The sequence below is a fragment of the Schistocerca cancellata genome, chromosome 1, assembly GCF_023864275.1.
Source record: "Schistocerca cancellata isolate TAMUIC-IGC-003103 chromosome 1, iqSchCanc2.1, whole genome shotgun sequence".
Taxonomy (NCBI): domain Eukaryota; kingdom Metazoa; phylum Arthropoda; class Insecta; order Orthoptera; family Acrididae; genus Schistocerca; species Schistocerca cancellata.
Window position 1 is genome coordinate 401,069,158 of NC_064626.1, and position 72,089 is coordinate 401,141,246.

The window sequence follows — 72,089 nt, forward strand, 5'->3', positions numbered from 1 at the left end:
AAGTGCTTTATTTACGCGACAAAGGTAAACAAATGAGGGACTCATACAATTTGTCGCGGGTGCAATTTTCACTATTTAGAGATGACGTTCGTGGAAAACTAATTGTAAGATACAAGAAATAGAAGTTCGTTAGCAAAATATTTGTTATAATGTCGCGTGTTCTTGGATAGAATAACAATCCGACGATGAACGCAATGTTTCAAAATTTGTTATGGCAACAAACTGTTGTCAAAGTAATTACTACTTAGGTGATTAAATGTGTCTACACTTTAGACTCTCGTCAGCTTCCAAACATCTAAATATATTTTCTACGAATCACTATAACGTGCATGGCAGCAGACACATTCTTTTGAGTGATTTGAGAGCCTTGGCTGTAAACAATGGAAAGTCTCAAGTTCTTTTTTTGAGAAATTACGCAGCAAAGTTTTAATAAATTCTCAGAAATGAGGTATTTCAAATACGTCCATCGAGATTTATTTATTCAGATACGTCACTGACTTCAAATATTTCTAGAATAAAGATATATTTTTAAAATCTTCAATTCCGTCCCAAAGTTTATTCTTATAAATGCGTCAACATTTACGTAACATTGTTTATTTACAAACTGAGTGTACTTAACATGCTGTAGCATAGATGTACCTCTGTTTACTTTCTGAGTGAATTAACGATTCGTTAGCGTGAAACCTATAAAAAATACAAATTTAAAAGGTCCGATTTGTTTCTCTTTATGATACTAAGGTATCCATTAACAATATTTTCAACAACAACCTCAAAAATTAACCTATGATTCAGCACAGTATGAAATTAATTTTGTTGTTGCCGTGCTACAGCATGTGAACAATGTTAAGGATGTCTCTTCGTACTTCTGCCACCGCTTTGACAAGTAAATCTAACTGACTTGTGGTATGGGAAACAATTTAAGACTGTTTCGTTGCTTGAATAATTACTCGCATTTAGCTAATTAGCAACACATTTTGAGACCATTTGCGTTCAGGAACATAATCAAAATGTTTATCTGAGTGGTAGCTATGCACATCATCCTCAAATTTGTACAAGTCCCTGAAAAGCATTTTCCCTGCGCAAACACCACACGCCTTGTTACAAGTGGCAGCCTTGTTTTTTGGCACTTACCACTGTTTACATGCACACAGCCAGACAAAGCTATCGTTAGTGAGATTCTGTAGTTCATCGTGGAACTATCAGCTGATATGAACAAATAACTTCATATACATTGCTTTACTTGTAATAACCCTGTTTCTCGTCTACTGTCCCTTACCATTATTTACAGCCAAGATCTTCATTGTTTCATTAGTATCATAGGTATGAAAATGAGAAAAGCGGCTCCTCATATAAGGGACAATCAAATGAAAAACATAATTTTGCTACTGCATAGGACCATAGCCGTTAGAAATCTTACGAAGGAAAGCATAGTCCGCAGCAGGCTGTATCATCTTTATTTTTTATTAACTGGGCAATCAGCCGATTTCTACAATTACACAATTATCAGGCACCTAAAATTAAAAAAATCAAAATGGAGTAAACTGTTAATATTGTGATCCACGTCTGTTGGTATTTCAAAACGCAACAAAATGTTAAAAGTTTTGTCCATGTTGATATGTTTCATTTTAGGTGCTTGATAATTAAATAATTGTCGAAAGCGACCAATGGCGCACCTAATAAAAAATAAAAATAATACAGCCTACTACGCACCATTATTTCCTTCATAAAATGAAAACGAGACAGATGGAAAAAGTAAGTAAACTGTTTATTATTTTGCAAGTAGTCACCATAACTGTTAATGCATCCATCCCGCTTATAGATCAAAAATCCGCTTCAGCTGCTAGTAACTTTCTTAATTCATTCCACGACAGGTCTCACGTCAATGTCATACAAACGAATTAGAGCTTATGACCAGCAGCCACTGCTCCCGTCTGGACAGCAAGTCTTCTGTCCCACTATGAAACAAGTCGGTCAGTGCCTTCATGGAAAAATGAGTACGTTTGCCTGCGGAACAATGGCTGTATCCAGGCATGCACCTTCAGGCCTCCAAAAATATGGAAGTCGCATGTGGGGAGATCGGAACTGTATGCAGAATTGTAAGAACTTTTCAGGGGAATATCTCCAGCGTAGTTGAAACAACCTCGACAATTTCTCTGGTACAGACTGGCAATAGTTGCCCATTGGCCTTAACAGTAGATGGGGATTGTAATACTGGTGGAGGGTAGTGATAAAATTTCAAATTACCATCTAAAAATAAAGTACTTAATTTTTGGTTGTTTACAGGGACATGTCTGCATTTCTGGTACACATTCTTTTCGCCGCCCTACAGTACAGCAGCACACCGCTAGTGAAGCGAAAAAAATATGGTGCAGCCCATAGATGGAGTATCTTCCGGTAATTTGTTTTTAGCAGCAGCGGAAATGTTGCAGATGTGTCAGGAAAATCCAAATGACTTTTTCAGTCGTCTGGATCGGCGTGACACGTCTGCAATATTTCCGCTGCTGCTAAAAACGAATTACCACACGATACTCCACTTTTATGGAACAGGTGCTTTACATACAGCTGATTTGTGTCATACTTAACAAACAGAACGCAAAAGGTTGTGCAGAATAATCGGACAATGTTGGAAAGGTAGAAAATTTTGGCGACCGAAAAAAAAAAAAAATCCGCAAAGGGCGTCCCACAGGGTTCTATTTTGGGTCTACTCCTACTTCTTGTGTGAATGACCTTACACTGAACATTCAGCAAACAAAATTGGTACTTTTTTCCTGACGGTAATAGTGTGATAATAAATCCCATTAGAGAGAAAGCAACAGACGGGTTGGTAAATGATATTTTCTAAAGAATCATTAAGTGATTCTCTGAAAATGGACTCTTCCTAAATTTTGAAAAGAAAATAATATTAAGTTCTATGAAACAATAGCGCCATACCAATGGTTGATGTAGAAAATGAACGAGAGTCAGTGAGTAGGGTAGCTTGCTCCAAATCTTTAGGTGTACACATTGATGGAAACTTGAAAGGAAAGAAGCATATTATCGAGCTTCTCAAACAATTAAATTTGGCTATTATTGCTCTTTGTAAAATTGCTAATCTTGGAATCAGACTCTCAACCTCCTGGTAACTAAGTAAGGATAGTTACTAACCGTGCATAGGCAGGGTGACGACTCCAGCGAGCGACCAAATGGTGTAAATTGCCTTGAAGATGACCCCATTGCGGGTTGAAACCGGTTGGCGGCAAAATAAATAATGCGATTGTGACTGTCATTTTGAGTAATTGATTATAAGTAAATTAATCGCTGTTTATCTCCATACAACTATGTTGTCTAAAAATTCAATCGGGTTAAAGTATTAGAACAAAGCTAATATCTTTTGATATGCTTCATAGATGTTCATCAAAATAATCTGTCAGCACCTTCCATTCAATCATGTTCGTTTAAAACTCATGAATTTGCTACTGTTTGGAGAGGCATTGAACGCAAACACTCACTTTCTGAAGGTTGTGCAGAATAATCAGTCAATGTTGGAAAGGTAGAAAATTTTGGCGACTGAAAAAAAAAAAAATCCGCAAAGGGCGTCCCACAGGGTTACTGAGTAGACAACTGTTTTACACTTTAAGAAAATTGCCGTCATATAATTGATGAAAACACTGTTTCATTGTGGGTATATTTCCTTAATAGCTAATTATTATGTACAAACAATCCTGTTGGAGGAACATCCGCAACTGAGCATTATACCAGAGGTTGAAAATACCTCTGCAGTTGTAAAGTTCTTTTATTATCACACGACCGGTTTCAGGCTCTTATATGCCTCTTACACGTGCACCGCGGCGCTCGGGGGCTACAGCACCAAGTTATGACACCTGAGGATGTGCGCATAAGAGCCCGAAACCGGTCCTGTGATAATAAAAGAACTTCACAATTGTATCGGTATTTTAAACTTCTGGTAGTTATTACGTCTGTCTAATCCGCCAGATGCTCAATTACGTCGCACTATACACTGTAGAGCAGAAAAAAATGTGGTCAATCGACAGTCAGTATTTTAAAATATTCTGCAGCTTTTACGTACGTATGTATCACAGACATGTGCGCATAAGAGCCCGAAACCGGTCGTGTGATAATAAAAGAAGTTCACAATTGTATCGGTATTTTAAACTTCTGGTAGTTATTACGTCTGTCTAATCCACCAGATGCTCAATTACTTCGCACTATACACTGTAGAGCAGAAAAAAATGTGGTCAATCAACAGTCAGTATTTTAAAATATTCTGCAGCTTTTACGTACGTATGTATCACAGACATGTGCGCATAAGAGCCCGAAACCGGTCGTGTGATAATAAAAGAAGTTCACAATTGTATCGGTATTTTAAACTTCTGGTAGTTATTACGTCTGTCTAATCCACCAGATGCTCAATTACTTCGCACTATACACTGTAGAGCAGAAAAAAATGTGGTCAATCAACAGTCAGTATTTTAAAATATTCTGCAGCTTTTATGTACGTATGTATCACAGACAGGTCTTAAATAAAAATATAAAAAAGACGACAAAGTGAACCATTCTCGGTGTCCTTTCCACAAATTTATATTGTTTAGATTGCTCATTTCAGTACACCATTTAACCGAAGAAAACACTGTACCCTTGCTGCATAGTACAGTTATAACGTAAAGAAATTAAGGAACAAATTACGAGAGGAATGTTGGATTAATTTAGAAAAAAGAAAAGTTTTTATTAATTGTTTGCGATTATTTAACGTTTTTGTAGCACTGATGTCACCAAGAGAGCTAAATGTTGGCATATGTCATCTACAGTGGTCTCCCCCTTTATTTTAACCACGGTTTTTCGATTTTCTACTTACACGTTGTCATTGCATTTCTATTGTTTCATCGTTATTCTGCTTCACTTTATGAACTCGTTACGTTTCGCCGTATATGTGATAAGTTTTGAATGTCATGAAGATTTGTAGTCACAAAGTTCCAAAACTGAACCAGTCTTTTATTTACTTTTTGAAATATATCTTTAGTTATTCGATTACAGGTTAGGGTCTTCAGCTCTCTCCTCCAGTTACTGTGAGGTCTTTCATTTATCAGCCTAGATGTGTACACTTTCACACAAAAACTAATGGCAGTACAAACTTATACTGCCATTTTAAATTATATCAACAACCTAAAGAGAAAAAGATAAATCGCGGAGGAGAAAATAAGTAATTGGAGGAAAAAGGACGTATTTTACGTCAGGTGGTCGAAGACTTGGTTACTAAGGAGCAAACTAAGTAAATGGTTATGTAAAGTGACGGATAAAACTTTCGAAACCGGGTACTGTACCTTCAGAATACGTTAGCAGCTCATGAAATATTAGATCGAAACGTATGGAGGCAGAGAGGAATTTCTATAACAGAACTGTATGCGGAAGGGATTCACGTAAATGTGAAATGATAAGCCTCCGGTAAGCTATGCAGTTTGTTTACAATTTGGTAGCGTACAGCAGGTACTCTTTGGAGAAGAAGAGGCTGCGATAAGTAGCTCTGACAAGTTAAAACTGTGTGGCGGACCTAAATTTAAATCCGGATCCGTGCCTTTTAGGGCCAGTGCACTGCTAATTGCATTACCCGATCACGCTTCACGAACCGACTCAGAGCCTCAACTTGTCACAAGTTTCTCTCCGTACCTTGTAACTCCACAGAGAAAAGCTACGAAATAGTCCGCGAGGAGTGTTCGGATAATTCAATTGGCATTACACTGGCCACGCATGGCGGAAGTCAGGGTTTGAGTCTTCGTTAGCCATACACTTTAGTCACAAACGTTCAAGTCCCGTTTGACTGGCACAGTCGGAAAACGCTTCTGAGGTCTTCATGTCTACGGTAAGTAGTCGTGAATAAATTACGAAGAAAGATAAATTACCCTGACAGAACGAACAAGTCACAAGAATGAGCCCCTCACCAAGTAGCGCCAATTTATGCTGTGTCTATCAAAGAAGTCGACCGCACAGAAAGTACGCTGTGAGCTGCCATCACACCAAGCAATGGAGACTGTTCGTATTTCTAATGAACTATTTGTCATAGCATAATAGTGCACCATTGATTCCCGGTTCTGAACTGTGTCCTTACCCTGTGACAATCATTAGAATCGATGCAGACTGTTTAGGATTTGGTAGCTTACAGCATGTATCCTGTAGCGGAGTACAGCCTGCGATAAATATCTCTGTGGATTGGACGAGGAGTGTACTAGAGATATATTCTTGCATTCTGGCGGGGAATGACACGTACTCCATTTTCATACAAAACAAAAGAACCTTAAATTACAAATTTGTGAACTTACTAACTATGTTTAGTGAATGATAATTCTCTTCAAACTTGGTCCTATTTGATCCAACATTCATCTGCATCGCTCCTTCCTCTGCACAAAACATTTATGCATTTCATTTTCCTTGAGGCCGTGCAGGGACTATCTGGCGTTCTTGACTTCCAGCGCAGCGTAATAAAACGTCTGTGTAAACTACGTGTGCATTGTCAGTCAGTTGACCCGTTCGGATGAAATTCGTCGAAAAGCGGGCTCACACTAATACGCCGTAACAAATAATTTCTTAGTAGCACGAGGCCTCTCGTATCGTTTATGCCGTGAGTGTTATAAAAGAATCTAAATCAAAACAAAAACGAACAAAAAAAAAACAAAAGGGAACGAGAAAGATGTAAGTAAAAATGGAAGGGTCAACGATCATAGTGATTTGGTGCGTCACGGATAACAATAAGCTAGGACAGACATTTTCGAAGATATGGTATTTGAGTGTGTGATTAGTGTTTCATAATCCTGCAAAACAGTGTTTATGTAACTACCGTACATGTATAAAGTAGCAGTCTTGGGTAAAACGAATAGTAAGGTAAGCTCCACGAGACTTGTTTCGAAAACAGAGCAAAATCACAGTTTGTCAAAGAAAACCAGGCAAAGAACGATGGCCGAAATAAGGAGAATATAGAGCACGGACTAGTATGAGCAAGAAGAACATTCCTGAATAAGAGGGATTTGTTAAACTCGGAAATAAAAGTATAAATTATTAATTTTTTACCGACTGTAGCGTACGTTACGAGTATTGTACATCATTTAAAGTTCTTATTTTTATTTCCTCTATTATTTAACGAGAGTTTTATTAATTTGATTGCGTATTATTATTAACTGATTTTTATTTACGGTTTTTTTAGCGATTCATTTTTACTGTTTGCTCCCTTTATTTGAGTCCTTTTAATTATGTTTGCGATGGTTATTAAGTCTATATTACTTACTGTTCTCCGTAAGTTAAAGAATACGGTAATACCATATGCGTTTCGCAGGATCAGATCTCGTTGAGCCTCCTTACTGGAACTTCTCCACCTGAAATCGCTAAAGATAATTTATCGCTTTACGGAAAAGTGCTGTGTTGTGTCATGTGTATGGAATGTGGCATCCAACTTTATTTCGTGAAATTATTTAGGTCTTCGGAGAAATATTCTCGACGAATCCCAAAACCGTGTAAAACTGCAGGTTCGCAACATAAAACCACACAACACTTCCGAACGACTTGCGTCTTTATAATCACGGAATATTACTTTTGAAATGATTAACGGTTATGAACTTTACACACCTGATACTCCTTTTGTGCTTTTATATGTACTTATTTTTTTTCAATACCATAAAGCATACATTACTGCCTTAATGGCGGCTTCCAACAATCTCCTCTCAATCCGACATAGAGCATCTCCCCTCCAGTGTCCAACCTTCGACCATAGATACTAGTAGACTGGCATTGCTGTGAGGAAGCTATGGGGCTAGTGTGGCTCCAAAATAAACCACGTGACTGTTGACAAAACGTGGCGGGATTTCAAATAAGCGGTCTGCCATCCTATGTTTGTATCGGATTTTCCCCACATTTCTCAATTGACTGCCAAACGCTTCCAACAAAAATTAGTTTTTTATTTGTGAAAATTATGCCAGAACTACATTTGACCTGGATTTGTTCACAGTACCATTTATAAAATCTAACAAATACATCGAATGCCACTCTGGTGGACAGCGGAACGAAATTACTATAAACTATCAATTAAAGTAAAATGGCGTTAAAATTCTTTTAAACAGTAAGAGTGGGCTCGTGTCAAAACTTTAAACATTGGATTCGCCACGTTTTGAGCTCTAGTCACTTATAAAAGGAAATGGGATATGGAAATTATGTCAACTATAGGTGTCAAAATTGTTGACTTTAGGAGCAGGTCCATTTTAGAGTATCAATTTTAGGTGCGCTTCAAAGGTTCAGTTCCCACTATTTTTACAAAAGTTTAAACTGTCAGTTTAAAAAAAAATGATATTTTGGATGAAAGGTGAGACTTTGAAGTTTCAGAAAATAATTTTGGAACCTAGGTTTAACAATGACATACACTGTAAATACAAATTATACATATACATTGTAAATAATAACTAACCTATCAAAACACTTCTCCGCGAAGTGCTTCGAGCAAAGGCGCGTATGTGGAAATGGCTTCAAGTTTTTCCGTTTCAGGGCCTGTATCCAAAGTTGCCTTCGGTTTTCATCCTTAGGGAACCTATGAGTAGGAACGAGAAACGATTATACTTGCTTCTGTAACCGAATTATCACAGATACTTTCCAAAATGTAATATGAGTCTGACTTTACAGGCATCACTTTCAACACTTTACGTTATACTCTATTTCAAGTGTAAAAAACATATAAAAGTCACTTCAGCAGATTTCAGTAAACGCATCTGCACTATCATAGAAACACTTACACGTGAAATGTAATGCCATTTCCCCCGACAAAACGCTGAGTACAGCCATAAGCGCAACAAGAAACAACCATGTTTTGCCAACATTCACGTGACTTCAGCTCAGAGATGTTGGAGCCACGAAAATGACGTCAGGGCCATTCTATTATATTTATGGTCGAAGTGTCCAACATGGAATAACTATCTCTTTGCCGTAGCTTAATACAGTCTGTATGTCTTTGTTATCGAGTTCGCACAGAGATGTTTAAATTCCACAGAGTATTTATCTCTCGCGCAGGTATTTTATATTTATCGTAGTATTAATAGTCCGTCGCGTTTTCAAGTCCCCACGGTACGGGACTATAAGTCCCACCGCCACACCTTCACCTTCACCTGCACATGTTAGGCAATAAATTCTGCCTGACTCATGTAGTACTATCACCGTCAGAGGGTGGCACGGGACCACGAGTCCCACCGCCACACCTCCAAAGTGAATTGCAGTGACGCAGTCACTGCACAGTGGAAATTTACTGGCTCACCAACACAGCTAGACCGCAATAGACCGGTGATGCTGTATTGTAACCTATCACCCCGGACTACAAGTCCATTAAAAAAACAAAAAAAAAAATCAAGTCCCACCGCCACACCTCCTAAGTGAATTGCAGTGACGCAGTCACTGCACAGTGGAAATTTACCGGCTCACCAACACAGTTAGACCGCAATAGACCGGTGATGCTGTATTGTAACATATCACCCCGGACTACAAGTCCATTTAAAAAATAAAAGTTAAAATTGCATGACAAAACACTACCATGTTAATATGGGCAAACTGAAACACGTAACTGTTTCGAAACAAGTGAAACAGTACAATGTAATGTTTCAATACGATATTTCGAAACAGTGAAACAGCTTGTGTTTTGTAATCTAATAAACCTATACATTTTATCGTCTTGAATGTCTGCTGTATAAGTATGTCCATATGAACATAAATGAGGTGCGAGAGAAACTGAAACACGTAACTGTTTCGAAACAAGTGAAACAGTACAATGTAATGTTTCAATACGATATTTCGAAACAGTGAAACAGCTTGTGTTTTGTAATCTAATAAACCTATACATTTTATCGTCTTGAATGTCTGCTGTATAAGTATGTCCATATGAACATAAATGAGGTGCGAGAGCGCTAATCATATCGCAGAAAGTATGAAACCATCACTTGAAAGTGTTTCACGAAGTGGTATGTTGTGTTTCAGTACCTATGCCGAGCCCGAATCTCGTCCGACACAGCGCGGAATGAAACATCACTGTTTCGATACAATTAGTCCGTTCCAAGCAGAGGTGGACTGAAACAGCCTTATTTTGAATCAACGATACAGTTTCTGTGTCTGGCTCGAGATCGAATCTGGTCCGGTTACCCGAGACAGGGGCGGGATGAAACACAACTGTTTCGAAACAGTAAACCACAGCCGTTCCGAAACACTGAAACAGTTCCACGTATCGGTACACTGTATCGAAACATAGAAACAGTGGCCAAGTCTACTGCCATGAGACGCGGCCCACGTTTGCTTACAAATCATCAGTGGTCATCTGTGTTTGTTGATCTCTTTCACATGTTCTCTAATCGGACAATAAACACCAACCATTACTGACGATACTTAAACAATAAAAACTAATGTAATAAATGACGGTAGATGACTAAGAAAGGGCGGTTGATAGCAAGGAATAGCCAGTGGAGGGAACCGTGGGAGGGTAACAACTGTAGACAGAGGTCAAGGCTTCAGTGTAGCAAACCGTTTCAAATGGACGTAGGACGCAGTAGCAACGCAGACGTGAAGGGAGTTGTAGGATAGACAGGCTTGGAGAGCAGCATCACATTAGTCTTCAGGATGAAACAAGAACCACTACCTTGAAAGAACAGAATCGCCATGCGAGCCGGTGCATTGGTTAAGAGACTTTAATCGCGTTCAGGATAATTCGGATGCAAATTTCCACCTGGCCAACCTGGTTAGATTTTCCGTGGTTTACCTAAATCGCTTGAGACTAATACGGCATTGTTCGTTTAATAACAGCATAGCCGAAATCCTTCCGCGCGTTTCCCCGAGTCTTATCGTGTGTTCTTCAACGACAGGACCTTAACCCCACTCAACGCCTTTTACAAGGCAAATATCCCAGCTCGAACGACGAAAACATAGTAGATACGATATTAAAACAGGAAGATGTATCTGTTCTACCACCGGTCAATGTCATTTAGCTGTACTAAGCTGTGTTTATCTTGTGAAGCCATACGCAGGCTGGAGAAGTGCTTCATTTGGCTATGCTACGTCATTTTCACTCTACCTGCACCGTAGGCAAAAGATACAGTGATCACATTGCCCAGATCTGTGTCACGGCCTGTTGCATTCCGAGTTCTAATCGCTTCATTGAAATTGCACATTTACACTTCGATGACTATTGTACGAAAAAACCACAACAAAACAGCAACTTCTATTTTGGGGAATATTGTTCTATAAAAATTGCTGACGTATATTGTTTCAATTAAATGTTTTCGCCAAATAATACTTCATTTATGACTCTTATGAACCGGACAGTCATAAGTTGTTACCGTTTCTAGGAATCACTCACGTTTCTACAGTTTTGCATTTCTCTTCTATCCAATCAACATTTTCTATTTTGTACTTTCTAACAACATGACTTTTTAGACCACTGTATTTTTTTGTTGAGCTTGTGGCACAACTTGACTAGAAGAAGGGATCGGTTGGTAGGACATATTCTGAGACATAGGGGGATCACCAGTTTAGTATTGGAGGGCAGCGTGGAGGGTAAAAATCGTAGAGGGAGAGCAAGAGATGAATACACTAAGCAGATTCAGAAGGATGTAGGTTGCATTACGTACTGAGAGATGAAGAAGCTTGCACAGGATAGAGTAGCATGGAGAGCTGCATCAAACCAGTCTCAGGACTGAAGACCACAACAACAACAACAACAACAACAACCTTTTTGCAATTTCTTAGGATTTAATCCGCAGATCATAACCAATAAAGTGTGGTCAGAGTCTACATCTGGCCGCAGAAAATGTTGCACACTTTAAAATGTGATCTAAAAATCTCTGTTTTCGAATAATGTAATTCATCTAAAGCCTAACGATATCTCTAGGTCTCTTCTATGTATACAGTGGTCTTACATAATTCTTGAACCAGGTGTCAGGAATGATTTAACTTTTTTCTGTGCAAAATTCTAAGCGGTGTGTTTCCCTTTCATTCCTTTCTCCTCTGCCGTGGTTTCCTACATACCGTTTCTTCCTTTTCCTTCTATCGAATTGAACTTCCCCATCACAATTAAAATTCCGTCTCCATTAACGATATAATTAACTCATTTTATCTCATCGTATGAGACGTATTAAAAATAAAGAGAATTTTGAAATTTTGTATCTTGTATCAGTCCGATACAGTGTTTTTTTCTTCGTTGTTCTGCTGGTAAACGTCCCTGAAAAGTACCAGTTCAGTGTTAGCCACATCACATATTTTGTCTGTTGTCAGTTGTTAAAGATATTTAATATGTTTACGTAGGATCGGCGATTATTTATTTTTCATAAAAAATAAATCAGAGAATTTGTGTTAACTTTTGCTACAGGAACGGAATAAATCGCAGCAAAGTTACATAAACGTTAAGTATTTTTTGATGATTCGCCTATGAGCAGGACAAGAGTTTACGAGAGGTTTAAGCGTTTCGATGAAGATCGTGAAGATACTGGAAGTTCCGTGCTCCCTGGGCGCGCTAATGTCAACCGATGCAATCGTGGAAAAAGTGAAAGAAGTGATTATGAACAACGCCGACTCGCACTCAGGTAAGTCACTGATGATGTTGGCTCAATGATTCGCTCACATCACCAACTACACTCCTGGAAATGGAAAAAAGAACACATTGACACCGGTGTGTCAGACCCACCATACTTGCTCCGGACACTGCGAGAGGGCTGTACAAGCAATGATCACACGCACGGCACAGCGGACACACCAGGAACCGCGGTGTTGGCCGTCGAATGGCGCTAGCTGCGCAGCATTTGTGCACCGCCGCCGTCAGTGTCAGCCAGTTTGCCGTGGCATACGGAGCTCCATCGCAGTCTTTAACACTGGTAGCATGCCGCGACAGCGTGGACGTGAACCGTATGTGCAGTTGACGGACTTTGAGCGAGGGTGTATAGTGGGCATGCGGGAGGCCGGGTGGACGTACCGCCGAATTGCTCAACACGTGGGGCGTGAGGTCTCCACAGTACATCGATGTTGTCGCCAGTGGTCGGCGGAAGGTGCACGTGCCCGTCGACCTGAGACCGGACCACAGCGACGCACGGATGCACGCCAAGACCGTAGGATCCTACGCAGTGCCGTAGGGGACCGCACCGCCACTTCCCAGCAAATTAGGGACACTGTTGCTCCTGGGGTATCGGCGAGGACCATTCGCAACCGTCTCCATGAAACTGGGCTACGGTCCCGCACACCGTTAGGCCGTCTTCCGCTCACGCCCCAACATCGTGCAGCCCGCCTCCAGTGGTGTCGCGACAGGCGTGAATGGAGGGACGAATGGAGACGTGTCGTCTTCAGCGATGAGAGTCGCTTCTGCCTTGGTGCCAATGATGGTCGTATGCGTGTTTGGCGCCGTGCAGGTGAGCGCCACAATCAGGACTGCATACGATCGAGGCACACAGGGCCAACACCCGGCATCATGGTGTGGGGAGCGATCTCCTACACTGGCCGTACACCACTGGTGATCGTCGAGGGGACACTGAATAGTGAACGGTACATCCAAACCGTCATCGAACCCATCGTTCTACCATTCCTAGACCGGCAAGGGAACTTGCTGTTCCAACAGGAGAATGCACGTCCGCATGTATCCCGTGCCACCCAACGTGCTCTAGAAGGTGTAAGTCAACTACCCTGGCCAGCAAGATCTCCGGATCTGTCCCCCATTGAGCATGTTTGGGACTGGATGAAGCGTCGTCTCACGCGGTCTGCACGTCCAGCACGAACGCTGGTCCAACTGAGGCGCCAGGTGGAAATGGCATGGCAAGCCGTTCCACAGGACTACATCCAGCATCTCTACGATCGTCTCCATGGGAGAATAGCAGCCTGCATTGCTGAGAAAGGTGGATATACACTGTACTAGTGCCGACATTGTGCATGCTCTGTTGCCTGTGTCTATGTGCCTGTGGTTCTGTCAGTGTGATCATGTGATGTATCTGACCCCAGGAATGTGTCAATAAAGTTTCCCCTTCCTGGAACAATGAATTCACGGTGTTCTTATTTCAATTTCCAGGAGTGTATTTCAGATTTTTTTGATATGAAGCATCTCACGGAAAATTTGCCCCCCAATCTAACACAGTGGCGAGATCAAGTTGCTCAGAGAGTCGCTTGATGAATTCAGCAACGATGCAGAACTGCTGAAACGTGTCATAATAGGCTATGAAAGATGACTGTACGATATGACGCCGAAACTCAGGTTAGATTGTCCTAGTGTAAGCGTTCTGGACCGCCAAGACCAAAAGCTCAACTGCTGCCGTATGTGAAGGTTATACGTAATGTGTTCTTCCATTTTACGGCACAATGCACAGTGAGTTCTTGGCACAAGATCTAACGATCAGTACTAATTACAAGTTCAAGGCCTTTCGCTTGAAGTAATCCGAATAAAAAGCGCGGAAAGGTGGCGAATTAATTCATGTCTCTTGCATCATGTTAATTAACCTCCTCATACTTCGCAACTTGTTAATGAAATTTTGGTCGAAAACAATACTGTAAAGACGCACCGACCACCGTGTTCGTGAGGCACTGCCTCATTTGCCATTTTTTTCTATTCCCAAAAGTTTTTTTTTGTCTTAAAGGGCTGTCGTTTTAAAAGTGTTGATGAGATCAAAAACCCATCGCTGAGATAGCTAAACCCTATCCTAAAGATCGATTTTCAGAATTGTTTCGGGGATTGGAAGAGGCTCTTGCATAAGTGAGTAATATCTGTCTGGGGCTATTTTCAAGATAATGATATTGATGTAGAGCCGGCCGTTGGGCCGAGCGGTTCTAGGCACTTCAGTCCGGAACCGCGCTGCAGCTCGGGTCGCAGGTTCGAATCCTGCCTCGGACATGGATGTGTGTGATGTCCTTAGACTAGTTAGGTTTAAGTAGTTCTAAGTCTAGGGGACTGATGACCTCAGATGTCGAGTCCCATAGTGCTCATAGCCATTTGAACCATTTGAACATTGATGTAGATGAATAAATAAATTTCTTTCCAAAAACAAATAAATTACTTATTTTTGAGCACACATGCTATATTCTTTTAATTTCTTCATCCTCTGCGGAGCCAATAGCCGTATAAATTTGCACTGCTTTGGCTCTGAGTTCACCTTGCTTATCATATTGGGTTCACAATTTCGTTCATAGTAGCTGATCCAGATTCCTATTTTTTCATTCATTATTAGGCCTACTCCTGCATTACCTGTATTTGCTTTTGTGTTGATGTGCGTGTACACAAAAGAGTACTGACACGAAATGGACAATGATTTGTGGAGTCGGGGCATAAAACGAGGCGTGGAAGAACATAGAGGGTTACTTACGAAATACTTACTCTAACTTACAAAATAATAAATGAAAAAATATTCTTTTAGGTAGGTAAACGTACTAATCGTTACTATTTTTTCAGAGTTATGGATACGGTTTATTTTGTAATTTTCTAGAGAGTTAGTGTAACGAGTTATAATTTTTAAATAGATCATTATTTCTTCTATCATGTAGCTGATTTATTTGAAACAATTGTGTATAAACCAACATAAATCAAATTTCTGTCAATTCTGTTAGGGAAGCCAGAAACTTTCAGAGCTTTTTGGGCCGAAATAACATGATGTTCATAAAACTGCTGATGTCCCAGAGCGACAAGGTTCATCGATGCGCAGTTTGAAGTCATCTGGGATTGTGGGTTCGGTGTTTTAAACACGATATGACTGCAGCAGCTTTCCTCCATATGGATATGGCAACTAAAATAGAGCTTGCACATCCTTACTATTTTTGCTGGTCTTCGTCTATCACCGCCGCGCTCTCTCAAGCGACAAGTTTCTCGTCATTAAGCTCATAAAAATGTAATGTCTGATGGAGCTCTTCGAGCAGGATATCTGACGGCATAAACCATGATTGATTCACAGGCATTCGCCGAGTATTAGTAACATGTATTCGTACTCGTTGGATGTGTTTAGTTAGTTTGCCATGTTTGTTCGATGTCAATTTCGAGGCAGAGAGACTGTCATTTGATTCTGCGTTCCAACTTGCCTTGTATACAGCAGAGTAAGGATGTATTCAACGGTCTAACAGAATACGACTTCAAACTGTGCGTCGAGGATGCTTGTCTCCCCCGTGATTCCAAGAACTGTAAGTGTAGAATATTGGATGCACCCTTAAGACTGAACGTTTCTAACCCCCCCACTAAACTTTATAGAAATTAAAATGCTATGCACGCAGTTGTTTTAAATGTTGCAGCTGTGTGATAGAAAAACAAATGTTGTATTTAAAAAAATTATAATTCGTTGCACTAGCTCTGTGGAAAATAATAAATAATTGATGAAATCTTCTCGGGTTATCAGACGAGTATTATCGTCGTGTCAGCGTAATCTTACGACGAGTTTCCTACTCATTATCTTCGCCTGAAGATAACAATTAGCAAACTTTTCGAAACGTGCGACAACACGACGCTAGGACTTGACTGATATCCAGAGAATATTTCATCGACGCGAAAGCCGCCGAGAGAGGCTGCATTCCCATGTAAAGAAACTACGTCCATAACTCTACGGAAAGAGTAACCTTTCTTACTTTTGCCTGCCTTTCACACGTTTGCCTTCTTCGTCCGTCGAAAAAGCTTCGGAACTGATTTTTTACTGGAGGATAATCGACGCCAGCCCAGTACCTACAACTGCAAATAAGAGATGTGCATTCGACCAGTCAGTTCTGAACAGAGGGTGTTAAACAGTGAACGTGCGGCCGTAGTGTGTCATCGTTGTTGTGTCACAAATAACAATGGAGCAGCATGTCTAAAGAAAATGTTCAAAACATTTTCCAGAATGATTTGAAGAGGAAAATGTGGGCATGGTTTATCCCGCACATTTTAACTCCCGAACAAAAGCAACGACGCTTGCCGCCATTTGATTGAAACTCAAAACGCGGACAGTTCTTTTCTGAAAAAAAGAAACATCACGGGCGACGAGACTTGGTGACATCAATACCAACCTACCAAAAAACGACAAAGTGCAGAAATCCTATTGAAGGGTCAACCCTTTGACGTTCAAGCCAATATGACGCGCGAGTTGAATGACATCCCGAAGAAGGACTTTTCTAACAGTTTCACATGTTTCTATGAAGGTTCTGTGCGTTTTAATACAGCGATGGGTAACTGTATCAGTCTAACCTAAAAGCCGTAAATTCAACCTAGGAATTACAATTACGAACAACTTAAATTGGAAGGAACACGTAGAAAATGTTGTGGGGAAGGCTACCCAAAGACTGCGTTTCATCGGAAGGACACTTAGAAAATGTAACAGGTCTACTAAGGAGACTGCCTACACCACGCTTGTCCGTCCTTTTTTAGAATACTGTTGCGCGGTGTGGACTCGTTACCAGATAGGACTGACTGAGTACATCGAAAAAGTTTAAAGAAAGGCAGCACGTTTTGTATTATCGCGAAATATGGGAGAGAGTGTCACAGAAATGATACAGGATTTGGGATGGACATCATTAAAAGAAAGGCGTTTCTCATTGCGACGGAATCTTCTCACGAAATTCCAGTCACCAACTTTCTCCTCCGAATGCGAAAATATTTTGTTGACATCGACGTACATAGGAAGGGACGATCACAAAGACAAAATAAGGGAAATCAGAGCTCGTACGGAAAGATATAGGTGTTCATTCTTCCCGCTCGCTATACTAGATTGGAATAAAAGAGATTTGTGAAGGTGGTTCGATGAACCCTCTGCCAGGCACATAAATGTGATTTGCAGAATATCCGTGTAGATGCACATGTAGATGTATAGAACGCCTGAAACATTGAAACCACCATATCAATTTATCTTTTTTTTATTAATCTGATCTCGGAAGTTTTTGGGCTTAATCTCTATAAATATTCCCTTCACTTATTATTTTGTAAGTTACAAAGAAAACACGTTATCTGAAACACCGAGTACTTCTCAGAGAGTTTATCGTGTCTCACAAGGAACCCCTTGAGAGCGAGGTTGCAAGAGGTCAATGATGTTTACGGCACTGGACGTCCCATACTGTCTGCCATGCAACCACAGTATTGACTGCTAATGGTAACATGGGTGGGACAGCAGGTCTCCAATGATGAGCGCAGCACAGGGCTGTGAAGCGTAGTTGAACTGCTTAGTCGACCAGTAAGTCACAACAGTGCTGCAATGCTGCTGCTGTTGATACAAAACAGAGCGATGGTAACGATAAACAAAGACAACATTGCATTATGTCTACAACAACAGTTGCCGAAGTTTACATTTCGTCAGGAAGGAAGGCAAGGAATTTTGTAGAGTGAGAAAGAAGTAGCAGATGAAATATTTTCTGCATGGTGAGTCAGTGGAATATATTGTGTCGTATACAATGGACGGTGCGGACAACGTACATGAAGAATACAGTGAATACGATGTGTTCTTAACAAGTGAAAGTGAGATTGAAACATGTGTCGAACCATGTAGTTCATCATACTTGTCGGTCAGGGAGCCACAAATCCCGCTTCCAGTTGTTGTCCGAGGAGTGGGTACTAAACATAATTACGTGTATGGGAGACCATCACCAGCGTAGTAAAAAAACAATTATGAGCAGATTTCGATTAAGTCCGCAGTCATATGAGTGTGTAGTGCACAAGAAAATCTACGGATATTCAAGGCAGGACAAATCGCACTTTTTACAAAAATTGGTGTTTGCGCGTTTCGAGGAAGCTCGATACAATTTACAAGATGTGCATGATAGTGACCTACCACATTATGCACATCAACTTGTGCGTGACATAGATTACACAGATTTCAAGGGAAGTTGTGGATGGTTGCATAACTTCAAACAGTGCTACAGAATTTGGTGACGTAAAGTAACGAAATTTCAAATAACGCATCAGCTTGACGATGCACAGCGAACTACGGAATCGGCCCTAACATTTGTAGATGAGGTAAACAAACTTATCCAATCGTTGAATAAGGAATTTGTTTTCAGCTCCAACCAATCGGGACCTAAAGAGTATATGCTTCTTAAAGGAACCCTGTGAATTAGAGATACCAAGAGAGTTGTATCACGATTAAGTAACATTAATGGGTTAACTCATCCGTGTACAATTAGGCTGCCTATTATTCTTATCGTGTATTGGTTGGTAAGTAATTTAGCGTGCTGCGAGATGTTGGAGGTACTCTGCCTCGTACGATTCTTTCTCGTTAGCGTGATCTTTATAGGGCAGTAGGGAATATTTACATCACCGGAAGCAAGAGTGGGAAAATGGGCGCAAGAGAACTACAACCATGGAATGAGCACTGCTTTCGGCCAACAGCTGCTAAAAATAACTTGCTTTTGCTCGTTTCCTTGTCAACGAATGAAAGTCATACTCCTTTAGAGCAAACTATCCCTCCTGAAAAGTGTGTGGCACTGCAATTCACACCACCTGGAGCTGATGTATAGATTCGGCCTCTGGATGTTTGTTTTTTCCGTGCCTATAAAACACATTATTGCACTATCTGCAGCTACGCCTTAAAGGATAGTAAGTTTCACGATAAGCTCCGAGAGAGACTGTTTCGCATTCGGTTGCATGCCATTACGTTCCATCAGTTCTCATCACCCCGTTGCACCAATATGCATTCTTTAAGAGCTGAATGTCGTGTACGGTTTATACCTTCCAAAGGGGTTCGCCTTCGATTTTTATGGTGGCGCACCATTTTTCGTTCGGTGTTCACGGTGCAAGTTAATGCTTTGTAGACTGAACTTGCAACCTCGCGCTCAAGGGGTCACTTGCCAACGCTTGCTAGCTGCGACACGGGAAACACTGTGCGGTCTGCGCTCTCGGCTGCAGGCGCACGGAACGGGCCGCCATTGTCCCGCCGCAGACTGTCGCCTACTCGCTCGCGGCGTGCTCGATGCCGCTTGCCCTTGCCAGCCGGGATAAGTTGCACTCCTCGGCAGAAAGAGCCTCTCACCAACCCGAGAGCTTTCCTGCGCCCAGGAGCTTAGCGTGGGCGAGTGTGTCGCCGTCTGCCGTGCAACTAAAGAAACAGCGGGCTGTTAGCGTGGAGAGCGACCGCTGCTCCGTGGAGAGATGCTGTATTCGTACGCCGCCAACTGCCGTAAGTGCCGCACAACGGAGTGTACTCCCCCACTGGTATTGGAACAACGTTTATCACGAAACGAGGGCTATTAGCGGGGTTAACAATTGTACAACATCGATTTCCTTGTGCGTGCTCTCTGAAAGAGCCAAACATTAATCTCAGCGAAAAAACAGCAGTCGTGATTTCTGTAGCACCTACACAATTGCGGCTCTTGCCGACTGTCAACTATTTGTCTCCAGTTGTATTGACATTTAACCGTGCTACGAAAAGGATGCAGCTTATAGACTCTATCGTTTAATTCGCAGGTCGGGGAAAGAATGAACTGACAGATTATTTATTCTACATTACAACTTACTTCAACCCAACCCAACCCCCTGCCCTCCCCTCCCCCACCCCCTTCCCATAAACCATGGACCCTTGCCGTTCGTGTGGAGGCATGCGTGTCTCAGAGATACAGATAGCCGTGCTATGATACAGTACAACCACAACAGAGAGGTATCTGTTGAGAGGACAGACAAACGTATGGTTCTTCAAGAGAGGCAGCAACGTTTCCAGTAGTCGCAGGGACAACAGTCTGGATGACTAAAAGATCTCTTCTTGTAACAAAACCGCGCGACCGCTACGGTCGCAGGTTCGAATCCTGCCTCGGGCATGGATGTGTGTGATGTCCTTAGGTTAGTTAGGTTTAAGTAGTTCTAAGTTCTAGGGGACTGGTCACCATAGTAGTTAAGTCCCATAGTGCTGAGAGCCATTTTTGTAACAAAACCAATATGACTTTGCAGTGCTGGTACTGTGACGGTTGAAAGCAAAGGGAAACTACAGCTATTATTTTTTAAAGGGAGCAGCTGGGATCTAGGCGCTACAGTCTGGAACCGCGAGAACGCTACGGTCGCAGGTTCGAATCCTGCCTCGGGCATGGGTGTGTGTGATATCCTTAGGTTAATTAGGTTTAAGTAGTTCTAAGTTCTAGGGGACTGATGACCTCAGAAGTTAAGTCCCATAGTGCTCAAGGCCATTTAAACCATTTTTTAAAAGGGAATGCAGCTCTACTGCATGGTTCAGTGGCGATGGCATCGTCTTGGGCAAAATATTCTCGAGGTAAAGTAGTCCCCCATTCGAAGCTCCAGTCTGGGATTAGTCAGGATGATATCGTCATCAGGAAAAACAGAACTGGTTTTTTATTGGTCAGAAAAAATGTTCAAATGTGTGTGAATTCCTAACGGAGTAATCTGCTGAGATCATCGTCCCTACACTTACATACTACAACTAATTTATGGTAAGAACAACACACACGCCCATGCCTGAGGGAGGACTCGAACCTCCGGCGGGAGGGGCCGCGCAATCCGTGACATGGTGCCTCTAACCGTGCGGTCACTCCGCGCGGCTGTGGGTCAGAGTGCGGGACGTCAGTGCCCGTAATCGGGCAAGTAGGTTAGAAAACTTAGAAATAGAAATGGATAGTTTGAAGTTATATATAGTGGGAATTAGTGAGGAGGCAGGAGGAACAGAACTTCCTCTGATCAGGTGAGTAGAGGCTTAAATGTAAAATCATATAGGGGTAACGCAGGGGCAGGTCTAATAACGGATACGAAAATAGAAATGCGGGAAAGCTACTGTGAACAGCATACAGAACCCATTACCGTAGCCGAGATAGACACGAAGCCAACACCCACCACAGTAGTACAACTTTATATGCCAACTACCTCTGCAGATGACGAAGAGATTTAAGAAAAAAATGTTACGAGGGTTGGAACTTAAATACCGGCAACTCTTTATTCACAACCGATACAAAAGACTTACATGTTTGCACCTGTTATTGTCCTTGAAAGTAGTCATCAGCGTTGCGTAGAACCCGTTGCCGGCGATGTGGAAGGGGTAGTATACCGTTAGAGGAGCCTCTTCTGTTGATGGTGCGAATGGAGCGGTCTAAAGTTACGGTGATTGTCGTGTACGACTGTGGTGGTGCTATCCTAACGCATTACGTTCCTCCGCGGCAGACCGTCGGTGTACAGTACTACTGTTCGTTTTTGGAGCATCACCTGCGACCAGCTTTGCGAAAGAAGCGGCGATACTTCCAGCGCAACCCACCCATCATTTTGCACGACAATGCGCGGGCGCATACAGCGCAAGCTGTGACTGCTCTGTTAAGTCCATGGGACTGGGAAGTACTGTACCATCCACCATACTCCCCGGACTTAAGTCCTTGTGACTTTGATTTGATTCCGAAGATGAAGGAACCACTTCGTGGCATTCGCTTCAGAACTGTTCCAGAGATTCGACAGGAAGCGTTCCATTGGCACCATCAACAGAACAGGCTCTGCTAACGCAGTACTACATCTTTCACATCGCTGGCAACGGGTTCTACACCAACGTTGGTGACTACTTTGAAGGACAGTAACAGGTGCAAACATGTAACTCTTTTGTATAGGTTGTGAATAAATAGTTGCCACTATTCAAGTTCCAACCCTCGGAGGATTAGACAAAAGAAATTATTCAGATAATTACGGGAGAGTAAAATTTAATTGTGATGGGGGACTGGAATTCGATAGAAGGAAAATGGAAGAGAAGAAGAAATGGTAGGAGAATGTGGATTGGGAGAAACACATGAAAGAGAAAGCCATCCGGTAGAATTTGGCCCAGAGCATGATTTAATGAACGCTAAAACTTAATTAAACAATCATATATGGAAGAGACCTAAAGACAACGGAAGCTTTCAGATTGATTATATGATGGTAAGACATAGACCCCAAAACCAGATTTTAAAGTGTAAGACATTTTCAGGGATGGGTACGGACTCTGATCAGAATTAAAACTTAAGAAATTGCAAGAAGGTAGGAAATTATGAAGATTGGATAATTTGAAAGAGCCAGAGGTTGCTGAGAGTTCCGGAGGGAGCTTTAGGGAACTGTGGACTGAAGCAAGGAAAGGGAATAAAGTAGAAGATGAATGGGTAGCTTTGATACATGAAATAGTGAACGCAGCAGACGAAACAGGTAAAAAGCAAGGCCTAGAATAAATCCTTGGATACCGCAGGAGATATTGAATTTAACTGATGAAAAGGGAGAATATAAAAATGTAGCAAATGAAGCAAGCAAAAGGGATAAAACTTTTAAAAAACGAGATTGACCGGTAGTACAAAATGGCTAAGCAAGAATGGCTGGACGACAAATGCGAGAATACAGAAACATTTATAACTAGGAGAAAGGTAGATACCGTCCTAAGAAAATTAAAGTAGCCTTTGGAGAAAAGATGTATTCTGCACAAATATCAAGACCTCAGACAGAAAAACAATTCTAAGCAAAGAAGGGGAAACTGAAAGACGGTAGGTGTGTATAGAGGGGCTACACAAGGGAAATGAAGGGAATATTAGAGAAAGGGAAGAGGACATATATGAAGATGAAATGGGAAATATGATACTGCGAGAAGAATTTCACAGAGCACTGAAAGACCTAAGTCGAAACACGGCCCCTGGAGTAGACAACGTTCTACCAGAACTGTGGATATCCTTGGAAGAGTCAGCTATTACATAACTACTCCACCTGACAAGCAAGAGATATGGCACAGGTGAAATATTCTCACACTCAAGAAAAATGTGATTATACCTATTCCAAATAAAGCAGGTGGTGAGAGGAGCGAATATTACTGAACTACCAGTTTAATAAGTCGTGGCTACGAAGTACCAACACACATTATTTACAGAAGAATGGAAAAACGGGTAGAAGCCGAACTCGGAGGATATCATTTTGGATTCCGGAGAAATGTAGGAACACGCGAGGCAACAGAAATCCGACGGATTCTCTTAGAAGATTGATTAAAGAAAGGCAACCTACATTTGAAGCATTTTCAGACTTAGATCAGGGAGTTGTTGTTGTTATGGTCTTCAGTCCTGAGACTGGTTTGATGCAGCTCTCCATGCTACTCTATCCTGAGCAAGCTTCTTCATCTTCCAGTACCTACTGCAACCTACATCCTTCTGAATCTGCTTAGTGTATTCATCTCTTGGTCTCCCTCTATGATTTTTACCCTCCACGCTGCCCTCCAATACTAAATTGGTGATCCCTTGATGCGTCAACACATGTCCTACCAACCGATCCCTTCTTCTAGTCAAGTTGTGCCACAAACTTCTCTTCTCCCCAATCCTATTCAATACTTCCTCATTAGTTATGTGGTCAACCCATCTAATCTTCAGCATTCTTCTGTAGCACCACATTTCAAAAGCTTCTATTCTCTTTTTGTCCAAACTATTTATCGTCGATGTTTCACTTCCATACATTGCTACACTCCATACAGATCAGGGAGAAGAAATAAAAATTTTGAGGTTACAAAAAAATGGTTAAAATGGCTCTAAGCACTGTGGGACTTAACATCTGAGGTTATCAGTCCCCTAGACTTAGAACTACTTAAACCTAACTAACCTAAGGACATAACACATATCCATGCCCGAGGCAGGATTCGAACCTGCGACCGTAGCAGCACTGCGGTTCTGGACTGAAGCGCCAAGAACTGCTCGGCTACAGCTGCTGGCTTTTGAAGTTTGCCTATGACACTGTAATTCTGTCAGAGACAGCAAGCGACTTGGAAGAAGTGTTGAACGGAATGGATAGTGTCTTGAAGAGAAGATATAAGACGAACACGAGCAAAGGGAAAAGAAGGGTAATGGAAAGGTGTCGAATTTAACCAGGCGATGCTGAGCGATTTAAATTAGAAAACGAGACACACAAATAGCAGTTTAGTTTTGATATTCGGGCTGTAAAATAACTGAAGATGGCCTATGTAGAGAGGATATGAAATGTAGAATGACATTGGCAAGAAAAAACCTTTCTGAGAAAGAGAAATTAGTTAACATCAAATATAGATCAAAGCGTTAGGAAGTTTTTTCCGAAAGGTATTTGTCTGGAGTATTACCATTTATAGAAGTGGGACGAGTCGTTTAGACAAGAAAAGACTACAAGCTTTTGAAATGTGGCGCTACAGAAGAGTACTTAATATTAGATGGATAGATAACGTAATTAATGAAGAGGTACTGAGTAGAATTTAGGGAGAAAAGAAATTTATGGCATAACTTGAAAAAAAGAAGGGTTCGGTTGATAGGACACATTTTCAGGCATCAAGGAACAGCTAATTTAACACTGAAGGGAAGGGTCGTGGGGAGGGAATAAATATTTGTTGAGGGACGTCAAAGGACGAATACAGTAACTAGCTTCAAATGTATGCATGTTGTTATTGTTATTCAGAGATGAAGTGAGTTGCACAGGATAGACTAGCATGGAGAACTGCAGCGAACCAGCCTTTGGACTGAAGAGCACAACAACAACAACAACAACAACAACAATCATTCACTGACGGTCTAGCGAACGAAAGGCTTCATAATTAAGAAATTAACAACATGAAAATAAACAGTAATAGACTGCGACAGCTGGTGAAGAAATCTGAAGCCTTTTCATCTCCGAGTAACTACTACAACCTACATCCTTCTGAATCTGCACACTGTATTCATCTCTTGACCTCCCCCTTCGATCTCCCCCCCCCCTCCCATTCATTAAAAAATTGTTGATCCCTTGACGTCTCAGAATGTGTCCTATGAACCAATCCCTTCTAGCCAAGTTGTGCCACAAATTTATTTACTCCCGAATTCTACTCAGTACTTCCACATTAGTTACGTGTTCACACATTTATCTTGTCTAAACTGCTTATCGTCCATGTTTCACTTCCATACATGGCTACACTCCATAAAAACACTTTCTGAAAAGACTTCCTGACAGTTAAATCTATACTCAATGTTAACCAATTTCTCTGCTTCGGAAACGTCTTTCTTTCCATTGCCAGTTTACGTTTTATGTCCTCTTTACTTTGACCATCATCAGTTATTTTGCTGGACAAAGACCAAAACTCATCTGCTATGTTAAGTTTCTCGGTTCTTAATCTATTTCCCTCAACATCATTCGACTACATGCCATTATCATGCTTTTGTTGCTGTTCACCTTCTATCCTCCTTTCAAAACACTGCTCATTCCGTTCCACCGCTCTTCCAAGTCTTTTGCTGTCTCTAATAGAATTACATTGTGGTCAGCAAACCTCAAAGTTTATATGTCTTCTCCCTGGATTTTAATTCCTCCTCCAAATTAGTGATGGTATAGAGGATAAATTCTTCTCAAGTATACCAAATTTTCTCCACAGCACAGGTTGATATTTCAGAAGATTAGAAATCACAGTTACTATAGGTGCTGGACAAGCAGGTAAGCAGAAATAGATTAGGAGATTGCTTGATCTAATAATTAGTGTGCTGGATATGTATGGCATTGTTAAGGCACTCAAAATTCCAATTGCATCACAACAAACGTAACAGAAAATCAGTGATTAAAGATCTAAGGGTCTTAATAAATGGTCAGACAAGATTACTAATTCGTGAGTAAAAAAGATGGTGAGGTTCATCACTTAACTGCTCCTAATTAAGCTGATTTTTTCTTTTACCAAATTGTCTGCCATAAATATACATAGAAAACTGAATGTGAAAATGTAGGATTTGTGACCAGCAATGTGGTTGCCTTGTTTCGTCAGTTTACTAGATTAGTTTCTCCTTGTTTCAGTAATTGGTATCACTGTTTTTTTGAAACACTCAATTATGCAGAGGAACTAATACAATCTTAGTTTTCAATATGATACACAACTATCAAACGACGTTTGATAACTACTTTTGCTGAATCTAGAGACAGCACATTGTCTCAGAAAGTCGGTGTCATAAGCAAACACTTATAAACAAGCGTAAATTTGTGATACTTTTGAGCTATATTGCTTACAATTTTCTAATGGTATTTATTCTGGAAGATTAAATACTTCTTCTTTTCAATTTATTGAAGAATTTCTCAATGTCTGGAGGGTGCAAGTTTATTTATTATTAACTTTTTCTTGGCAGTGGACGTCGAAGATAGCAATTTGAGATAAGGTATTTTACCTGAAAACATATGGTTTTAAAACAAACTTAGTTTTCTGATTTTTATGTATTTATTTCATATAGTAATTTGAACGTTGTTCGAAGGAAGTATGCCTTCTTCTTTCTTCTTTGCTGGGCATGATTTACTTAATAGAGACTAGAAACGATATTCTGTTCGCATCTGTTCTTGGCAACAAAATAAAGCAATAATTCATGGTGTATTTTGTCTTTGCAAATGAATCCATCACCTTTTACGAAAAAATGTCGATATTAATATGTCTGTTTATCTCTTCCTGGCAAAAAATAACTTTTATCCCTTCTAATGTTACCATGTCATAAATTCCCTGTTCCAGAGATTTCATCTTATTTTCTTTTTGCTTTAGATAAACAGAATAATTAGTTCAATATCTTCATCCTATTTTTCTCAATGGAAATGAGCGTTTGGCGTCATTGGCCGGGAGGCCCCTTGCGAGGCAGGTCCGGCAGCCTTGATGCAGGTCTTATTACATTCGACGCCACATTGGGCGACCTGCGCGCCGAATGGGGATGAAATGATGATGAAGACAACACAACACCCAGTCCCTGAGCCGAGAAAATCTCCAACCCAGCCGGGAATCGAACTCGGGCCTGTAGGACGGCAATCCGTCACCCTGACCATTCAGCTATCGGGCGGACGTTTTTGTCAATGAACAATTTAGTTTTTTGATGTTACGATATATGCGCAGATTCAAGATTTCTTATGCATCTTGTTCTATTTTTTTGTGTGTGTGGTAGTTGCTGTCCCCTGTAGATCCTTTATATAGTGTTCGTTTTTTCCTGTTGGCAATATCTTTCTCCGATTTTATTGTTTTGATGTGAATATTCTGAACGAATGCACAAATTTTCACTCTTCCTAAGCAGTCTCTTCGCATTGTTGTTAATTCGGAATGGGCCATTCCTCTTCTGCATACTTTTATAACTTCACTTTATCTATTTCGTCTATAACAACCAAAGCAACGAGCCGATATCAGGAGGAAAACTTGTTACGACCGTTGTAACGAGAGTACCAGTTTACCTTCTTCCACAATTTATTACACAAAGTATGAGTTAGAAAAAGAATAAGACTGCAATGACACTGTAACATTTCGTTTTCTCTTTTTCGTAGAAATTCAGTTAAAACTGTTCTGGGAAAGCTGGTCTTTGGAGTTTATCTTTATTGAAGGTATTTTTTCAGCGGCCACATATGAAATGAGTATACAACCGACTCTATTGGATTTTCACCTGATTGCCTGCCAAGATGCAATCAAAAACAATTTCCAGCTTATATAATTAATTTAGCAGTTCGCATGAAGTTGAAATACGTTTTACTGGATAATGGCATCTTTAAATTATAATCCACTGGTTTAGGATAATGGTTTGTATAGCTTCACGTATTTACTCATCGCTGAAGACAACTGTTGTTGCACTTGTTCATTACCCTGATGTAAGGTAATTAACATATATTATTTCTAGTCAGGATGTATGCATTTGGATCACACGTATCTCTTTTGTTTACTGGTTGAAAGTCTCAATTTAAATAGTTTGTTTATTGTATTTCATAGTTATAAGAATACTTTCTATTAAGAAATGATTCTCTGAAGTTCTGCGCTGTTAATGGCTGCCTCAAGCAGATTTTGAAGTTAACCTGCATTTCTCTTGATCGCCACTATTTCGTATCATCACATCCTACTGCAAACATGTTCATTCTTATAAAAGAGTTTTTTACGTCATTAAGAGAACTGAAAATTTTATAACAATATCCTTGGGTATATATATATATATATATATATATATATATATATATATATATATATATATATATATATATGTTCAGACGACATACAGATGTAAGAAGACATTCCAGAGGCTCATAAGAAATGTAACAGAGATATGCACGCACTTGTTCTCGAAACTACATTGCAAAAATCCGGAATGTAATGTGCAACATGGAAAGAAATTATGACAAGGCTGTGGACTTCTGGAACACTTTTCGTACTGACTGGTCAATGACACTCTAACCATTAATTTTAACCGTCAAGAGTGTATAATCATGCTATGGCATACAGGTGACCATTTTGTAATTCTAATAATAATTAGAAACACAAAGATTTGTAATTTTTTAAAAAGAGATTTAGATCTGTTTGAGATCACTTTTATGTACAACCATATCTTGGTGAATGAGGAGATGTAGTGACAAACCAGAAGCTAATTAAATAAAGTTCCATAGTAATCTAGCAGATGATACAAGATATAATGAAAAATGTTTGATATTAGCGGGACACCCTGTTACAAAAGTCAATGGCTCTATCAATTAATAAATTAATCGGCTTGTTTGCAAGCAGATAAAACAGAGATCCCCTAGTAAGGAAATATATTGTAGATTTATTTTATCTTCTTTAACAACAAAATAAGAAACGCACCACATTATTTCAATAGCAAATAAATCCTTGTAGTGGCTATTTACATGAATAATTCTGAAACATTGTTAAAAGTCTGACAGTTGATGTCGTGATGCATGTAGTCCACACAAGTTTGACAATAACAATGTGATACCACATTTAAATGCCAGCAACGAAATATAGTTAGAAATATGCTGTGCCAAATTAATATAAAATTATTTAATATAAACCTTCAGAATCTAAAGTGATAACAGCTTTGTTTTGTTTAAAGAAAACGAAGTGGTAGTGACTGCTTACTGTTCCAATTTCACTACGAAATTACCCGTAGTTGCAAAGAAATTACCTGTGATTACTAGCTAACTAACTAACTAATTAACTCAAAGACTTAGTTTTCGACAATGCAGCGTACTACTTGTTATCTAATTTCAGTAGGAATATTGATAGGAGAACGAACTACGGAATATTCCGTAAAATACTGTGGCAACTATTGCTAACAACATTTTTTTTCATTATGGTATTATCAGCGAAAACTTAATTCTCGAACTTTTCTGCTGTTGCCGTGGCGCTTCGAAACTGAAGCTCTGTGGCTCGATATCTTGGAAATGATGTATCACAAATTTGTTATTGTTTTTTTTTAGGTAATTTTAAAACTAATGATCAAATAGGATTCCCTTCTAATATGAAATCCTGTCGACTTTGCTAAGTGATTTTCGAAAGTACAATCCCTGACAACTTCATTCGTTCTCGGAGAAACTGAGACAGTGTTAAAATTTGTGCGTGTATTATCGTGAAAGAATTGGCAGAGGATGGTTCCAAGAAAATTACAGTAAATCACTTATTCTCTTTCTATCGTTGAGAGCTTCTGTGGATTAGGTAGAAGTTCCAGTTTTACATGTTGTTTTGGTTTCTCTTCTTCTCTCATCAGTATTCCTTCAGTGCTTCTCTGGTTAACATTTTTCTTTTCTTAACCTACTTTAAACCTGTTTTCTTTTCCCTCCTGTCTTAGAACCATTTCGCATGTAACACTGTTATTCCAAAGCTATCTATAAGTGCAGTCCCTCTTCTCATCTTTTTGAAAAAATTTCATGAGGTCTTGTACGAAGGTTGTTGACTCCTTCTGCGTAAGATATTTGAAGATCTGTTTGTTCAGTGTGATGTCACCCATTCTATGGAAATAAACAACGAATCTCAGTTCCTTCTGTCTTATGACTTCTTTTTTAATTTTCTGTGTTCCAATGTACTTAATAATTACTTCTCAAGTTTCAGGACCACCTCTTTTCTAGACGCTTCAGTTTTTTACGTATAACATTTTCAATATGTCTAAATTACCTAACTTATAATTCAATAGCCTCCCCCAAAAATCATGGGCTATGTGTGTGTCAACGATACAGGTAGCAGTACCGTAGGTGTAACGGCAGCGGCAGGGTATGTGTGGACAGGCCAAACAACCATATGGTGCCTGAAGAGGAGCAGCAGCTTTTTCAAGAATTCCAGGGCCTATTCTAGATGACTGATTAATTTAATCTTGTAACATGGCCTTGCTATGATGATACAACGAACGTCTGAAAGCAAGGGGAAGCTACAGCCGTTATTTTGACGACGGTGTGCACTTCAGCTATATGATTAAATGATGATAGCATCCACTTGAGTAAAACATTTCCACTTTCTAATTTCCAGATGGGAACTGATCTGGAGGTTGTCTTCATTAGGGAAAACAAAACTGGCATTCTGCGGTCAGAGCATGGAATGTTAATGCCCTCAACCAGGTAGGTGTGTTAGATAATTTAAAAATGGAAATGTATTGCTTAAAGTTAGACATAGCGGGAGCTAGTGAAGTGCTGTGGGGGGGGGGGGGGGGGTTTAAAATGACAAGGGGAGTCAGTACAGGATTATCAACACAAAATCAAACAAGAGTAATATTGGGGTAGCTCCAATGATAAATAACGAAATGGGAACGCGAATAAGCTACTGTGAACAGCCTGGTGAATGCATTATAGCAAGATAGAAACGAAGTCAACACCTGCCACAGTAGCACATGTTTACATGCTTACTATCTCTGCAGATCATAAAGTAATTGAAAGAAATTATTCAGATAGTTGAGTAGGAAGAATATTTAATTGTGATGGGGGACTAGAATTTATAAACGGGAAAAGGAAGAGTGTAAAAATAGTGGAGAACATGAGCGTGGGGAAAGGATGGAAAGACGAAGTATGCCGGTGAAATGTTCTCACATAATTTCATCATCGCTAATACTTAGTTTAAAAATCATGAAAGAAGGTCGTAGGCGGTATGTGGAAGAGACCTGGAGATACTGGAAGGTTTCATGTAGATTATGTAATGGAAATACAGAGATTTCGAAACTAGATTTTAAACTGCAAAACATCTTCACAAATAGATGAGGACTCTGGTCATAGTTTGGTACTTACAAACGGGTGATTACAACTGCAAAAACTGCAAATAGGTGGGAAACTCAGGAGATAGGACCTGAACATACTTAACCTACTTGACATAGCTGAAAGTTTCAGAAGCGTCATTAGAGACCGATCAAGTGAAACAGTGGAAAGGAATACGATAGAAGATGAATTTGTAGCTTTAAAAGACGAGATAATGAAGACAGCAATGTTCAAAAGAAGGAAAAAGGAGAAAAATCCCAGTAGAAATCCTTCAATAACACACGAGATATTTAATCTAACAGACAAAAGGAGAAAATATAAAAGGCGACAAATGAAGCACGCAAAAGCCAATATAGACGTCTAAAACATCAGACTGACAGGGAACGCATAGTGGCAAAGCAGAAATGCAAGCATGTAGAAGTATGCATAATTAAATGAAAAGTAGATTCCACCTATACGAAGATTAAGGAAAGGTTTGGAGGAAAAGAAACAGCTGTATGAATATCGAGAGCTCAGACGAGAAATCAGTGGTAAGCAAAGAAGGGGGTTATACAAGGAAAACGAACTTGACGACAAAAAGAGAAGTAGAAGTAGGTGAAGATGAGTTGAAAGATATAATAATGGGAGAAGAATTTGACAGAGCAGTGAAAGACCTTAGTCGAAACAAGGCCCCTGGAACAGACGACACTCTCTCATAATTATTGAGGTCTTTTGGAGAGTAAGCCATGACAAAACTACCGCACCTGCTGTATAAGACGTATTAGGAGGACAAAACAACCTGACACTTCACGAAGAATATAATAATTCCAATTCTAAAGAAGACAGGTGCTGCCAGATGTGATCATTATCAAATCATCTGTTGAAAATACTAACACGAATTATGTATAGAGGAATGAAAAAACATGTAGAAGCCGACCTCAGAGAAGACAAATTTGGGTTCCAAAGAAATATAAGAACACTCTAGGGAGTACTGGCCCTACGACGTATCTGTGGAGCGATACTGAAGATCGACAAACCTGTGTTTCTAGCTTTTATAGATTACGAGAAAGCTTTTGACAGTAGTAACTAGAATACACTCTTTGACATTATGAGGGGATAAATCACAAGGAGTTAAATGCTGAATTCTGAAGGGATAAATCTCAAGGAACTAAATTCTATTTGCAACTTGTACAAAAACCAGACTATACTTATAAGAGTCAGAGAATATGAAAGGGAAGAATTGGTTGAAAATGGAGTGAGACAAGGCTGTAGCTTACCATTGATATTATTCAGTATGTATATTGATGAAGAAGCGAAAGAAACCAATGATAATTTTGGAGAAGGAATTAAAGTTCTCGGAGAAGAAACAAAGACATTGACAAAGTGACACCGTAGTTAGATTAGGATATGAGATACTAAAAGGAGCAGATGAGTTTTGATATTTGGGCGACAAATTAGCTGACAATGGCAGAACTAGTGGAGATATAAAATACAGATTGACTACAGCACGAAAAGTTTTTTAAAAAAGTGACAAAGAGGAATTCGTTAATATCAACTATAAATTTAAGTATTAGAAAGCCTTTTCTGAAGGTGTTTGTCTGGATGGTAGTCTTGTACGGAAATGAAACTTGGACGAGAAGCAGTTCTCAGGCAGGAATAGAACAGAGGCTTTTGAAATATGATGCCACAGAAGAATGCTGAACGTTGTATTTTTAGATTTAGTAACAGATGAAGACGTGCCAAACTGCATAGGGGTAAATTGAAATTTGTGGTACAAGTTGACTAAAAGAAGGGTTCGATTGATATGACGCATCCTGAGGCATGAGGGAGTCGTCAATTTCGTAATGGAGGGAAGTGTATGAGGTAAAAATAGAGAGAGTTAAAGGGATGACTACAATAAACATATTTACATGGAAGTGGCAATATTTCATGGCGCAATTTGTCCCTGCAAATTACTCCATCATCTTTTAGGAATAAATTTCGACTAATCTTTCGCTTTCTAGTTTGCTTGGCAATAAATAACTTTTTCCATTCTAAGATTACCAAAGGATAAGCTGCACTGTTCCAGAAATTTAACCTTATTATCTTTTCTCTGTAGATAAATGAAATAATTGCAAGATCTTCATTCCGTTTTTGTCTGTAAACAATTTCATGTTTTTGATTCTACGATATGTCTTCAGAGACGTTTTTTCTTTTGCTTCATATCCTACATTTTTGTTTGATGTCAGCTGTTCTCTATAGCTCCTATACCTTGTGTCTGTTTTTCCTGTTAAAAATACTTGTCGCAGTTTTTATTGTCTTGTAGTCAATGTTTTGATTGGATGCACAACTTTTCGCTCTTCTTTAACTTTCTTTTCATAATATTGAGCCTCTGGAATGGGTATTTACGCTTCTCCTTCGTTTAAAGCTTCACTTCACCTATTTTGTCAACAAGACCAAATAGGCATGCGGAAAATCACAACGAAAACTTGTTTTGATCCTTGCAACCAGAGTATCAATTTACATTGCTTTAAATTGTATTACAGAAAATATGAGTTAGGAAAAAATAGGACGGTAATTACATTGTCAGTTTTCGTTCTCCCTTTTTCATAGAAATGCAAGACAGGTCGAAGAAATCGGCCTTTTTTTATTGACGATGTTTTAACAGCAGGCACAAAGGATAAAACAAGTATAAAGCGACTCTACTGAATTTTCGCCTAATTCCCTGCCAACAAATAATCGAAAACAATTTTCAGCTTGTTTCATTAACAAGTTGAAACAAGCTTTTACTGGTTAACGACAGATTTGAATTATCATCCACTGCTGCAGAATAACAGTTTGTCTAGCTTTCTCCTATAATCTTCCTTCAACCTAATTGTTGTTGTACTTGATCATTACTCTACTGCAAAGTAAATAATAGACCTTATCTCTGATCAAAATGCAAGAATGAATGCTTGGAATCATTTTACATCCTATCTTGAATGTGTGGTGCTTGTACTAACCTGAATCGAAAAATTCTTGTATTCTGTCCCATTATTCCCGTTCTTCACTAAGAAACATTGTTTTATACATTACGCACTCAGTATCTAGTGCTGCGTCGATATCTCACATGTGTTTTTTGTTTACCGCTTGAATGTCTGAATTTAAATGGTTTGGTTTTATTATTTAATATTAATAAGAACATACCCTACGAAACAGTGATGCTCTGAAGTTCTTCTCTTTTAAAATGGCTGCCTGAAGAAGATTATGAAATTAACTTGTGTTTTCCTTGATTACCACTTCTTCATGTCATCAGCTCCGATTGCAAACCTGTCATTTTTTATAAAAGCGTTTTTTACGTCATTATGAGAGCTGAAAATATTATGACAATATCCTTGGGTATATATATATATATATATATATATATAAGAAGGCATTGCGGAGGTTATGAGAACTGCAAATTTTATTATAATATTCTTGGGTATGTACAAATAAATGTTTAGCTCTAAAAGGATTTCTTTAGATGACACAGCTATAAGAAGACAGTCTGAAGACTCATGAGGAATTTAACAGAAGTGTACACACTGTTCACTCTTTCTGCCAAGCAAAACTGTAGTAGTCCGGAAGGTAATGAAATAGAGACAGAGCAGGCGAAAAGAGATTATGGGCAGCTATGTGGAGTACTGGCATCAGTTTTCGTATTTAGAATGCAGTGAAACTCGACTCTAGAAGCTCAGTCGTTGAGGGTGTGTAATCATGCTACTGCTTACATCTGACAGTTTTGTACTTTCTAACAATAATTACGAACCTGTAAATGGATATGCATCCGAGTTACACGGCACAGCTATTAAAGTGAAAAGAAAACGTGTCGCTCAGAAAAGGAAAGACGTATTTGTCTTTGGCAGTTCTAAAGTGGTGCCCGAAAGCAAGAGGGCCTTGAAATATTTGCTCAGCTGTCTCGAACATCATCGACATGTCTATGTGTGTGAGGATATTCAAAAGGTAGCATTTTGATTGATGGAATTTTTTAAGATCACTGGAAGCTCGAAGAAATATTTTTGATTTCTTAGAAGAGGTATAAGCCATTTCAGACCATTTGCATGAATAAGCATTTCTTGGGAAAGAAGAAGTAGGTGTAGGAGCATACCAGAAGCTGATGAAATGAGGCCTCCGAGATTTCTAGCAGATCGTACAAAATATAACGAAAATAGTTTGTATCATCTAGTTGTCCCGTTACAAAAGTCAATGGCTCCGTCAATCTATCAATCAGCTTCACTAAAAAGAAAGTAAAAATTTCTAAGTAAGAAAGTGTATTGAATGTAGTTTAAACTTCCTTTATCTTCTTCAATAACAAATTGAGAAATCTACGACAATATTTCAACTACAAATAAATTTTTGTGGAAGCTATTTACATGAATAATTCTTAGAAATTGTTAAAATTCTCACAGTTTATGACGGACGGTTCAAAAATGTTTGACCACAATCATGTGATACATCCAAATGTCAGCAATGAAATATAAAGATAGTGTGGAAAACACGCCGCGCCCTCTTAATTTAAATCTTCCAGAGTCGAAACTGACTACAGCCTTATTTTCTTAAAGTAAAGAAAACGGCAGTGACTGGCTGTTTTCATTTACAAAGAAATTGCTTGTATTTACAGACAGCTGCTAACTAACTAACTAATTAACTAGCTCAGAGATTTAGTTTTCCACAAGACAACATATTGCCTATTACCTGAGTTCATTAGGAATGTTAACAGGAGAATAAATATACAATATCTGTAACCAGAATACGAAAGCTAATTCTGTTCGAGTTCGATATTCCACTAAGTTGTGGCACATCTCACTAACACATTTTTTCGCTTTAATATAATAAGCGAAAAAATAGTTCTCAAACTTTCCAGCTGTTGCCAGCACCATAAACAGCGTAGCTTGATGTCTTGAAAACGATATATCATAAATTTATTATTTTTCTGAGATAATTTTAAAACTAAGAATCAAATGGTATCACCTTCTATAACGGACAGTGAAATGGATGCGGGACAGATGGAAAAATAGTGTTTCAAAAGTAATCACCACAACGTTATTACATTTATCCCGCTGCGAAACAAGACGGTCAGTGCCTTCATGGGAAAATATTTGTTGTTGCTTACGGAGCCATGATTCTCCTCGGGCGTGCACTTCTTCCTTCGAAGCAAATCGACGGGCACGAATGTCTTTCTTCAGGGCGCCAAAAATATGGAAATCGTATAGAGGATGTGTAAAGCCTTCCCAGCGAAATTTCTGCAGCGTAATGGAAACAACCTTGGCAACATGTGGTGCAACCATAATGGTGGGTTATCTGTGTAGAGGTCAGACAAACATATGGTTCTTAAAGATGGGAGATAGTCTTTTCAGTATTTGCGGGGGCTCCGTTCTAGATGATTAACTAACCTGGCCTTGTAAATGTAAAAGACCTTGAAACAGCTCCACTCAAATGACGCAAAAAGCGCAGATGGTGGAATGAACAGTGTGAAAAAAAAGCATTATTGCTTAGAAAAGAGTCTTGGGAGAAATGGTACTCCATCAAAAGAAGTGAAGACTTTATCAGCTTTAAATAACACACGTGTCAAAAATAAAAAAACGACAAGGGCAGTCTAAAGGAAGTTTGAAAGGAACCACTATCACTGATTGTGGAACGCTTCCAAGAAACCTTAGCAGTATTTCTGTCAAACATTTAAACAGAGTCTCCAAAGTTACCAACAGCCTAAGTCGTACTTCAAAAATACAGATAGAAAATTAGACCTAAACAACCAAGAAAACTGAAATATTAGTAAGGTATTTTAAGAAGCTGTCAAATTGTAAGGAACCAAGAGAAAAATATCTTGAACAAAATCCAGGATACACTTTCACAAACTCAGAACTCCGAGCATGGTTGAAATCAAAATAAAATTAAAGATTTGAAGAATGATAAGGCCCCCAAGATAGATTCAGTAATGCCGAAATGTGTAAAATTGCAAGTTCTGGAACAGTGAAGAGGCTACAAGGAGTTTTTCAAAATGGCTGGGAAACTGGAACAATAGCAGAAGACAGGAGTCCAGAACTAATTCCCCCAGTGCTTATAATAGGAGATAAAACGGATCTAAGCTGTAGAGAAAGTTTTACATAACAAACGGGAAAGCCAATTGAATCAGCAGTTATGACAGTACCAAGGAGGTTTTTAAAAAAAGGCTGATATTGTGTGGAACAAATTTTAGATATGCATTTTATAATAAGCTAGAGAAAAATGAGAACCAAAAGCATTTATATAACATTTGTACTCATAGTTTTCAAAAAAGCATAATTATGATTCAACTCACAGGAAAATATTATTAAACACTTTAAAAGAGTTTGTAATTCACAAATAATGAATGGCAACCGTAAAAGACACGCTAACAAATACGAAGTGCAAAATTAAATTTTTAGGTAAAACCACTAAGACTTTAGAGATCAAAACCTGTGTAAGACAAGGATATGGATTGTCTCCACTGCTGTTCACTTGTGTACTAGAAAAGATAATCGGAGAATGGAGCAACAGAACAGAGGAAGAAGGAATTGAAAAAGTCGTTATTGAGAAAAAAACAGGATAATCTGAGTATTGATTGCTTGTCATTTGCTGACGATTTTACCATCTTAGCCGAATTCGTAGAGGATGCAACAGTGCAGAAAAATCTTCTACAAGAGCCACTCTCAAGAGAAGACCTATGTATGTCTATTGAAAAAATAGAATATCTGTGAGATGCGAAAGAGGCACCAAAATACATGGAAACTGATTGTGGAAGAATAAAAAAAGGTCACGAAATTTAAGCATCTTGGTGAAATACCGGAACCAAATGCTTTGGAAAAAATGCCTACCTTGGCAACAGCGAGGAAAATCGAAGTGGTTTTTCAATTAACAAAAACCTTTTAAACAAGGTGTCTACTTCCATATATGTAAAACTCCGGCACTACAACACTGTCATTAGACCAGAATCCTTTCATGCTTCAGAACATCTTACGTTAAATGCAGTCAAACAGTTAGGTGAAGAAGAAAAAAGGAAAGGAAAATAATTAGTAAAATCTTGGGACCGAATGTGACAATGGGAACGGAAATCAAAAAGTAATAAAGAAGTTATGAACAAATAGGGCGAATATTAGACACAATGAGGATAAGAGGAGTTATATTCCATGGCCCCTTAAAGTGGCTAGACGGAAGAAACAGGAGAAAGAGAAATGTTCAGAGCAAAAGTAAAACTTTCACGTACTTCCAGGAGAAAATCAAGACAGATGCGATGAGGACAGAAGAAAGAGGTGAAAAACACTGGGAAAGAATGAAACACTACTAGAAAGAAAAGAAGAAGAAAAGAAAGAAGACGGACATTATTTCGTGTGGTCCTTAGTAAGCTAAACCAAAAAAAGTGAGAGTATGAATAATAGAAATCATCCAGAATGAATTTTCATTCTGAAACTGTGTGTGTGCTGACTTCAAGCCTCCTGACAGATCAAAAATGTCTGTCGGATCGAGTCTCGAAGAGGGAGCGGGTGGATAGCTCAATTGGTAGAGCACTTGCCCGCGAAAGACCAAGCCATCGGCTTCGACTCCCGGACCAGCACGTAGTTTTAAGCAGCCAGGAAGTTTAAATATCAATCACGATGGTACTCGTAATAAATGTGCAGCCAGAGTTTGGTAACGGGAAATAAATGATGAAGTTTATAGCAGTGAAAAAAAAACAACATTCTTTTGCGACTGTTATCTGTAATTTTCTACACGTGTGTGTGTGTGTAACTGATGACTGTCTCTCCTTCTGCACCTACCATTTTCCTACCCTTTGGTTCCTAGTTTCTTTTCATGGCCCCTTTTTATTCATTATGAGACATTTTTTGAGTACAGAGCCTTATGCTCTCCATGACTGTGTAGTGGATTTAGCTTGGGAAAGATAGACGCTGGGCATTTGTCACAAACATAGCTGCTAAGTTGGCGTGCTATGAGCATCTTGTTGCACCATTGTTATTATTATTATTATTATTATTATTATTATTATTAATACCTGACTAGGAAACTAGTCAAGTCATAAATGAACTGCAGTTGCGTGCTTTCACATTCATTTTGGTAGTCAGAATTACAGTGTTGCAATTAAGTTGGTCTGAAGTATTACTGCAGGGCGTATAAAGTATTTTCGGCAAGTAAAATGTCCTCAAATCGGGTCTGGAAAATCTGCGGACTGTCACTAACTACTTTCAACTCGTGAACTTGTTCTTTTAATGGTTGCTACTGTTTCTTTTACATAGGTTCCTTGTCAGCATCGATATCTGGAAGCCACGGAGTTAAAATCGCCTTTGGTTTTGCTAATCGATGTTAGAGAATGCGGGGATCATTCCTGAACAACAGCCAAGACCCACTGCTGATCCTATCCTTGTCCAACAGAACTTGTACTCCATCTCTGAACTCGAGACGTTAAACATTAAACTACTCTTATAATTGAGAACTGATCTCATTATTTTATCACGGGGAAAGCAAGGGAAAGTTTTTATAATCAGCTAATTTTATGGTGGTTTCAGTATAAAGGTTGTTCGGAAATTCGAGTTACAAATTTCTAAGACTTATAGAGGGGAATGATTACACATAATATTTTGAAGAGGAACCCATGTCCGGAAATGTAGCGTTACCTTTCTACAGCCGTTTGAAAACATGTTTCTTAGGCAGGTACGCAACATGGGGAGGGGTGGTGACGTTGGATCGGCTGTTGTTATTTGATTTCTATCCTACCTCTCTGACCTGATTCGAGCCTACCTCACGTGTCTGTGAGCTGAAAACGTTTGCAGAAAACATCGTCATGATGCTCCCGGAAATGGAAGAGCTGCTCGTCGCCCTTTTCGAGATCGTTCTCCACAGCGACCGACACAATCACATACCCCTTTCGCCACAATTACGCAACAGCTTCGAGAATGGATACCCTCACCGTCAGCAGGGGCGTCAGTGATGCTCGAAGGAGACGCTGACCACCCGATTTGGAAGAGGTCGTACTGTATACGTTGAACAAAACCTTAAACGAGTACACGAGCGGAACTACATCTGCATCTATACTCTGCAGATGTCCGTGAGGTGTATCGCTGAGGGTACGTCCCATCATACCAGTTATTTGGGTTTCTTCCTGTTCCATTCACGTAAGGAGCGCGGGAAGAATATTTGTTTTAATGGCTCTGAGAGTGCAGTAATTATTGTAATCTTATTCTCACGATCCCTCCGTGCGCGATACGTACGGGTTTGTAGTGTATTCCTAGAGTAATTATTTAAAGCCCATTCTTGAAACTTTGTCAGTAGACTTTCTCGGGATAGTTTACGTCTATCTTCAAGAGTCTTCCAGTTCAGTTCCTTCGGTATCTCTGTGACACTCTCCCACCTATTAAACAAACCTGTGGCCATTCATGCTGCCCTTCTCTATATACGTTCAATATCCCCTGTTAGCCCTATTTGGTACGGGTCCCACGCACTTGAGTAATGTGGTTATTGCTAATTCTTACAAAGAAGAAAACAGCAACTAGCCACTATTAATACTGCTATTTATTTAGGTAAATAGCGCCGTTACCGGTTTCGAACTGGGAAGTTCATCATCAGAGGGCTGTTCACATGATTTTCAAGATACACTTTACATTATCGTGTGTTTTCGATTTTTATTATTCCACTGTGGCGAAGTATTTCTGGTGTGTTGTTGCCCTACGGTAGAAAACAGTGTTAAAAGCGCCCTATGTGAAAATAACTATCCTCCAAACGATGAAATACAGCGTAAATAAATATATGAGGTTAAGTGGTTATGGTACTTACGTCGAAAGTTCCGCGCGATTTTGTTGCGTAGTTGCAGGATTGTATTTTTCGCACATTCCTAAATACGTAAGTACCATAACCACTTAACCTCATATATTTATTTACGCTGTATTTCATCGTTTGGAGGTTAGTTATTTTCATATAGGACGCTTCTAACACTGTTTTTCTACCATAGGGCAACAACACGCCAAAAATACTTCGCCACAGTGGTATAATAAAAATCGAAAACGCACGATAATGTAAAGGGTATCTTGAAAATCATGTGAACAGCCCTCTGATGATGAACTTCCCAGTTCGAAACCGGTAACGGCGCTATTTACCTAAATAAATAGAAGTATTAATAGTGGCTGGTTCTGTTTTCTTCTTTGTAAGAATTAACCTACATTAATGTGGTTATTTGTAAAAGTGTTAGCGTTAGCAACATGTTTTCAAAAGGTTGTAGCGCGGAAACGGTACGTTTCCGGACATGGGTTCCAGTTCAAAATATTATGTACTGACTCCCCTCTAGAAGGCTATAGCGAGAATTTCCGAACACCCCGTATAGGGTACACTAATCTACCTTTGCCGTGAGGTGCCAGAAGAAACAAATGTCTCCAGTATAAAAGAACCGTCACTGTGATTTTTAAATCATGTTGAGACTCATTCATTAGTCTTCTTGGTGCCTCTGAGCTCCTAAATGAGTGTGTTGAGGGAAATGCCTGTTGATTGGAAAATGCCTGACCTGACCACTGACTTCCTGCTTAACCTCGCTGCGTGAAATCGTCGGTAATGTAGACACCCAAACAGACAGCCCGATTTGGTGGCAAAGCGGTGGGAAGAGAAGAGCCACCAACACACACACGTAAAAAGAGAGAGAGAGAGAGAGAAATCGGAAAAGCGCGACTGAGCAGATTTGTGGGGGCGGCGCCGTCCGATGAGGTGAGCGCCGCATTGCATTGTGGGCGCTCTCAGGCAAATGGCGATTGCAGGACAGTGGCCCCGCCTCCCGTTCGCGCCCATCTCAAAAGCTCTGCCAGACACTTGTCGCCCACGTGCTGGCGTTGTTGTGATTCACGTGGTGGCCTCCCACTTTTACACGCTGTCTCTGTTGACAACAGTTCCAAGGTGGAACCTCGTTTATCGCGCTAAGACGGATCGTTTTGATGGAGAACGACGTTTATCAAGTTTGATATGCTTGGTAATGCAACTTTTAAAATCAAACTTTGAGAAAGATATGAATGAAGGGTTGCAAATTTCATTGGCACATTTTTTCCAGTATGTCCATCAATACAAGTATATTAGGCGTCTATTCTCTCTTCAAGTGTTTATTTATTTCAAATGCTCACATAAACTGTGAACTGCTAAACTTGTTTCAACTGACTAGTCATTAACAGTAGCTGTATAATAAATAAGAAACAGTGTACATCAAAACTACACTAAACAAATAAATAAATAACTAATTACATTACATAAAATTTTTGTCGATGGCTGCATCAGAGAATCAATATATCTATGAGGGTTCCTAACAGGCTGGGTGTAGCCACTTCAAGCCCTTCTATAGGCAGCCATAGCTGTGGAAGTATGTAAGTTTGGTTAGATTACATCATTTGAAATTACGTTAAAGTGAAGCTATATGTACAGTTGCCAGTAATGTAAAACTGCCAAGACTTATTTGGTAACGCTTAGCAAAAGTTTAAAAAAAGAATGTACAGCGTCGCCTAATATACTCGTATGTTGCTCTCAGCCAGTTGTTACTAATCAACTGAAATGGTTTCACCGATGAAACAGGTGAGTAATTCTTGCTGTGTCGTGTGGTCTCATCGCTGATGATGAAGTCAGCGACGTTTTTAGTGCATGCAGTTGGCATAAGCTACATTCTTTGGACCTTACATCCGTGCTGGTTGCGCTGCGTAGCGTTGTTATGCGACGGCGTCGTCAACAATGCCTTTTTGATATTGTGAACAAGCCAGCGAAATTGCTTCTTGTTGATGTTCGCACCAGTTGTTACATGAACATCGTTGAATGTGTTGATGGGCTACGATAATACGAAATAAATAGGTTCCGGCAGGTTATTTCACGTTATTTCGTCGAGTTTATAATGCTATCAACATTGCTACATTTTTTAAAACTGAGAACTTCTGTTTATCTATGGCAAAAGTAATTACAAAACTTTATTTGTCGATGTGGTGATTAAAACCATATGAATATCCCAGGTACAAGTTACTTACCTGGAGAAACTGTAACTGATATAAAAGTTGCGGGGATTCAGTGAGAAAAGAGTCATGAAGTGATAGATTTTTAATTCGACACATACTATACTTACTCATATTACCCACGAAGAGCAACATGTATTGGTAAGAAATTTAAAGCTACTGACAGAGACATTTATTTTGATCGTTGCCAACACACTAATAATTATGGCATAAGGATAAAGAGACTCTCCTAGGTGTACTTCGATGCTGAGCCAAAATTTCTTCTGGGCTCTGTCTAAAACAAATTACATCAATTATTTCACCCACAGGTACGCAAAAGATTCTCCACAGGCTTCAAAAACTAGTTCTACCTACTCAGCTAGTACAGCGTTAGGCGTCAGAAAAGAGTAGGAACGGCCTTTATTGCTCCGGTACGCAGTTTAAAATTCTCTGGAAGGTCCTTTCAACACACGCCTTATTGAGTACGAAAAGTTCCATATTTTCATAAATTAATGGACTTGTTAATAGACAGATTTTCAGTTGTCTTCCCGGATTACCATTTACAGAGCGTATATGTAGACATCAAGAAGTTCCATATAATTTTTTTCTAATATGTGTGCCTACATTTGTTTTAATTTTTACCTTTCAAGCTAGGCACATACAATTGACAGTATTCAAATGTTCTGAAGTATTCTGTATATACAGTTTCTTGAAAAAACTATTTTAGATACACACGGATACGGACGGAAATTCTTCCTATGGTTCACCTGCATTAGTAGTCAAATACGAAGATCGGCCTTCCCATTTCTCCGACTTCCTTTTCATGCCTTCATAGACGTTACATCTTGATAATGCAGTCGTGGTCTTCCCTTTCATATATCCCAATGTCACGTTTTTTATCGGGCAGCGTGTCTTACAACCTAGCCAAGAAGCCGAATTACTTCGTTTACTGTGATTTCGAGAGTCAAATGGCTCTGCGCATTATGGGACTTAACAGCTGAGGACATCAGTCCCCTAGAACTTAGAACTACTTAAACCTAACTAACCTAAGGACATCACACACATCCATGCCCGAGGCAGGATACGAACCTGTGACCGTAACGGTCGCGCGGTTCCAGACTGAAGCGCCTAGAACCGCTCGGCCACACAGGCCGGCATTCGAGAGTCATTCACTCTCATCCGAGCAAGGCCAAAAAACCGAAAATGTGTTCACGTACACATAAAAAACACTGAAAAATTTCCACACAAGTATTTTAACTGTTGTGTAAATCATCATATACTGCCATAAACAATAGGAGCTCTCAGTTAATGATTTAATTTATTATTTTGTGGTTTACACTTCAACACAACATTAAAATCTTTTTCTTCCTGCTGAAACCACTGCTTTGCACCTACTTTTAAGTCCATCCATACCCAATCAGTTTGTTTCCTATGTAATATCAATTTCTGTAGGAGTTTACAACATTCAGTCGCATTAGCCGATCGAAGTAATTCACCAGTAAATCAGACTCATGGAAAAGTTGAGAATTAATATTTTTATCTCTCACATCACAGAGAGAATGTACTAAACTCAAATAATTGCTAGATTCATTCTCTGGCCATCAAACCACCTCCGTTAGGACCTTGCCTAGTGGGCAGTGCGGGTCTCCGGCATCGTCCCCTACGCTCCTCGGAGTATGGGACCTCATCATCATCATCATCATCATCATCATCATCATCAAGTGCCTTTTGAAAGGTGTTTCTAAATATTTCAACACAAAGTTTATTACAGTTCAGAATCACTACAAAGCTTCTGACGACTACCGGGTTCGATTTGTGTAACAGGCTTCCATTCCGACATTGGTCAATGTGTTTAATAAGCATAACGTATTGTATGTTTGATGTAGCATACCCCGATATGTTTACGATAGTTTGTTACACGAACCGAAGCCAAAAATAGTAAAATAATTCATAATTGTGATCCTGACGAATAATAAACACTATTTTGAAACGAGGACTTCTACTGGAGTTCTCCTAGACGCTACGTCTTTTTCGTAAAGGCTTTTTGAAGATATTTGCAGTTTAACTTGTGTTTCGATTATGTCAGTCCAAACAAAAATTTACAGCGCTGGGACGTCCAGGATCAATGTAAATATTGTTTTGTTAGTCATCGTAAACAAAATGTAGTCTAAGAACCAAACCAGTGTTTACCGTTGACATGAACGTCGCATTATACGCTCAGTGCCCTCTTTGTGACAGAACCAGTTTCACTTCTACATCTTGAAAGTGAAATGCAGGAACGATACTTGTTATACGCAACTAAGAAACAACAAACTCATTAAAGAAGGGACAGTGGCTGTGTTTGAAACAATCAGGCACACAGAATGAAGATGGCTACATAATGAATATATATATGTCTTAATTATTTTTAACATAATGAAAATCCTATGGTCCAATCATTCCATAAATCTCATTTCTAGCGTAACATATAAGTACTCACAATGTTACCAATCCACTCAGAACATTTCACACATTCGACATTTGAAAGCGTTTATTTCACTTACGAATAATAAGATAAATATTTTACTTATGACGAGTTGTTGTGTAGCATTATTCAGTATTATACCATGTGTAGCTGCTAGTGCCTTATTTTGAAATGATTCTCGTCTGTCTTTTATAGTCAGCGAAAAATGGTCAAAGAGCCGAAACAGGCCGTCGATAAATTTTGGTAGTAACTGGTTCTTTGATTCAATAAAGATATTACTGACTGTTGTCCGTGCCCCGTGTCCAAAGAAAAACGAGCAAAATGGCGTTCAGCTTCACTTAAGCAGTAGTTTTTCTTCTGATCTAGGCTTATTTCGATAGCCTGATGAGCACTTAACTTCAGTGAAACAAAATAAATTCGCAACTCTAGAAATATTCTTTGTGTGAAAGACATAATAAACATGCCACACAATCTTTGCGAAGGTGGCAGGCCAGTGTTAATGTAGTTAATTCATATATTGTACAGTATTATTTTCGGGTGTGAATGAACCTAATGCTTTAATGATCTGTATTTCTGCAGGCAATGTACTGAACAGATTGGCATAGCACATGTATCTAATATTGGTATTTTCTGAATGACTGCTGGTAAAAAATTTCCCATTGATTTAATTAAGAAAAAACTATATTTTTGTTCTGATTATCACTGAAGTCAACTCACACTTAGATGACTTTTATGATGAGCATGTAAACGTTTCTTTATATGCAGGTGCATTTATATGTATACAGGCCATTCAACAGTCGCAACAAAACCACAAAAATCCCTATATTCAATGGATTTTTACTCAGTAATTTCACGTTAGATTTACAAAAAAAATTATATCACTGAATTTATCTAATCGAGATCTGCTACTCTGGCGGGAAAAAAGCGTAATTCCCTTTTAAAAAACAATTTTGAAGTTTGTATCTCGGTTATTAAGGAAGTTGCAAGTTGTTTTAAGAGCCCCGTATCACTATTCGTCTAGATTAAAACAAATTAAATGTCTTCAACAGGTGAAAAGTAATCTAAGTTGAAATAGCTATACGCATCACCCTGAATTAATATCCTAAATCGCGTTAGACGTAATGCCCCTTTAAGTTTTAGAGATACCGAAACGTGGTTTTCGGCAAATGTCAGTATGCAGAGTGGCACGTTATTTCTGTCTACGTTTAATTCTCTTAACTGTTGTGTCAGTCGAGATAGCAACACAAGCATTATTTTTTAAAAAATGGAACGGTACACCTTTTTCGAAAGATCTCGAGAAGACGAGTGCAATAATACAATGCTTGCTATTTTTGACATTGAAACGTTTGAAAAGTATCCAAGAAATGTGCTCAAATTAAAAGGCAAGGCGGTGTGAATGGGTTGTTGCGGTGTAAACACCATCAAGTGGCGCTAGGACACCAGGCTACGCCGTTATAAGGAGGAAGAAGACAGACCTATACTACGCAGATGGGGAGGAGGCCACGACATTGGAATCACAGATTTACTTCATACTTTGTACACCTTTAGTAGGCTATTAAAACAATATAATGTACAAGTAGTAGGGAGAAAATCGCAAGAGAAGTTGAACCCCTCTGTTATGTCGCTTATGTATCCGTGAGCAAGTACCGGACGTTTCAGTTCATGGTTGTCATCTGATTAGCGTTTGAACTTGGTAAGACGAACGCGTATAAAGCAAAGGTTCCACTCCCGATACAACGTAATTAATAATCTATTACTTTCATCACTGGTCATATTATTTAATTTATGTGACATTGGGGGGGGGGGGACAATATAATAAAAAAAACACAACCACATGTACATGAAGTTTCAAGTCATGTTTTACATGTCTGTAAGGCAAATAACATCCTGCAACATGTGATGTCGAGAGCACATTTGACGAGTAATTGTACTTTAGAAATAATTCCAAAGCCAAGATCGTTCAAATACTGTTTACTGGATAACAGGTTTCAACACACTAAATGTGCCATCATCGGGTCTGAATGTAGATTAACATTTATAAACCATTTGGATATAACGATACATGAGGCAGACCAGCTGATGTAAAGTCATTGTCACAAAAAATAAAAAGCAACTGCTCTCATGGTCATTGTTTTCCATAAGATAAGTAAAACCAAAATCACAAGACAAAACTATTTGGTACATGACCGCTGCTCGACTAACAACGGTCGGCAACACCAAATTCAATAATATAGCAACGGGTCAGCTATGATTTTTTATAATTGCGCTGTAGGCTTTCAAGATAGATAATGTTATGGGTAAGGTGAATCAAAGACAGAGTTTTAATGACAGACCACTTAGAAGGTGCAACGAATCTACTAGACTGCCTACAGTACTCTTGTCCGTTCATAATAGACTACCGCTGTGCGGTATGGAATCCTTGACAGATGGGATTGACTAAAAAATGGAAAGAGCTCAAACAAGGGCAGCTCAGCTCGTTTTGCACTAACAGGGGCGAGAGTGTCACGGATATAACTCTCGATTAGGGTAGCAGTCACTAAAACAGTAGAGTTTATCGTTGCGGCGATATGTTTCCATGACATTTCAATCGCCAACGTTCTCGCCTGAACGCGGAAATATTGACGCCCACCTACATAGGGTAGGATGATCATTGTGATGCATTAAGAGAAATTAGAGTTCGCACGGGAAGACTTAGGTGTTCATTTTCTCCACGTGCTATATGCAAGGGTTGAAATATAGTTTGAAAGTGGTTCGACGACCCCTCTACCAACCACCTGAATGTGAATTTCAGAGTAGTGATGAAGACGTGGAGTATGGGATGCGCTCAGAAAAATTATTTCAGAGGTATGTATGTATTCGTGTTTAATCAGATTCGTTTGTGGATGTAAGCAAACAACGCAAAGGCTTCATCCACCGACGAAAACTGGCATTAGAACACTATCTGGCGGTATTTACGCCACAACAGCCGATTCTGGACGCCCAATTTTCAATTTTAGCACATTTTTCGGATAATTTTGAGAAAAGTTTCAAGGTAAACGTCAACTAGCTCTATATCACTCTATTCGTCTTTTCAGGAGATTTCGACTGCCGTTAAAAGGTACATTGTTTCATTAATAAGTGATATACCTTTGCTTCAATACCTCAGTTGACACAGTAGTCAAGAGGATTAAAAATGCAACAAAATTACGTGCCCCTCTGCTTACCATCATTTACCATTTTCATTGGTCTGCGCTTATTACAACCGCGGCTCCTCAGACTACTTGTTCAACACATAAGAACGAAATGACGGATGATAAACTCGGACCAGGATGTCTCACGGCCTAAAGCCGTCGGTACACGGGGCGATTTAGCTAACGTTTGTGCGGCACTCTGCGAGTTTTGTGACGTCACTTCCCACTGTTTCTCATTGAGGTGCTATTTCGCCACGTGAAACACAAAATAAGTTTTGCAATATTTCGGCAACGTGCCACGTAAAGTATAACCAATAGGAGCAAGCCATACTGTATTTGTCGTGTTCAGTGGAAGCTCATATTCATTGGGTTTTATGTTACACATTACACTCTATGAATATATGCTGTTTCTAAGCACCAGCACTGTGAATATCTCGAGAATGAGTCGTTATTTGTACGATTTGTTGTGATAAAATGATGGGAACATCATATTGATGGTTAAAGGATTTTCGTATTTTGTTATTTTTGTCGATGTAACGCAGCGACCCATTGAACGTGTCGTTATGTTAGGATTTGTTATAATGAAATGTCAATAACACTTCGGCGATTAAACCTTTTAGAAGACTGTAACATAAAATACAAGGAGAGCGGAAGTTGAGTTAGAGAACAGCGTTGTTTGCTGAGGGGGTTCGTTACGGGACTGCGGGTGGAACTTTACAGCCTTTGCGGCCTACTGTTTACAATTTTTTTCCACCCTCGCATTTTCTAAAAAATTGTGAGAGCTTCCCATGAAATTAATAGAAATAATTTTTGTAATATTCGATGTTAGGTGGAAATAAGTGCGCTATCTGTCCGAAGTGAGTTTGTTCGATTTGGTGAACTTTTATAAGCTGATTTCCTTACTAAGTGGACATATATCTTTCGATTTTTATCGTGTTACGCATTCACATATATTAAATTTTTACTTATGTGTATCACAGATAGGACAACGTGACTAGCCAATGGTCAAGACAGGAAATATGTGTCTTAACAGAGCTAACGCAGGAATACTACGGTGTCTTAGTAGAGGTAACGCAGGAATTATAGGCGCGTCCATTTTTATGAACAAGGTGTGTGGTTTACGAGCCAAAATAGCCGACAACTGACACTGGAGAGCGCTACGCGCAAAATCACGTTAACCAGCTGGGGAATTGTGTCTCTCGTGGTGCTGGATACCCCGTCCGCAATCGCGTCAACGTTGGCTGCCTCGTCCCTTGTGCCGACGGCTTAATACATGTCTACTGTATTGGCATCATTTTGACATTCACTGAGTATCAGCAACGCGACGACGGACTCGTTGGATTCAGAATGAATTTACACTGTAGAGCGGAGTGTGCGCTCGTTTGGAAGTTCCTGGCAGAATGAAACTGTGCGCCACGCTGGGCCTCGGGCCTCGGATCTTAGCATTTCGCGACCAAATGCTGTGCCGACTGAGCTAGCACGACCCGCCCGCCCTCAGAGCTTTGCCACAGTCTAACGTAAGGGTCGCGGCACTCCGTCTCGTTTTTGTTACGCACAGCGACAGCAGCGCTCCAACCGACAGCAAACGAAACTTCTGATTACGATATCATTTGATTGCGAATACTAACGTTTATTTGGTTTGTAGCACAGTTTTAGCAACAGGAAGTGTATTTAGTATCATAAAAAAGGCAACAACAACAAAAAAAAATGCACCGCATTTGCCGTTATGTAGTTTCCTAAGGGCCCTGGGAAGTACGAAACGGTACTTCGCAGGGCAGTTTAGTTACGATTCTCTTTTTAATACACAGATATTTACTGAAAAATGTCGTTTTACCTTACCAACAAAAAATTGTTAGTAAGCACCGGAAGAGCTGACTTTTTGCAGGAAGACGGCGTACACTTTCAGCCAAATCAGTAAATGTGAAACCGTAGCAATCATATAGGGAAAGTAACACCTAAATTATTTAACGTTCGAAATAAGCCACCACACCTGTGGTTTAAGGGAAAAGCACACGTGATAATGAACCGTCAAAAGCAACAAAATTGTTTCCCAGAACAGAAGAAACCAATTCCACGACAGTTGCTAACTCCGAACCACAAACGCCAAGAGTGAGCACATTCGCTTTCGAAGCAAAAGCAATTACATTTCCAAAAATATTCGTGTGTCAGATAGTCGAGCGAAGTCTATGAATGGGCGAATCATTAGACTCTGATAAAAAATAAAAAAATTAAGTGTCAAGGAAAGTGCCTATGATAATAACAGCAGACGATAACAGAAAAATATGCTTATCATGTATGAAATATGTGTTTATATTCCTTTCCTTTCAGCGCAATAAACTCCAAATATATTCGAAAGTATTTCTTCATGAATAATTTGTAGCTTATATCATGGAACCAGTTTGATTCGGCTGTTGTTACACATACCGGGTGATCAAAAAGTCAGTATAAATTTGAAAACTGAATAAATCACGGAATAATGTAGATGGAGAGGTACAAATTGACACACATGCTTGGAATGACATGGGGTTTTATTAGAACAAAAAAAATTACATAAGTTCAAAAAATGTCCAACAGGTGGCTTCATCTGATCAGAATAGTAACAATTAGCATAACAAAGTAAGACAAAGCAAAGATGATGTTCTTTACAGGAAATGCTCAATATGTCCACCATCATTCCTCAACAATAGCTGTAGTCGAGTAATAATGTTGTCAACAGCACTGTAAAGCATGTCCGGAGTTATGGTGAGGCATTGGCGTCGGATGTTGTCCTTCAGCATCCCTAGAGATGTCGGTCGATCACGATACACTTGCGACTTCAGGTAACCCCAAAGGGAATGTAACTCATCCACGAAAGAAATGGCTTATAAGGCCCTTCTGCGACCCATTCTTGAGTATTGTTCATCTACCTGGGATCCCTATCAGGTATGACTGATAGAGGAGACAGAGAAGATCCAACGAAGAGCGGCGCGTTTCGTCACGGCATCGTTTAGCTGGCGAGAGAGCGTTACGGAGATGCTAAACAAACTCCACCGGCAGACGTTACAAGAGAGGCGTTGTGCATCACGGAGAGATTTACTACTGAAATTTCGGGACAGCACTTTACAGGAGGAGTCAGACAACATATTACTTCCCTCCCCACATACATCTCACGTATTGACCACAAGGAGAAAATTCGAAAAATTTAGAGCTAATACCGAGACTTACCGACAATCATTATTCCTACGCACTATTCGCGTGTGGAAAAGGGTTGGAGGGATCAGATAGTGGTACCGAAAGTACCCTCCACCACACACCATTAGATGGCTTGCGGTGTATGATGTAGATGTAGATCTGGAGCCGGTGCAGCTCCCCGTCCCAGAAGCGGCGCTTTAACACACACGGCTATCCGGTTGGACTTACCGAGTGAGGTCTGGGGACCTGGGAGGCCAAGCATGACGAAAGTGGCGGCTGAGCACCCGATCGTCACCAAACGACGCGCGCAAGAGATCTTTCACGCGTCTAGCAGGTACTTTTTTTTTTTGGTTGTAATATAACCCCATTTCATTCCAGCGTGTGTGTCAATTTTTACCTCTCTATCTACATTATTCCGTGGTTTATTAAGTTTTCAGATATATACAGACTATGTTATCACCCGGTAGTTTACGATAATTCATGTCTCTTGGTAATTTACCAACGCATGGAACGCAAAAATACAACTATTTCTTTATTTAAGTAGAGAACAATTTAAAACAAACATCATCCTTACAAGCATGTGACTGTCTCCTTTCTCAGCGCTTGGAGCTCCAGCTGTCAAACGGTAACAACTTTCGCGCCACTGTGTGTCGTGACTGTATACGTGTCTACTAGACTGTCGCTTCATTTCCGCCGATGAAGGTACCGGGTTCGAGTCCCGGTCCGGTACATGGTTGTGATGTGCCAGGAAGTTACTCGTCGGACGTTTACGCCAGGTGATTACTGGCACTCGGCGTGACGTTTGGCCGCGCTGGTAGCCCCCCGCGGCCTGGCCGGCACGTGTGGCGGTGGAAGACGCGCAGATTGGCCCCGCGGCGTTCCCAGGCGCCCGCCGGCTGCCGGCTGCCCCTGCCTGCCGCGCCGCTCTCGAGCATTGTGCGCCGCGCGCCCACCGTCCACCCTCGGCGGCCACTTCCGCTCCACGTGGCAGCGAGCACACGCACGTGGAACTGTCCCTCCGACTCCCCCTAAAAAGTTCAACGCCGAGGAGGAAAATTTGCGTTTCAAGACTCGCTCGTTTCGCTGAAAGAGAGCCATTTAGCACTCCTAAAGGGAAAAACGAGTGGGAGAGGAAGCTGTCATTTACGGCTGCAGGCTCTGAGGTGAACGCCCCTCCACGGGAGACAGCGGAAACATGACTTAACTTCGCAGTCGCCATTTCATCTTGCGTTGTCAAGGCACATTTTTCTGCTTCTCGGCAAAGTGTCTCACAGAGCGAGGTCTTAACTGAAAATCCGAAGAGTCGATTGTATTTACGAGCCTGGCCAACTTCGGCCACTGTGCCATTTTCGGGGGTAGTCGGCGTCCACGAGCACAAGCCACCATTGTCGTGTGTAAGCTACATCTGGAATGACTACATGTCGTAAGTCTTATCTTCTCCTGCCATGCAGTGGTGGCTGGACAATTTCGTGGCTTGTGCTCAAACACGCCGACTGCCTTTTGAAAATGGCTTAATAGTCGAAATTGATCACCGAAAATAATTACAATTAAAGGAAGACATTGTTGTCATTTCAGAATTTTTGTACGAATGTGGTATCTAAATGAACAAAAGTAGTCCAGACACGATATTACGCTCGATCCAATGAGGTCAGGGATAGAATATTTACTGTGCCCCTGATCCCCGCGGAGGTTCGAGTCCTCCCTCGGGCTTGGGCGTGTGTGTTTGTCTTTAGGATTATTTAGGTTAAGTAGTGTGTAAGCTTAGAGACTGATGAACTTAACCGTTAAGTCCCATAAGATTTCACACACATTTTTAAATTTTTTTTTAGAATATTTAAGGCCTGAAAAGTAGTAGTTTGGTATGGAATACTATACTTCTATAGCGAAAGAGAGGTTAACGATGGTTGTCGATTAACACTGAGGGCTACAGAAACGGAGCTGTAGCCAATTAGGGAAGGAAGGAAACTGATTATAGAATTTCAGTGCAGTGATTGAGGGAAACTCTGAGAAACCAGTGTCGAATGGCGGGGTGGAGATTAGAGTTCCATTCCAAGCGATTACGAAAGAGCGAAGATTAAATCGAGTTGTAGCACAAATGCCTTTTGTACATAATACGATTCAGTACTTCTTCATTAGTTACTCGATATAACCGTGCAATTATCACCATTCTTCTGTAGCACCAAATTTTAAAAGCCTCTGTATGCTTCTTTTCCGAACTGCTTATCGTACACGTTTCACTTTTGTACAACGCTTCACTCCAAATAAATATCTTCAGAAAATACTTCCTAACATTCAGATTTGTATTGGATGTCTATATATTCCCTCTACTTCGGCTGACATTAGACATTTTATTGTCAAAAGATCAAAACTGGTGAAGTACTTTTACTGACTCTTTTCCCATTGTAATTCCCTCAGCATTATTAGGTTTAATTCGGCTACATTCCATTATTCTTGCTTTAGTTTGTTGATGTTTATCTTATAATTTCTTTTGAAGGCACTAATGATTCCGTTCTACTGCTCCTCCAAGATCTCTGTCGTCTCTGACACAGTGAAAATATCATCGGCTGACCTCATAGTTTTTATTAATACCTTCTCTCTTTCTTGACCACACCTCGAAAAATTCGTGCAAAGATAGGGTATGTCTTTGACATCGAGGTGGAATCCGAGCAGGTGGTACGGTGCCCATGCAGTTTATACAGTACGTCCTCGTACTCGCTCGGTGTCAAATAATTTAGGAATCTTGACTTCTAGCTTTACCCGTTCAACGCTGTGTATCTTCATTGTGATTGTAGACCAACCGTCCTTTCCCATGTAAAGCAGTGTGGCAGCTCTAATTAATGCTAAGTTGAAACGTATCACACTTAGTGAGATTCCTGCTCATTCCGTAGATTTATACAGACATCGGGGCACAGTGACGTCTGAGGCTCACGCCGGCGGTTCCCAAATGCTCGAGCGGCTTTATTTGGACGGCAACGGCCGGCTACACCCGCCGTCCCAGCTCGGTGGACACGGAGAGGCCCCGTTGCCAGCCAACGAGCGGAGCGTGTGGGTACAGCGACCCATATTTAGTACACGGCGGCGCTGCTCGGGGTGGTTGACCCCTGCGTGCGGGCGCGAGGGGAGCGACGGCCGGACGAGTGCGCCGGCCCAACTATAATGGTGGCTGCACCCCCACACCGCCGCCGGACGAACGCCCATTCAGCCATTCTTTATTTCCGAACTGCTCGAGTAGGAATACTTCTTCCAAGGCGGGAACCCCGGAGGGTGCTCCTTACCCGTACATTGACCGTAGCTCCCGAGCTGTGTCGTGCATCCATATGTAAACAGGTCCACCACAAAGCACATCTCTGCGCCTCACGGGGATTCCGCGATCCGCTTGCTCTCGCCTCCCACACAGCCCTATTCAAATCACTCATTATTCCATCGGAGCAGAAAACATCTCCGGCAGGTATTGGCTACGGTCACTTTCTAGACGTACATAAGTGCCTACTGCTGCTTGTTTGATCACGTGTCTGAAGCGCAAGGTGTACCTAGCACATCTAGTGAAACTGCCGTAAGGGTTAACAAAGAACATGTCTTATTCCATAATTAAATTTGACAGGAATTCCACAAAACGTATTCTATAAGTGAAACCTCCCCTTGGAAAAATTTATGAATGACTGTGCTGGTAAACTTCTTACGTTATTTGATTTTCAAACAGCTGAGCAAAACTGAACGTACTCAGACATTTCTCTCATTACTTATTCTGATCATCACTAAACTGACACACAATATTTTTAGCGCAACGCAATCTTACTTTCAATAATCCCTACAAAAGAATGGCCGTGACTAACAATAACCTATACCTTTCATGAATCACTTACCTCACAAAAAATCTTCGTTACTCGAACTACCTCATTACAGCGAGCACCAATACTGCCAGCTAAATAAAAGATTCTAACTACTGAAGTACTGAAGGCACTAACTACTTATCGGCATAGTTAGCAAGTGAAAGATTTTGATAGAGAGAAAACAATGTATTTACTTTAATTATGTTCAAAAGTCATTATATATGTTGTTGTTGTTGTTGTGGTCTTCAGTCCTGAGACTGGTTTGATGCAGCTCTCCATGCTACTCTATCCTGTGCAAGCTTCTTCATCTCCCAGTACCTACTGCAACCTACATCCTTCTGAATCTGCTTAGTGTATTCATCTCTTGGTCTCCCCCTACGATTTTTACCCTCCATGCTGCCCTCCAATACTAAATTGGTGATCCCTTGATGCCTCAGAACATGTCCTACTAACCGATCCCTTCTTCTGGTCAAGTTGTGCCACAAACTTCTCTTCTCCCCAATCCTATTCAATACTTCCTCATTAGTTATGTGATCTACCCATCTAATCTTCAGCATTCTTCTGTAGCACCACATTTCGAAAGCTTCTATTCTCTTCTTGTCCAAACTATTTACCGTCCATGTTTCACTTCCATACATGGCTACACTCCATACAAATACTTTCAGAAATGACTTTCTGACACTTAAATCTATACTCGATGTTAACAAATTTCTCTTCTTCAGAAACGCTTTCCTTGCCATTGCCAGTCTACATTTTATATCCTCTCTACTTCACCATCATCAGTTATTTTGCTCCCCAAATAGCAAAACTCCTTTACTACTTTAAGTGTCTCATTTCCTAATCTAATTCCCTCAGCATCACCCGACTTAATTCGACTACATTCCATTATCCTCGTTTTGCTTTTGTTGATGTTCATCTTATATCCTCCTTTCAAGACACTTTCCATTCCGTTCAACTGCACTTCCAGGTCCTTTGCTGTCTCTGACAGAATTACAATGTCATCGGCGAACCTCAAGGTTTTTATTTCTTCTCCATGGATTTTAATACCTACTCCGAATTTTTCTTTTGTTTCCTTTACTGCTTGCTCAATATACAGATTGAATAACATCGGGGAGAGGCTACAACCCTGTCTTACTCCCTTCCCAACCACTGCTTCCCTTTCATGTTCCTCGACTCTTATAACAGCCATCTGGTTTCTGTACAAATTGTAAATAGCCTTTCGCTCCCTGTATTTTACCTCTGCCACCTTTAGAATTTGAAAGAGAGTATTCCAGTCAACATTGTCAAAAGCTTTCTCTAAGTCTACAAATGCTAGAAATGTAGGTTTGCCTTTCCTTAATCTTTCTTCTAAGATAAGTCGTAAGGTCAGTATTGCCTCACGTGTTCCAGTATTTCTACGGAATCCAAACTGATCTTCCCCGAGGTCGGCTTCTACTAGTTTTTCCATTCGTCTGCAAAGAATTCGTGTTAGTATTTTGCAGCTGTGACTTATTAAACTGATTGTTCGGTAATTCTCACATCTGTCAACACCTGCTTTCTTTGGGATTGGAATTATTATATTCTTCTTGAAGTCTGAGGGTATTTCGCCTGTTTCATACATCTTGCTCACCAGATGGTAGAGTTGTGTCAGGACTGGCTCTCCCAAGGCCGTCAGTAGTTCCAATGGAATGTTGTCTACTCCGGGGGCCTTGTTTCGACTCAGGTCTTTCAGTGCTCTGTCAAACTCTTCACGCAGTATCGTATCTCCCATTTCATCTTCATCTACATCCTCTTCCATTTCCATAATATTGTCCTCAAGTACATCGCCCTTGTATAGACCCTCTATATACTCCTTCCACCTTTCTGCTTTCCCTTCTTTGCTTAGAACTGGGTTTACATCTGAGTTCTTGATGTTCATACAAGTGGTTCTCTTACCTCCAAAGGTCTCTTTAATTTTCCTGTAGGCAGTATCTATCTTACCCCTAGTGAAATAAGCCTCTACATCCTTACATTTGTCCTCTAGCCATCCCTGCTTAGCCATTTTGCACTTCCTGTCGATCTCATTTTTGAGACGTTTGTATTCCTTTTTGCCTGCTTCATTTACTGCATTTTTATATTTTCTCCTTTCATCAATTAAATTCAATATTTCTTCTGTTACCCAAGGAGCTCTACTAGCCCTCGTCTTTTTACCTACTTGATCCTCTGCTGCCTTCACTACTTCATCCCTCAAAGCTACCCATTCTTCTTCTACTGTATTTCTTTCCCCCATTCCTGTCAATTGTTCCCTTATGCTCTCCCTAAAACTCTGTAGAACCTCTGGTTCTTTCAGTTTATCCAGGTCCCATCTCCTTAAATTCCCACCTTTTTGCAGTTTCTTCAGTTTTAATCTACAGGTCATAACCAATAGATTGTGGTCAGAGTCCACATCTGCCCCTGGAAATGTCTTACAATTTAAAACCTGCTTCCTAAATCTCTGTCTTACCATTATATAATCTATCTGATACCTTTTAGTATCTCCATGGTTCTTCCATGTATACAACCTTCTATCATGATTCTTAAACCAAGTGTTAGCTATAATTAAGTTGTGCTCTGTGCAAAATTCTACCAGGCGGCTTCCTCTTTCATTTCTTAGCCCCAATCCACATTCACCTACTACGTTTCCTTCTCTCCCTTTTCCTACACTCGAATTCCAGTCACCCATGACTATTAAATTTTCGTCTCCCTTCACTATCTGAATAATTTCTTTTATATCATCATACATTTCTTCAATTTCTTCGTCATCTGCAGAGCTAGTTGGCATATAAACTTGTACTACTGTAGTAGGCGTGGGCTTCGTGTCTATCTTGGCCACAATAATGCGTTCACTATGCTGTTTGTAGTAGCTTACCCGCTTTCCTATTTTCCTATTCATTATTAAACCTACTCCTGCATTGCCCCTATTTGACTTTGTGAATATAACCCTGTAGTCACCTGACCAGAAGTCTTGTTCCTCCTGCCACCGAACTTCACTAATTCCCACTATATCTAACTTTAACCTATCCATTTCCCTTTTTAAATTTTCTAACCTACCTGCCCGATTAAGGGATCTGACATTCCACGCTCCGATCCGTAGGACGCCAGTTTTCTTTCTCCTGATAACGACATCCTCTTGAGTAGTCCCCGCCCGGAGATCCGAATGGGGGACTATTTTACCTCCGGAATATTTTACCCAAGAGGACGCCATCATCATTTAATCATACAGTAAAGCTGCATGCCCTGGGGAAAAATTACGGCCGTAGTTTCCCCTTGCTTTCAGCCGTTCGCAGTACCAGCACAGCAATGCCGTTTTGGTTATTGTTACAAGGCCAGATCAGTCAATCATCCAGACTGTTGCCCTTGCAACTAACGAAAAGGCTGCTGCCCCTCTTCAGGAACCACACGTTTGTCTGGCCTCTCAACAGATACCCATCCGTTGTGGTTGTACCTACGGTACGGCCATCTGTATCGCTGAGGCACGTAAGCCTCCCCACCAACGGCAAGGTCAGAAAGATGATGAGACTTACCAAACAAAAGCGCTGGCAGGTCGATAGACACACAAACATACACACAAAATCTAGCTTTCGCAACCAATGGTTGCCTCGTCAGGAAAGAGGGAAGGAGAGGGAAAGACAAAAGGATTTGGGTTTTAAGGGAGAGGGTAAGGAGTCATTCCAATCCCGGGAGCGGAAAGACTTACCTTAGGGGGAAAAAAGGACAGGTATACACTCGCACACACACACATATCCATCCTCATATACACAGACACGTCTGCTTGTGTCTGTGTATATGAGGATGGATATGTGTGTGTGTGCGAGTGTATACCTGTCCTTTTTTCCCCCTAAGGTAAGTCTTTCCGCTCCCGGGATTGGAATGACTCCTTACCCTCTCCCTTAAAACCCAAATCCTTTTCTCTTTCCCTCTCCTTCCCTCTTTCCTGACGAGGCAACCATTGGTTGCGAAAGCTAGATTTTGTGTGTATGTTTGTGTTTGTTTGTGTGTCTATCGACCTGCCAGCGCTTTTGTTTGGTAAGTCTCATCATCTTTCTTTTTAAATATATTTTTCCCACGTGGAATGTTTCCCTCTATTATATATATATATATATATATATATATATATATATATATATATATATATATATATATATATATAAGTTCATGACATCCAGTCTTACAAATTTACTGTCTCTGATGGACACACGTCCAGATCATCCGCTCTCAAAACTCCGCCATCTCTCTCCCTACATCCACCACTGCTGGCGGCTCACCTCCAACTGCGCAACGCTACGCGGTGTTCACATCCAACTGCTCAACACTACAATAGCGAATATTCCAACAGTGCCAACCAGCCACAGACTGCACACAGCACGGCCAGTGATTTTCATACAGAGCGCTACGTGACGTTACCAACATAAAAACCTAAACAACCTACTTACATAAGGACTGATAGTTTCAACTCAGTACTTTTTTAAAGGACATTACTTCGAAACCTAAATCTTGAACACGTGACGTCAGCACATGACGTTTTTCGCCGCAGATACAACGGTGGAGTCAATCGGTCTACCGCACCTGGTCATCCCAACATAAACATTCACGTCGGTGTGACTCCGGGCCTATATGAACGATTTCAGCGTCTGGGGCTAAGGGTTCGAGTCTTGCGTCTGTTAGGCAGTATTTTTTTCATTACATTGGACAATTCTGTCTTTACATTAGGTAACATTTATTATTTTATTTACCGGTCTTGCGCTCTCCACTGGTTAACAGAGAAATACAGCACAGCATGAGCCTACCATATTGGGTCACAGTTAAGTAAAAACTTCCGAATTACATGGTTACCAATAAATCACCTATGTGTTTTTTACTGAATAAAGTTTATAAACAAAAAAATAAGGGACAGTAGGACAGAAATACTAAATAAGAATAATGTTTGCTTCATTACAGCGATTACTCTACAAAAGGTGTTCTAAAACAGAGTGACCTAGCGGACCGATGTCTAGCACTGCCCCCTACCGACGTGGGTAGAATCGACAAGGTTGTCGTTGCACGTGCGGCTAGGTACGTCATCTGATGATATAATATCTTCATAATTTGTCATGCACTTTTGGGGTAATTCCCAAAATTTGCAACTTCCTGTGACTTATATCAAACTTCTCTCGGCATCATCCACGTCGCTACGAGGGTTTTGAACGTAATAAGAATCATCTTGTATTTTGCATTATCAAAATGGATATGGATTCCACTTGTATGATACAACGATCTGAAATTGAATCTCCATGTTATTAAATTCTGCATGTTCAACAAATAAGAAAATAAAGCAAAAAATATTCATGAACTATATTTTTGTCATTGTTCATCGTTGTGTGGGAACATGCTGAAAGGTAATGCCTCCGAATTTTATATGTGAAAACTTAAAGCATTTCAAATAAAAAGAACGTTATTAACATTCTAAATCTTTATTGTTCATGGCTACATACTTGCAGCCCTCTGCCGCTAGAGGGCTCCGAATCGTAGCGTGTAACATGGCGGTTTGCAACGTACGTACGTCGGTGAGTGGGAAACGGACCCATAGAAGACTGAAAGCACGAATTCGAACAGTTCGTCCACACATGAAACACCCTCTCTAATTATAGCATGTCAATGCGACACCACACACCAGCGGTGTGACATCTGCAAGAAATACGATGACCTGGATTCGCTGTCATACAGGATCAAATTGGCCCCATCCGATTTTCATCTGTTTCCAGAACTTAAAGAACACATTCGAGGGCTTCATTTTGACAATGATGAAGCGGTGGAAGTAGAAGTGAGACTGCAGCTCCGTCACTAGTATCAAACACTCTTCAGTGACGGTATCATCAAACTGGTCTTTCGTCGCCAGGGTGACTATGTGGGGAATAAATATGTAGACATAAAGAATAAATATCTAGAATGTTAATAGTGTTTGTTTTATTTAGAAAGTTTAAGAAGCTGGACATAAAATATATGGAGGAAATACTTTCCAGTACGCTCTCATACTATATTAGCTTGACCCTGAAAATTAAAAATCTGAAACAGAAAAATTATTAAGAAACATGAGAAAACCCAACCGGATAGCCGTGTGTGTTAAAGCGCCGCTTCCGGGATGGGGAGCACCGGCTCCAGCTCTACATCTACATCATACTCCGCAAGCCATCTAATGGTGTGTGGTGGAGGGTACTTTCAGTACCACTATCTGATCCCTCCAACCCTTTTCCACACGCGAATAGTGCGTAGGAATAATGATTGTCGGTAATTCTCTGTATTAGCTCTAATTTTTCGAATTTTCTCCTCGTGGTCAATACGTGAGATGTATGTGGGGAGGGAAGTAGGGGAAGTAATATGTTGTCTGACTCCTCCTGTAAAGTGCTGTCCCGAAATTTCAGTAGTAAGTCTCTCCGTGGTGCACAACACCTCTCTTGTAACGTCTGCCGCTGGAGTTTGTTTAGCATCTCCGTAACGCTCTCTCGCCAGTTATCGATGCCGTGACGAAACATGCCGCTCTTCGTTGGATCTTCTCTCTCTCCTCTATCAGTCCTACCTGATAGGGATCCCAGGTAGATGAACAATACTCAAGAATGGGTCGAAGAAGCGCCTTATAAGCCACTTCTTTCGTGGATGAGTTACATTTCCTTAAGATTCTTCTGATGAATCTGAGTTTTCTGCCTGCTTTTCCCACTATCTGTTCTAAATGGTCATTCCACTTAAGGTCTCTCCGGTAGTTACACCTAGACATTTTACGGCAGACGCTGTCTCCAGCTGTTTGTCATCAGTAGTGTAGCTGTACAGTAGTGGATTTCTTTGCCCACATATTCGCAATATGTTACATTTATTTACGTTCAGGGTCAACTGCCAGCGTCTGCACCATTCCTCAATTCTCTGCAGGTCGTTCTGCAAATTCTTACTATGTTCTGGCGTTGCTACTTTAATATAAACGTCTGCATCATCTCCGAATAGCCTTAAAGAGCATCCGACGCTTTCTACTAGATCATTTCTATATATTGTAAACAGCAACGGTCCTATCACACTTCCCCGTGGTACTCCGGATATTACCTTTACATCTGTCGATTCAGTTCCGTTGACTTCTATCTGCAAGAAAGTCTTGAATCCAATCGCAGGTCTGCTCTGATACCCCGTAAGCTCATATGATTTTCATTAAAAGGAAATACGGGACGGTGTCAAATGCCTTACTGAAATCAAGGAACACGGCATCAACCTGATGGCCGTTGTCCACTGCGCTGTGGATCTCATGGAGGAACATAGAGAGCTGAGTTTCGCAGCATCTCTGTTTGCGGAATCCAGGTTGATTTTTATAGAGGAGCTGTTCATTTTCCAAGAAAGTCATAATTCTTGAGCATAAAACATGTTCCATAATTCTACAACAGGTTGACGTCAACGAAATAGTTCTATAATTGTGTGGATCTGTCTTACGGCCTTTCTTAAAAAGTTGTTAGGTACCTTTCGTTACTCAAGCGATCTACCATAAATTGCTGCTAAAAGGGGATCAAGTTCTTTCGTATAATATTTATAGAATCTTATATGTATCTCATGTGGTCCTGAAGTCTTTCCGCTACTAAGCGATTGTAGCTAATTTTCAATTTCGCGATAGGTTATCTCAATGTCTGCCATTTCGACGTTCGCACGACGATTGAAAGGAGGGACATTCTTACGATCTTCCGCGGTGAAACAATTTCGGAAGACCGAATTAAGTATTTCGGCCTTTTCTCTGTTATCTTGCGTTTCGTGCAGGTGTGGTCGCTGAGAGAATGAATAGATGATTTTGATCCACGTACTGATTTTACATACGACCAAAATCTCTTAGGGTTTTTACTCAGGTCGGTTGATAACGTCTTACTTTCGAAATCATTGAACTCTTCTTTCATTCCTCTTCTTATACTCATTTTCGCTTCGTTCAGCTTTTGTTTGTTAGCTAGGTTTTGACATCTCTTGAATCTGAGATGAAGTGCTCTTTGTTTACGTAGCGTTTTTTTTAACACGGCTATTAAACCATGGTGGATCTTTCCCATCCCTTAAAACCTTACTGGAACATACTTGTCTAGGGCACATTGAACGATGCATTTGAATTTTTTCTATTTATTCTCACATCTTCGTCCTCATCACCGAATATTTCATGCTGACTGCAGAGTTATTCAGGAATTTGTATCCTGTCACCCTTGCTGAGCAAATACATCTTCCTACCTTTCTTAACATTCCTTGTAGGACCGGTCGTCACAGAAGTTGTCACAGCCTTATGATCGCTGATACCTTCCTCTACGTTAAATTCGATAAATTCAGGTCTGTTTGTCGCCAGGAGGTCTTAGACGTTACCCTCACGAGTTGGTTCTCTAACTATCTGCTCAAGGTAATTATCGCACAAGACAGCCAGAATAATGCCATACGATTCCCTGTCTCTGTCACCAGTTTTGATGGCATAACACTCCCAATCTATACCTGGTAAGTTGAAGTCACCCAATCCGTCCTGCGTATTAGAGACGAGGATGGCCAGGGTGTGGTTTTCAGGCAGTTTTCCCGCATACCTCTGTGTGTATACTAGGCTGGTACCCAAGATTCAATGCAGTTACACTGTTCGCAAACACTTGGCAAACTTTCACTCATTTTCAAACACTAACCACAGACGGTTGGAGTACACTAGTTCTGTCCCGTGGGGGAGCGGTGTGGCGACAAGAAAGTCATCCGACCAACCTTAAATTGACCATGCCAAATCCGTTAATAACCATGCTGACCCTGCGCCGATACCGGATCAAGGCAGGAGAAAATGAATAAGATCAGAAAACTTAAGAAAGTCCAATTGTTTGTTAGCAAAAATGAGAAAGCAGACAAGCAGGAAATAAATTCCAAAACGCTTATTGTTCTTCAATGCTTACACTTTGTTTGCTTACAGAACTTAATATCTGATAATAGTAATCCATTTATCGCATTATTTTCATGCCTTTTACTTTTTAAAATTTTATGAATCATGGTTTGTAAGGCAAATTTTTGGGTTGTTCGGGTAGATTATAACTTAGGTTTCAGTGATATGAATATCGGAAACATTACAAAATCTAAGCCCAATGACATCGAGACATAGTCGAAACGCTTACATTTTAGATACTTTTGCAGTAACAAGTACAGTCTCTCATACTGAAGTCAATTACGGTTTGGAAGCATTTATTCGTAATTATCCAACAAACAGCACGTGTGCGGACCGATGTTTAATGAAACGATTTCACTTCATTCGTGACTTTTTCTCTATTAATCACGATAAAGCCTGTAGAAATGTGTGATAATTCTGCAGTGAATAAGAAGTTCATACCCCAGATTGAGTCACCAGAAAATCAAATCGAATTAGAAAACAATCTAGATAAGACAGCTGCTTGGCACGAATAGTGGAAATTGACCCTCATAAGTAAAAATTATGAGGTCATCCACATGATTACTAACAAAAGAAATCCGTCAAATTTCGGTTACACAATAAATCACACAAATTTAAAGGTTGACGATTCAACTAAATACCTAAGGATTAAAATACCGAACAATTTAAATTGGTTTCATTGCAGAGAAAATGCTCTCGGGAAGGAGAAGTAAATACTGCGTTTTCTGGCAGCACAATTAGAAGGTACAACAAATGTGGTAATGAGACTGTCTACACTATGTTTGTCCATTCTGTTCTGGAGTACTGCTGCGCACTTTAGAGCAACCTTACCAGACAGAACTGACGAAAAACATCGAAAAATTGAAGGAAGGAGAGCTGGATTTTTTATTGTGGCGAAAGGGGGAGAGAGTGTCACGAACATGATACGAGCAATCGCTAAAAGAAAGGCGTTTTCTGTCGCATCGAGATCTTTTCGCAAAATTTCTAACACCACCTCTGTCCTCCAAATTCCAAAATATTTTGTTGACTACTATGTACCAAGGCAGATATGGCCATTGTGATAAAATAAAAAAAGAGCTCGTTCGGAAAGATTTCGGCTTTCATTTCCCCCTCGTGCTACATTGCCTAAAGGTTTTTCTGACCACGCTCTGCCAAAATCCTAAGGATGACTTTCAGAGTAATCTCGTAGATGTGAACAGTCTGTGTAGCCTCTATATAAGTGGATGCCATTTCGAGATTCACTCATCAATAACTCTGCTACTTCGCCTACCTTTCTTGGAATGCGCCGTAAATACTGAGCACACTGTTCCTACATTCCATTCCTTGAGGTGTATTCGTCAGTCCGAAACGTTTTGGAAGCGTTACGACAGATTGCTATAGTGGACCTGAAAGAACTTCAATGAGGGTCCTTGTCGACGAATACAAACGGCAATTACAACAGAGTAAACATGAAAAGAAGTGCATTTTCTTATACGTCTGACAGCTAATCATTCTTTCTTAATGCGTTTCTTCTTATTAATCGTTCGAAGGACCCAAGGTGAGGATGCTCGTTAGGTTAAGCACATTTAATTTTTGTTTACAACTTGGTACCTACTTGGTCATTGCTTAATTGTGTGTTGAGGCGACTGCTTTTGAACAGGCACAGTTATCAGTAAACAGTTAACTAGTACTTTAATCATTTTGCACGAAAGAAATTTCTTCCTTACTGTTTTGTCCTAGTATGCGACGAAATTTTGTGCCAAATGCCTTGTTATTTAATTATCCGACCAAGAACGTGAAGAGAACAATGAGCGAACGATAGTTCTCGTTCGGAACAGATCTTTTCTTTAGTGTAACACCATAGAACTAATCGTTCCCTTCGTTTGGTACTACTTTCGAACTGGAACAGGGCTCCACCTAAACATCAAATTGTCAAATGTAAATAGCATTTTTGACAAGAACATGAGAGACAATGTCAAAATAAATTTCTTGGAGACATTTTTTTTTAAAACTTGACGTTGTTAGATCTTATCATATCACATCATTCTTTATTTTTTACATTCACATGAGTACTCTGCAACTCATACTTAAGCTGCTGGCAGAGGTCCCATCGCACCGCATTCAGACTATTTCTCTACCATTCCATTTTCGATTAGCACGAGAGAAATACGAAAACCTAACACTTTCCGTGCGAACTCTGGTTCATTACGCTGGTCATTCTTCCATAAGTTGGTGGAAGTCAAACAAATATTTTTACATTCGGAGGAGAAAGTTGATAATAGAAATTTAGTGAAAAGATATCGTCGCAAGAAAAACTCTTGTTTTAATGATTGCCTCCCTAACTCGCGTATCATATCCGTGACGCTCTCTGCCCTATTTCGCGATAACGCAAAAGGAGCAGCTCTTCTTTTAATTTTTTCGATGTCCTCTGTCAATCCATTTGGTAAGGAACCCATACTGAAAACCCATACTCAATAAGCGTACAGACAAGCATAGTGCAGGCTGACTTGATGCATCTTCTAATGGTTCTGCCAATAAAACTCAATCTTTGGTTCGCCGTCCACACGACATTTTCAATGTGATAGTTCCAGTTTAAGTTTTTCGTAATTTAATCCTCAGTTATTAAATTAATCGACTACCTTCAAATTTGTGTGATTTCTCATGTGATGGTAATCAGAGCGGTCCCTTTTTATATTCAAGTATTTATTGTTTAGAGTCAGCCACCCACCCCCATTCTTTAAAGAATGAAACTCCTACGTAAACAAGGTCACATCTCCTGAATTATGTATCGCGTTATGATATTATTTTGCAGGTAGATTCAGTGGTATACGAGTCAGTAGTAAAGAAGTAATAAACTTAAACTTCATGTTTGATGCTGATGTTGTACTGCATCTTTCTTTTTTCCCCGGCCTTAGTGCCATATCTAAATGGTATCGGCATCTTAATTTTCGGATTTGGTAATGTTAGAGGTACGGTAGAGGGTAGTCAGTTACCTATCGCCACCACTCCCCTCCCCCCCCCCCCCCACCCCCCGTCCCCGCCCAACTGTCTGCGAATAGTGTTATTCCATGCGAAAGTATGCTAACGTTTTCTAAATGTAGGTGTACTGCACGAACAGCGAAAATATAGTAAGCGATAATTTTTTTCTCTTCACTAATTTGCAGGTGTTGCGGCGAAACGGTGTCGTAAGAAAAAATAAGTGAGTAAATACTGTTTAAACTTTTCTTGGGTTCCCGAATGCGTGGTTGTTTATTAACTCATTTGGCTACGTTTGTAGTCTACGGGATAACCCAACGCTTTTGTCGTAATCTCTGATAAATTACTTTTCACACTATTGTGCAAATAATTTAATAAAATGCAGGCAGGATTCACTATTGAGTGACGAATGACGTTCACTTCTCACTGAGGTTTTGATTTAATGTAAACGTAGTTACTGATTATTTTTCGTGGCTCAGTCAACACAATGACAGAAATAAAGCTTGTTAAATTAACAGGCCAGAGCAGTACATTTGGCCAACAACCGAGGAGTTCCGGAAACTACTTCGCTAGATGATCATGATTAGGACACTCTTCGAAACGGCGCGGTACTTCAACACTGCTACCCGGCTGGAACCCCGAGAGATTTTTATCGAACTCAACTAAAAGCTGTTCTAATTTCACCTCTGTGTAAGAAGCGCAAATTAATGTTAAGTACGAGTACTCGGTACCTCGCGTAAATTCTTAACACTTTCACATCTGATAACTTGTATGAAATTATTCTGAGTCCTCGCCTTCGACAAGTGCAGCGAAGTCCTCGACTTGAAACGTAGGAAACTTCCGACACTTTAAACACGCGACTGTCACGTAGCTCAACGATACGTTTCTTCTGTACTAGTTCTCGAGGACTACTGATCCTTGACAGAATAGCGTCAGCCGATTTAAGATTTAGATTGTGGTTGCAAAAACTCACACACATATACTTTCCATAAATTTAAACAACTATTTGTCTTACGCTAAAAATATGTACAACATATATTAGGTCGAAATTTTCTCAAATTTCCGATGCTGTTTTTATTTTTGGACCAAGTCTATTAGTCTTTCCAATAATTAAAGTTTTGTCAGTAAAACTTAGTTTTCGATAATATGTGATTCTAAATTTGTAAACTTATATAAATAAATACACTTGCCATAGACAACTTAGTCTAATTTACTATGCTACTGCTACTGTCGTCAATTTATTTTCATTCTTGTTAAAAATAGACGCTTTTATAGCTCAGAATACAATATACTGCGGCATATAATTCAAGATATACAATATTTACAAAAACTCCGTTGCTATGTACTCATAAAGCACCACGAACTCTCTCCGTAGCCACATAGTTGATCAAAATCGCTCAAGTTGTTGGAAAAGTATAACTTTTAAAATTTCATTTCAAAAACTTAATTAATAACTGAGACTGAGGACGCGTATTCTAGCAAGCACTCAACTTATTTTTCTATTTTTAAAGGAATGCTTGGTCATTTTTTAGCTGTCTGGGATCGTATTTTACAGATTTATAATCTATTTAATGGGTATGGTAGTCTCTCATTTCCACCATAACGACGCGCTTTCCATACATTTCTCCAACAGCCGAGCACAGCTGGGTGTTTCCAGATCACAAAAAAACACCATGCACCACGAAGGAATTATCCGAATGAGAGGGAGCTGGTGGATTTGATGTACATCTACACATAAACAAATGATTACAGTTTCAGAAAAGTTGGATGATGTGTTCAATGAATGTGCTTCACATACTGAGCAAGTCGCGTTGGTCCAACTCCGACGCTTATGCGAGCAGTTATTTGGCTTGGCATTGATAGATAAGAGTTGTTAGATGTCCTTCTGCCGGATATGGTGCCAAAGTCTGTGCTTCTGGCGCTTCAGATCGTCAAAATCCCGAGCTGTTTGGAGGGCCCTGCCCATAATTCTCCAAAATTCCCATTTGGGTAGAGAGCGAAGTCACTGGCTATGGCAGGGTTTAGCAAGCACAAAGACAAACATAGGAGGACCCTTTCCCTTGTCGTCCGCGACACCTTTACGGCACAACTGTACATCGAAGATATTGTACGCCCAGTTTCGTTGCCATTCGTGAGGATCCATCTTGGGCTTATGTTTCCACAAGATAATGTCACCCACATACGGTGAGAATTTCTACTGCCCTCCAAACCCTACCTTGGCCAGAAAGGTTGCTAAAGCTCTCTATCCAGTGGAGAAGGACTGGAGAATTAAGGGCAGGTCTTTCCATCCGTCTCCTGATTTTGACGATCTAACGCTCCGATTGGATAGTATTTGGCAGGATATCACTCAGGAAGACGTCCAATCGCTCCGTCACTGAATGTCAAGCCGAATAACTGCTTCCATTAACGTTAGAGGTGGACTTACACGTTATCGATTTCCTCAGTTTGTAAAGCTCTTTCCTCGAATAAACCATCGCATTTTTCTGAAGTTGCAATCTTTCGTTTGACTGTACGTATACGTCACATCTACCAGTTCCCGTCCCATTCGGATAATTCCTTCGCCGTGCGTCTTTTTTTTCTTTTTTTTATCTCACAGCGTAATTCTCATACAACAGTGTCTGTCAAACACTGAGAGTTCGTCGTCTGCTGAGCTGAGTGACTCAAATCCACCGCCATCTACTGGCGAACGCCTGGAGTATCTCGCGCCCGCCTCTGCGTCCCGCCTAGCACAGCCGACACGCCCCCTCCAGCTGTAAGACAGCGCGCGTTCAGTCGCGTCTGTTTTTAACAGCGTTCAGCCGTTTCTGGCTGTAACCTCCTAGTGGACTAGCAAGAAAAAGTTTCGAAAAGCTTTGCAGATATGTGTAAAGTTTGTTGGAAAATGTATATACAGGGTGGTCCATTGATCGTGACCAGGCCAAATATCTCACGAAATAAGCGTCAAACGAAAACATTACAAAGAACGAAACTTGTCTAGCTTGAAGGGGAAATCAGATGGCGCTATGGTTGGCCCGCTAGATGGCGCTGCCATAGGTCAAACGGATATCAACTGCGTTTTTTTAAAATAGGAAGCCCCCCATTTTTATTACATATTCGTGTAGTACGTAAAGAAATATGAATGTTTTAGTTGGACCACTTTTTTCGCTTTGTGATAGATGGCGCTGTAATAGTCACAAACATATGGCTCACAATTTTAGACGAACAGTTGGTAACAGGTAGGTTTTTTTAAATTGAAATACAGAACGTAGGTACGTTTGAACATTTTGTTTCGGTTGTTCCAATGTGATACATGTACCTTTGTGAACTTATCATTTCTGAGAACGCATGCTGTTACACAGTGATTACCTGTAAGTACCACATTAATGCAATAAATTCTCAAAATTATGTCCGTCAACCTCAATGCATTTGGCAATACGTGTAACGACATTCCTCTCAACAGTGAGTAGTTCGCCTTCTGTAATGTTCGCACATGCATTGACAATGCGCTGACGCATGTTGTCAAGCGTTGTCGGTGGATCACGATAGCAAATATCCTTCAAATTTCCCCACAGAAAGAAATCCGGGGACGTCAGATCCAGTGAACGTACCGGCCATGGTATGGTGCTTCGATGGCCAATCCACCTGTCATGAAATATGCTATTCAATACCGCTTCAACCGCACGCGAGCTATGTACCGGACATCCACCATGTTGGAAGTACATCGGCATTCTGTCATGCTGTGAAACATCTTATAGTAACATCGGTAGAACATTTCGTAGGAAATCAGCATACATTGCACCATTGAGATTGCCATCGATAAAATGGGGGCCAATTATCCTTCCTCCAATAATGCCTAATGCCGCACGATACATTAACCCACCAAGGTCGCTGATGTTCCACTTGTC